Raw genomic sequence first — 72,089 nt, 5'->3', positions numbered from 1 at the left:
AACCATTTGGTTTCGGTTTTTTCAGAGTAGGCAGTGGTCCATAGGACCACTGCCTGCTCTGAAAAAATATTTTTATTGGCATTCACAAAGGCGAAGGGTTCCCTTTTGCAAATGAGTTACCATCCACTTCAAGTGGATGGTGACTGCGAGTTGGTTTGCGACCGCATTCGCGGTCCCAAAGCAACTCTGCATGGCGATGCAGTCGCAAATAGGAAGGGAACGCCCCTTCCTATTTGCGAGTCGCAGCCTCAAATTTGCGGTTGTGTATCGCGTAAGGCCTTTTGCGCCTCGCAAACTGCGTTTTTCGCAGTTTGCGAGGCGCAAAAGGCTTGCTACATCTGGCCCTAACTTATTTTCGCATCCTTTATTGGCAGAAAAGGCTACAATGTTCCATTTTCAGTGGCAGTGTCTAGTGAAGGTTAGACTTTTCACCTTTAAGTGACAAGATATTCCTAGTGCTTCACGAACATTTGCTGTTTCTAAACCCTTTTATTCCATATTTGTACTACTGATATTGATTTTGTGTTTTCTCCCTCCAAGGTACAACCTGAGCCTCTCAGGAAGTAGAACTTCACAACTGTTAGAACTAGTCACAAACATTTCATAATGTTTAGCCAGTGGCCCTGTTTTTTCAGTACTGTATTACAGTGAGTATATATGCTCTGACTGTGTAAAGATGTTACATGTCAGAATGCTTTCATTAGACAAACTTCAGTACTACAAAAGCCCATATTTCACAGGGACCCTTGAAGTATGGTATATTATGGAAAATATTTCACTGGTTCCTGTAAACTAAGGATGATATTTCACGGATTCCATTGAAACATGGGTTCATCATCATAGTGAGAGCCCAAAACCACTCTGCACATTGTTCATTGAATATTTTTAAGCAACATTCTGTTTATGAAAGGTAACCAAAATAAGTGGCCATTGTTAACAGCACCTTGCAGGCAACAATTTCAATAATCTTTTCTTTCTAAGGACAGAATTTGTTTTCTAACAAATCATAGGATTTTATTTGAAAAAACACCCTTTATGCTAACTACACCAAAATAAACATTTAATATGAAAAAATACATATCCGCAATAACTGTAGCCTGGTCCTATTTTGCGATCTCAGTGTTCTGGAAACATTTACAGGACATTGGTGGATCAGCTGTAACAGTTTACATTGTGACGCAGGGCTGTTCACTTTTCTTTTTGACAGAAATGTTCCCAACCCCATTCTACAATGCCTACTCCCAACTCAAATTATCAGCTTTTCCACCACGTAATATAAAGTATGAGGAATTGTATTTATGACAGAAATGCATGCAAACAAAACCTGAAGTTAGACTGGTAAATCGTGCCACTTTTATGTGCAATTTAACTTGCATGTGCAAATGGCGTTAAGAATCAAGGGCCACATGTACGAACTTCAGATTTTGCGACTCGCAAACTGCAAGTCATAGCGACTCTCAATTTGCAAGTCGCAAAACCTGATGTACAACAGTATCAATGACACTGTTTGCGATCGCCAATGGGTTCGCAAATGACCTACCTCATGAATATTCATGAGTTAGGTCACAATTTGCGACCCCATTGGGAATGGCCGCCCTCACAGGGATAGTGGCCTGTTGGAGACAGCAGACCACCATGTCTGTGACTGCTTTTAAATAAAGCCGTTTTTTTAAAACACAGCCCATTTTCCTTAAAGGAAAACGAGATGCATTTCAAAAACAAAAAATGAAAAGTTTTCTTTTTAATTTTTTCAGAACCGTAGGACCACTGCCTGCTCTAAAAAAATATTTTTGCTGCCATTCACGAAGGGGAAGGGGTCCCATGGGGACCTCTTCCCGTTTGCGAATGGATTAGCACCAGTTTGAAACTGGTGCTAAATGTGATTGTTTTGCGACCACATTCGTGGTCACAAAACAATCATACATGGAACTGCAACTCGCAATTAGGAAGGGAACACCCCTTCCTAATTGTGACTTGCAAACCCTTTTTGCGATTTGGTAAATAGATTACCCAATCACAAGAATGGGTCTGAACATCCCAAATTGCTTTTTCCACGTCGAATCGTTTTCAACGTGGAAAATGCTTCGTACATCTGGCCCCAAGTTCTTTGTCATTTTTCATGACAATTGCAGTAGCACCACTACCCCATCAGATCGGCTTTTTTCCCCTTCTTATCAGGGCTCCCACACCTTAAACGTATACCTACCAACCGGTTACTTGCGATACTCACATTGAAGAAAAAAATCAATATCCCGTCCTCCCCATCGTAAGCCTCGAATACAATGGTACATATTCATTCAGAACTAGGCGGCAGGATCTGCAAACGCAGAGCTGCCACCTAGTGGAAGATAGCCTAAAAAAACAAGCACGCAGGTAATGAAAGGAACTAACAAATCGGACGCAGCACACCCACCCTTTCAGGACTGAAAGTTGTGCATTCATTCTACGACCTCAATTGTCATTTAAAGCCAGGAGTCACTCATTTCACACACACTGTAAATATTGCACATTATTTGGATCAAATTGTTAGAAAGAAACCTGAAGGTGTTCATTTCTATTGGTTTACTGGTAAGGGCCCAACGAGGCTGATATGAATTGATTTCCAAAAAAGCTTATGATCTAGTTGGGTGGAGTATAAGTCAACACAGTGACGTCTCAAACTGTGCAAGTAATTATAACTAACCACATTTTGATGCAAGGAGTTTACAGGCACAGTGACGTTCATGAGGCGTTATCCTTTATTTTGCTCTTAGTTCCTAGTACATTAGTGAACCTGTTGCTGCCTCGCCTTCTCAAGTGCTTTATTTGTGTAGTAACAATACTAATAATAATATTAATAGTAATCATAGTGTAGAGGCCCAAAGTCCTTCTTAGCAGCCCGCCACCATCATTTCTGAGTAGAGCTGGGCGAGCCAACAAATTAACAGAGAGCCGAGCCAAAGCGAAGCCAAGGGTCGGGCCTGGCTCTAAGAGCCCCTGCAGAAACAGAACCCTGAAAATATTTGGCATGTAAATATCACGCAACAAACATCACATTCGAATATGGCAAGCTGCTTTAAAAAAAATTTAAAGCATATTTTTTCACCACACAAAAGTGTTTCAACTTAGTACATCAGATTGCACCTCTGCATCAAGAAGCGCTTATTAAAAATCATATTTTTCAAACAGAAACTGAGAAACTTTTCTGCCCATGCCGTGATGACAAAGCTATTAGTGATTTAAGAGGCAAGTCATTTGCCAAGAGTCCCATAGATGTGGTCTAGATTCATATTACACACAGAGCAACAATATAGTTTATTAAATTAACCAGAAGAAAGGTTCTTGTACAGCACACATCCTGAATTCATGTACTTGAAGGTGCTCTATGTGATAATGAATAAAATGTATTGGTGAATACGATCACAAAATTTGGTCAAGTGGAGAGGGACGTTCAGATTGATCCCAGATTTTCCTTAGTGGGTTTTCTCCCTCCCTTCCCTCCTTTTCGTCTTTTCTTTCCTCCGTTCCCACATACTCTCCTTGTGACCCTGGGCTCACCGCATTTATTTGAGAATACCACACCCACTTAGAGTGTCAGATCATACACCTATGTATTCGGATGAGTGTACCAAAAAGATCATTGAAGGTCCATCTTTATTTTTTGAGGCCTCAGATACCAGTTAACCCATTGCATTCAGCTTATCTGAACAATTGGAGAAGTGCAAGAAAAAGTATGTAAGATTATAGTTAATGATACGGCTGTTAACTGAATATTTAAAAGCTGACATTATTCCCGTGGGTCTCCAAGTTCGCAATGTACGGGGTTTTCACTAATGACAAAAAATATTTACAGGGATTTAGTTACGTAGCCACTACCTGTTCCAGGCACTGGATGGTGCTAGGAATTGACGCTGCAATTGAACACACAAAGAAACTAGTGATTGAAATTGTTGATTTAGAGAAACAAATCAAGGAGTCTGCTGTAATCTCTGATGCCAAGAACCTCCTCGAAAAAAATTGAAAAAACAATATCTAAGCTCAATAGAATCCAACAGGAGAAAACAACAAAGTAAGAAGGGATATTAAGGAATATAAAGTTGAGCAAATCTATCCCTATTTGATGGAAGGCTTCTATGAAAAAATAATTTACAATAATCAAAACTTTGGGCGACCTTGGGGCAGATTTAACAAACAACACATTGTCTCTTTCTCTGATACTTCTGGTGATTCCTCAGACATGTCTGACCCAGGGAAAGGGACCAGTACCTCTTCTAGCAGCACAAATAGTTTTGTTCCTTTTTTAGGCAGAGGCCAGGGATGCCTCACAAGACGTGGGAGAGGTTGATCTCAATGGTGGTGCAACATCCCAGGGGAGCGTCAAATATGCCAGAAACATTATCAGTGGTAAACATGCCAAGACTTTCTAATAACAATAGGGAAACTCCCCAGACAGTACCTATCTTCAGTCGTTCTACTCATCAACTTTCTTCAGTGGAAATTTCTGTATTGAGTAAGGGGCTGTCCTTTGCTCCAAATACTCGTCCCAATTACCATGAGCTCCGAACTGAGGTTTTACGGTTTTTCCAGAGTATTTAACTCCATGCCTTCTTTCTGGATAAACCTAGCACTACATCAACGGCCTACCCAAATCTTCGTCGTCCCTCCACCTTTTTGTCACCATCAAATGTCGTACCCCGAGATACAGACTTATGAGAAACTGGTACTCGGTAAATTGGCCAAATATGAACAAAAAACATGCTTTGTCCCATACAACCTCTGCTTCCGAGAGAAAGAAGCCCTTAACAGTCTCCGACTAAATTTCTCACTGGTCATTAAACCGGCGGATAATGGGGGTGGCATTGCAGTCCAGAATATGCATACTTATTAAGAAGAGATTACAAGACAATTGTCTAATCCAGACCACTGCTTCAAACTCAACAATGACCCCACTCATGAGTTTCAAAAAATAATTTTAGACATCACAGACGAAGGTAAAACAGCAGGTTTCCTCAGCCTTAATAAATGTAACTTTCTCAACACCAGTTCGCCAAGAACAATAGTCATATATACGCTACCCAAAACTCATAAAAATGCTGCAGCGCCCCCAGGCCGCCTTATTGTTTCAGGATGTGGGTCTATATTGGAACCCTTAGGATGCTATATAGACTTTTCTATCAAGGACTTTGTTCCCAAGACCCCATGCTATGTTAAAGACACCATGGATATGATTAATCAAATTGAACATTTGGCTTTTTCAAAGGAATTCTAGTATTCTTTGCACTTTGGATGTAGAATCCCTCTACACCAATATTCACCAAGACGAGGGCATTAGTATTATCTAAGCTACTCTTGACCAAAGGTCCGTCCCCTTCGGTTCCGACTCCGTTTATTATCCGACTCCTGGAATTATGTTTGACTCTGAACTTTTTCTATTTTGATGCATATTTCTACCAACAATTCAAGGGCACATCTGTAGGATCTGTTTTCACCCTTAATTTGACCATTTTGTTCATGGATTACTTAGAGACTCACAACTTTCTAGTACAAAATTATCCCTTTTACAACCATATAGCGGTATGGAAACAATACATAGATAGTACCTTTCATGAATTTGTATGATGGCCTAATGAGAACTGAATGGGTCTTTGGTTTACCTTAACACATAGCAGATCATGGAGAGTATATCTTGACTTAAGAAATAGGGCACTGAATGGCAAACTCCTCTCTTCTCTATATCGCAAACCGACTGAGAGAAACACCCACCTCTCTTACATTAGTAATCACCCAAGAGCCTTATGAGACCCACTGCCCTTCTCACAATTCCTTTGTATTCGAATAAATTGTTTTTTCAAAGAAATTGTTTCACAGAAGCCCTGGTGTTATCTGATAAACTACAAGCTAGGGGTTATCCACGTAAACAGATTAAACAATCCATGAAATGGGCATGGTATGGCCCAGGAAGGCACTCCTCACCCCTAAGGACAAGAAAACATAGACCAACTTGTATGTGTGACTACTTTTTTCCCGGTATCCAACCAATTGAGGACATTTAGGGCCTCATTACAACCCTGGCAGTAAATCCCGCTTTCTGCCGTGCAGAAGACTCCACAGGTTGCAGCTGTGGAATTCCGCTGCAGGCATTACGACTCACAGCTCGGAATCCGCCACAATACAGACACCCACACAAGTCCGCCACACCAAAGGTCAGTGATAAACTGCCGATATCAAAACCCACACCATCACGCCAAAAGGAATACGCCCACACTATCACGACCCATGAATCAACTTGGCAGTCTTTCAACCGCTGTAATCCATTGGCGGTACACACCGCTGCGCTCAAAATACACACACATTTACAAAACACAACCACATTGGACAATTAGAAATACACACACCTGATACACATACACACACCACACCCACACACCCAATCCAATATAAAGCACACACCCACATCACCCACAAACTGTAACAACCAAAAATTTGGAAGAAGGCCAGAGAGTTAGCTAACACAACAACAGCATCCGCAGACACACAACACCATCACTTATACAACATCCATGCACCTCAAACAACACACACCAACACATCCCCTCACACATCACAACAGACAGCACCTCACACATCACCCACACCACATCATGGCACCTCAAAGACACCCCCAGTTTTCTGAGGAGGAGCTCAGGGTCATGGTGGAGGAAATCATCCGGGTGAAGCCACAGCTATTCGGATCACAGGTGCAGCAGACATCCATTGCTAGGAAGATGGAGCTACGGCGGAGAATTGTCAACAGGGTCAACGCAGTGGGACAGCATCCAAGAACACGGGATGACATCAGAAAGAGGAGGAACGACCTATGGGGGGAGGTACGTTCCGTGGTATCCAGACACCAGATTGCTGTACAGAGGACTGGCGATGGACCCCCACCTCCTCCCCTACAACTAACAACATGGGAGGAGCAAGTCTTGGTGATCATGCATCCTGAGGGCCTCGCAGGAGTAGCAGGAGGACTGCACTCTGGTAAGTCAAATCTTAACTACCATATCCCCCTGTGACCCCACCTGCATGCCATCACATACTCCCACCCTCACCCTCACACCCATAACCCCAACCCCACAGATACCCCACTACAAACAACCCACACATCCCAAAATCAAGCCCTGCATGTAACACCAAGGCATGGACACCCATCACCAAAGCATGTCCAGTAGAGAGACTCACTCATGCCCCAAAATCACCAAACACACAAGGGCCACAGCAATAATACAAGCACAGGAGTAGAGGTTAACTCACCCATTGCACAAGATGGCACACACAGATACTAAGATTATGCATTCACACCCCAACAGGACCCATTCCCAATCTCACCGGACAGGAGGTGCCAGACATATCCAGTCCCTCCACAGAAGAGGCCCACAGTGAGGACAGCAGCTCTGCACACCTGGATCAAGATGACCAGCCCGGCCAATCAGGGATCTCGGGACAGTTGGTTCCCCTGACGCAGTCACAAACCACCACAGAGCCTCCCCCCTCAGGAAACACCAACACAGCACCCACCCAGTGGGCCCATCCCTCTGTCCCCAGGACAAGTCAATCAGCAGTGTGTCCACTACTACAGGGAACGCAGGCAAATCCACTAACACAGGACGATCAGGGACCTGGGGGCAGTGGCTGTGGGCACACGGTTCAGGGGACAGAAGCACAGGATAACAGGGAAGCTGGGAGGACTGCTGTGCGTTAGGGGGAGGACAGGCCCAGGGAACCCACTCTCCACGAGGCACTCTCCAACATCATGGGAGCATACCACCATTCCCAGGAGACCATGGGCACGGTACTGGCCAAGTTTCAGAAGACCCAGCGGCTGCAGGAGGAACACTACCTGGGGATCAGGGAGAACTTGAAGTCCATCAACACCACCCTGGTCACCATTGCAGGGGTGCTGGCAGACCTTGTCAACACCAGGAGGGACACAGTGGCACACCAACGGGCCCCTGACACTTGCCTGGACGATGAACAGCCCTCCACCTCCGCCGGCGCTAGTGGACAGGAGGCACCGCCACAGGAACAACAGGCCACCAGCACCCCACTCCCTGCAGAAGGAGAACCACCCCGCAAACGGTCCCTGAGATCCAGGAACAAGAAAGAGAACATTGCCATGAACCTCGCCAGGAAATAAGACCCCCCTGCATGTCACTCTTCTGTCCCACTTTGACATCCTGTCCACCTTAAACTGCCATTGCTCCACTTCCTATGCCACATTGGACAATGCACCTGTGAAACAAATAGTCTGGACTCTACCATGGACATTCCTCCACCATCACACCCCAGCCCATTTCACACCCCCCTCCACTTATTTGCACATAAATAAACACACTTGAATCACAAAACAATCTGGAGTCAGCCTGTACTTTCACAAATGTGTAATTGCAATATCTCTGGAATATAGCAATGTCAATGTACTTGTTCACATACCAATGTTACACAGCTGTAGGCCAGCAGTAAACAGAGCAGAGGCTACAAAGTGGGACCCAGATCTGTGAAATGGAATGGCAAAGTAACAAGTCAGGGTCCATACACTGAGTGAAAATAACAGACTTATGCTAGCTCCAACAATAGTATGAGATGTGGGAAGCAGTTACATCTTCTTACCTGTGTCTCACTGGAAGTATTGCATGATGATGTTGTTTCGGTTGTCAACATCTTCTTCTTCTGCCTCCTATTCTTCACTGTCCACAGGCTCCACAGCTGCCACAAGACTACCATCTGGCCCATCCTCCTGCAGAAAAGGCACCTGGCGTTGCAAAGCCAGGTTGTGCAACACACAGCAGGCCACGATGATCTGGCAGACCTTCTTTGGTGAGTAGTATAGGGAGCCACCTGTAAGATGGAGGCACCGGAATCTAGCCTTCAGGAGGCCGAAGATGCATTCTATAAACCTCCTAGTTCGCCCATGTGCCTCATTGTAGCGTTCCTCTGCCCTTGTGTAGGAGGATGGACTGGCTTGTAGTGAGTACCAAGGGGTACTTACACCTTGCACCAGGTCCAGGTATCCCTTATTAGTGTAGAGGGGTGTCTAGCAGCTTAGGCTGATAGAAAAGGTAGCTTAGCAGAGCAGCTTAGGCTGAACTAGGAGACGAGTGAATCTCCTACAGTACCACTAGTGTCATATGCACAATATCATAAGAAAACACAATACACAGATATACTCAAAATAAAGGTACTTTATTTTTATGACAATATGCCAAAGTATCTCAGTGAGTACCCTCAGTATGAGGATAGCAAATATACACAAGATATATGTACACAATACCAAAATATGCAGTAATAGCAATAGAAAACAGTGCAAACAATGTATAGTCACAATAGAATGCAATGGGGGCACATAGGGAGAGGGGCAACACAAACCATATACTCTAGAAGTGGAATGCGAACCACGAATGGACCCCAAACCTATGTGACCTTGTAGAGGGTCGCTGGGACTGTAAGAAAACAGTGAGGGTTAGAAAAATAGCCCACCCCAAGACCCTTAAAAGTGGGTGCCAAGTGCACCTAAGTTCCCCAAAGAGAACAGAAGTCGTGATAGGGGAATTCTGCCAGAAACAACAACACCAGCAATGCAACAATGATGGATTTCCTGACGAGAGTACCTGTGGAACAAGGGGACCAAGTCCAAGAGTCACGATCAAGTCGGGAGTGGGCAGATGCCCAGGAAATGCCAGCTGTGGGTGCAAAGAAGCTGCCACTGGATGGTAGAAGCTGTGGATTCTGAAAGAACGACAAGGGCTAGAAACTTCCCCTTTGGAGGATGGATGTCCCACGTCGTGAAGAGTCATGCAGAAGTATTTCCATGCAGAAAGACCACCAACAAGCCTTGCTAGCTGCAAAGGTTGCGGTTAGGGTTTTTGGATGCTGCTGTGGCCCAGGAGGGACCAGGATGTCGCCAATTACGTGAGGAGACAGAGGGGCGCCCAGCAAGAGAAGGAGCCCACTCAGAAGCAAGCAGCACCCGCAGAAGTGCTGGAACAGGCACTACGAAGTGGAGTGAACCGGAGCTCACCCGAAGTTGCACAAGAGGGTCCCACGAAACCGGAGGATAATTCAGGAGGTCGTGCAATGCAGGTTAGAGTGCCGGGGACCCAGGCTTGGCTGTACACAAAGGAAATCCTCGAAGAGTGCACAGGAGCCGGAGTAGCTGCAAAACACGCGGTTCCCAGCAATGCAGTCTAGCGTGGGGAGGCAAGGACTTACCTCCACCAAACTTGGACTGAAGAGTCACTGGACTGTGGGAGTCACTTGGACAGAGTTGCTGGGTTCAAGGGACCTCGCTCGTTGTGCTGAGAGGAGACCCAGAGGACCGGTGATGCAGTTCTTTGGTGCCTGCGGTTGCAGAGGGAAGATTCCGTCGACCGACGGGAGATTTCTTTGGAGCTTCTAGTGCAGAGAGGAGGCAGACTACCCCCACAGCATGCACCACCAGGAAAACAGTCGAGAGGGTGGCAGGATCAGCGTTACAAGGTCGCAGTAGTCGTCTTTGCTACTTTGTTGCAGTTTTGCAGGCTTCCAGCGCGGTCAGCAGTCGATTCCTTGGCAGAAGGTGAAGAGAGAGATGCAGAGGAACTCTGATGAGCTCTTGCATTCGTTATCTAAGGAATTCCCCAAAGCAGAGACCCTAAATAGCCAGAAAAGGAGGTTTGGCTACCTAGGAGAGAGGATAGGCTAGCAACACCTGAAGGAGCCTATCAGAAGGAGTCTCTGACGTCACCTGCTGGCCCTGGCCACTCAGAGCAGTCCTGTGTGCCAGCAGCACCTCTGTTTCCAAGATGGCAGAGGTCTGGAGCACACTGGAGGAGCTCTGGGCACCTCCCAGGGGAGGTGCAGGTCAGGGGAGTGGTCACTCCCCTTTCCTTTGTCCAGTTTCGCGCCAGAGCAGGGCTGAGGGATCCCTGAACCGGTGTAGACTGGCTTATGCAGAGATGGGCACCATCTGTGCCCATCAAAGCATTTCCAGAGGCTGGGGGAGGCTACTCCTCCCCAGCCCTGACACCTTATTCCAAAGGGAGAGGGTGTAACACCCTCTCTCTGAGGAAGTCCTTTGTTCTGCCTTCCTGGGCCAAGCCTGGCTGGACCCCAGGAGGGCAGAAACCTGTCTGAGGGGTTGGCAGCAGCTGCAGTGAAACCCCGGGAAAGGCAGTTTGGCAGTACCCGGGTCTGTGCTAGAGACCCGGGGAATCATGGGATTGTCTCCCCAATACCAGGATGGCATTGGGGGGCAATTCCATGATCTTAGAAATGTTAAATGGCAATATTCGGAGTTACCATTGTGAAGCTATACATAGGTAGTGACCTATGTATAGTGCACGTGTGTAATGGTGTCCCCGCACTCACAAAGTCCGGGGAATTGGCCCTGAACAATGTGGGGGCACCTTGGGTAGTGCCAGGGTGCCCACACACTAAGTAACTTAGCACCCAATCTTTACCAGGTAAAGGTTAGACATATAGGTGACTTATAAGTTACTTAAGTGCAGTGTAAAATGGCTGTGAAATAACGTGGACGTTATTTCACTCAGGCTGCAGTGGCAGGCCTGTGTAAGAATTGTCAGAGCTCCCTATGGGTGGCAAAATAAATGCTGCAGCCCATAGGGATCTCCTGGAACCCCAATACTCTGGGTACCTCTGTACCATATACTAGGGAATTATAAGGGTGTTCCAGTATGCCAATGTAAATTGGTAAAATTGGTCACTAGCCTGTTAGTGACAATTTGGAAAGAAATGAGAGAGCTTAACCACTGAGGTTCTGATTAGCAGAGCCTTAGTGAGACAGTTAAGCATCACACAGGGAACACATACATATAGGCCACAAACTTATGAGCACTGGGGTCCTGGCTACCAGGGTCCCAGTGACACATAACAAACATACTGAAAACATAGGGTTTTCACTATGAGCACTGGGCCCTGGCTAGCAGGATCCCAGTGAGACAGTGAAAACACCCTGACATACACTCACAAACAGGCCAAAAGTGGGGGTAACAAGGCTAGAAAGAGGCTACTTTCTCACACCTTGTCCTGGGATTCCTCACTGGGGTCGGTAGCCATGAGAGGTTGGGTTCTCCATAGTCACCTGCAAATGTCAAGGGACAACTGTTAGACAGACACTAACCCTTGGTGAAAACCCCATACCCAGACACCTATGTCAACTGTATTTGGACCTTGGGCTCACCTATTAGCCACACCCGGTGCCTCTGGAGTTGCCCCATCACATAAGGGATGCTGCTATTCCTCAAAATGTAAGCGTCATGCACAGAGCCAGGATACTTGGCATTCACATGGGAGAAGTACTGGTCTGCCAAACACACCATCTGCACATTCAGTGAATGGTAGCTTTTCCGGTTTCTGTACACCTGTTCATTCCTGTGGGGGGACAAATGCCACATGTGTACCATCAATGGCACCAATGATGTTGGGGATATGTCCCAGGGCATAAAAGTCACCTTTCACTGTGGGCAAATCCTCCACCTGAGGGAAAACGATGTAGCTGCGCATGTGTTTCAGCAGGGCAGATTACACTCTCAACAACACGTTAGAGAACATTGGCTGGGACATCCCTGATGCCATGGCCACTGTTGTTTGAAAAGACCCACTGACCAGGAAATGGAGTACAGACAGAACCTGCACTAGAGGGGGATTCCTGTGGGATGGCGGATAGCTGAAATCAGGTCTGGCTCCAACTGGGCACACAGTTCCAGGATTGTTGCACGATCAAGTCTGTAGGTGATAATGATGTGTTTCTCTTCCATTGTTGACAGGTCCACCAGGGGTCTGTACACCGGAGGATGCCGCCATCTCATCACCTGCCCCAGCAGACGTGCCCTATGGAGGAGAACAGCGAGCAGAGGATCATCCAACACTGAACTATCACAATGTGTTATTTGGTAAAATGTTGGAAATTCGCAATGCGCCTTTATCTGTCCGTATACCAGGCCTAAATAGGCGTGACACCGTTTTTTTCCATGCCATGTGGCCCCCTGAAATGGCGGCTGCCTGACCTGTAAGGTGGGACAAGGGGAAATGAGGTAACTGCGCCTGCGTTGTACACCGTCACGGTGGGCGGTCAAAGACCGCAGCGCAATTCAGCATCGGTTAACATTGGACCCTATGGGTCCCAGGAGCCAATGACGACGTACGCTGGCGGTGATGGTACGCAACGCCGCGGACGTGGCCGCCATTTTCTTACTATTCCCTCACTTGATACCTGACCTTCAACAGGAGAGGACCTACACTGCAAATGCTGCTGTGACCTGTGTCTGGAAGCGACGATGGCTACAGTGTCTGGGGAAAGGGCCCCTGCCTTCACTTCAAAGGAGTTGTAGAAACTGGTGGATTGGGTCCTCCCACAGTACACACAACTGTACGGTCCTCCAGACAAACAGGTGAGAACACTGTGAGCAAGGTGGATGGCACATGAGTGTATGGAGTGTCGTTGATGGAAGAGGGTAGGGAGGGGGACAGGCCAGAATGTCAGTATTGTGGGTGTATATATGTCTGGTCCAGGGTGGGAGGTGTTTAGCAATGCGTGAGCTGAAATGTACGTGATAGAAACATCAATTTTTACTTCACTTTTCCTCTAGGTCAGCGCCCACCAGAAGAAGGGTATTTGGCGTGCCATTGCCAAGGACTTCGGGACCCTGGGGGTCTACCATATACGGAGCACCCACTGCCGTAAAAGATGGGAGGACCTGCGCCGCTGGAGCAAGAAGCTCCGCTGGAGCATCCCAGCTGGGGATGGCCTCCCAACGTGGAAGGGGTGCCCGTCGCACCATGACCCCCCTGATGTACCGGATCCTGGCGGTGGCCTATCCAGAGTTGGATGGGCGCTTGATGGCATCACAGCAGCCACAAGGGGGTGAGTACACTCTCCTTTAGCTGACTCTGCGTGCTTTACAAGGTGTCTGGGTGGTCGAAGTGGGCTGTGTATTCCCCTAGGCCAGGGCGAACTTGGTAGGCTAGGTCCATTGTTAGGCAGGCTCTGTGGCACCCCAACCCCACTACTGGTAATAGCCGTCTACACCTAGTCAGGCTCCTGTGACTTCCCGGTGTGCAGCAATTGGGCCTAGGACTCGTCCCCCATAGCCATGTGAAATTGCTAGGAACTGTTAGTGCATGGCTTAGTGCATAGGGCTGCTCCCTGTGTGTTGTGTCCACCAACGGTAGTGGTGTTGCATGCACTGAACATGTGTTTCTTCTGTCTCCCCCCCTTTTTGTTTTGTCTCCCTGTTCTTGCATGCATTAGCATCATCTGGCAGAGGAGCATTGGTACTGGAGTAGGAGGGAGCTGCAACCCACATGGCTCTGGAGAGTGAAGCAACGGAGTCTGAAGCCACCAGTGGGATGGAGGGTGAGGGGAGCTCCACGACGGGGACAGGAGCATACACCAGAGACAGCGACTCCTCCTCTGAAGGGAGCTCCCTTGCAGTGGCAGGCACCTCTGTGCCCACCGCATCAACAGGTACAGCCGCCACCCCCCCACCAGCACCGCCCTCCCAGCAGCCCCTCAGCGTGTGTCCCGTGCCCACTCACCCAGGAGGGTGGGCATCTCCTTCGCCCCAGGCACCTCAGCCCCTGCCCCAGTCAGCCCTGCTGCCCTCAGTGAGCAGGCTATTGACCTCCTGAGATCCCTCACTGTGGGGAAATCTACCATTTTGAATGCCATCCAGGGTGTTGAGAGGCATTTGCAACAAACAAATGCATACCTGGAGGGCATTCATTCTGTGCAGGCGGCCCAACAGAGAGCATTTCAGGCTCTGGCCTCAGCTCCGATGGCAGCCATTGTCCCTGTGTCCAGCCTCCCCCTCCAACTTCATCTACCCAGACCCAATCCCCTGTACCTCAGCTTATCCCAAGCACACCATCAGACCAGCATGCACACTCATCAACACACAAAAGTGGACATGGCAAACATAAGTACCACACATCCCACAAGCACTCACACAAGCACCATCCCCATGCAGACACAGCAACATCCACTGCCTCCACTGTGTCCCCCTCCTCCACGTCCTCCTCCTCCCTCCCAGTGTCGTCTCCACTCACACCTGCATGCACTACATCCTCAGCAACTACCTCCATCACCAGCACACCCATCACCACCCACCGCTCACGTGCAATCACCACCTCCACTGCCATTCACACATCCCCAGTGTCCTCTCCCAGTGTGTCTGTGAGCCCTCCTCCCAAAGTACACAAACGCAGGCACACACCCACCCAACAGCCATCCATCTCACAACAGCGTCTGGCCCATGCAGCTTCACCCAAATTCAGCAAACGTACACCTCCTAAAACCACTACCTCTACCTCCACTCCCAAACCCCCTCCATCTTGCCGTCCCACTGTGTCTAAGAAACTCTTTGTGGCTAACATTGACCTCTTCCCTACACCTCCTTCCCCTAGGGCCAGGCTTTCCAGGTCCCAACCCAGCACCTCAGCCACCAAATCCCCAGGCACATTGGTGCCAGCAACTGCGGGGTCATCGACTTCGCCACCGATCAGGGCTGCCAGTGTGCCACGTAGTGAGGGCAAGGACATTCCGCCACCTGCCAAGGTGAAAAAGGTGCCAACATCCCAGAGGGAGAAGCCTAAAGTACCAGCCACCAAGGGTTCATCCAAAACAAAAGGGGACAGTGGCAAGATACCTGCAGCACCATCAAAGGTGGGGAAGGGTCACAAGCCGAAGAGCAGGTCAGAACAGGGCACGGTGGCTCCGACTGAGGGACTTGAGTCACCCCTTCTGTCAACCACTACACCAACCTGTACGGCGGTGAACACTGACACCTGCACCGCCACCAGCACCGCCACCAGCACAGCCACCTGCACTGCCACCTGCATGTCTGCAGCCTCATGAACAGTCCCCACCATCTTTCCCAGTTGGCAGCCGTCCAAGGCTGCAGGAGACGTCCTGCTGTGTCCCTCAACAGGTGCTGACACATACACCACCGCCAGCACCTCTGCCACAGACACCGCTGCAAGCACCGCCACCAGCCCCGCGACGTGCTCGGACAGTGGCACCACAGCTGACATGGCTACCATCCCCAGTGGGCAGCCATCCGAGGATGGAGGAGACTTCTTGGACCCTGCCCAGCTTCCATGAGGCATGACTCTCATCACTGTTTGCACCTGCAGGTGGAAGGCGAAGCCGCAGCAGGGTGGGGTATGTCTCTGCCTCCATGGCATATCATGCTACCTGTTCCTAGGCAATCTCGTGGCACACACACCCATGTGAGGTAATGTGACCAGCCACACTGCATGTGGAGCACTCTGGGCACCAAGCCCCCTCCAGAACCAGTGGAGAATTGCATCCACTACCCCAGTCCTTAGCAGGATGAAGCACTCTGGGCACCAAGACCCCTCCAGAACCAGTGGAGATTCACATCCACTACCTCAGTCCTTGGCAGGATGAAGCACTCTGGGCACCAAGCCCCCTCCAGAACCAGTGGAGAAAGACATCCACTAACTCAGTCCTTGGCAGGATGAAACACTCTGGGCACCAAGCCCTCTCCAGAACCAGTGGAGAAAGACATCCACTACCTCAGTCCTTGGCAGGATGAAGCACTCTGGGCACCAAGCCCCCTCCAGAACCAGTGGAAACTGTTATCCACTTGCGAGACTGTGGCTTTGCACTCCCCAGGATACAGCAGTGGGCAAACCACCCACTGGAAAGACTTGAGAGACTGTGACTTTTCACTTCCCAGCATAGAGCAGTGGGCAAACAACCCACTGGAAAGACTTGAGAGACTGTGGCTTTGCACTCCCCAGGATAGAGCAGTGGGCAAACCATCCACTGGAAAGACTTGAGAGAATGTGGCTTTGCACTCCCCGGGATATAGCAGTGGGCAAACCACCCACTGGAAAGACTTGAGAGACTGTGGCTTTGCACTCCCCAGGATAATGCAGTGGGCATGTAGCCCCCTCGTGCAGCAGTGGCGTTGTGCGTTCATCCGGCTGAGGTGCCCACCCTCCCCTTCCCCTGAGGTGCTTGTTTAATTTCAATCTGATGCCCCAGCAGTGTTCTCTCAGTTTCGTGTCAGGTATCTTGTGTGGGCTTTGCCCATGCATTTTGGGACCACTGGTCCACGGACAATGATTGGTACACTATCCAGACTTTGTACATATTTGTATATACTGATGATTTTAATTTTGGCCTATCTGATTTTTTGATGATTACACTGGTTACAATCATTTCATTTGGTCCTTGCTTTATTCCAGGGGGTGACGGGGTGTAAATGTAATGTTGATGCATGTATTTGTGTGTATGGTGTTGTGGGTGAGGGTGGGGCTGGGGGTATGGCGTGTTGCATGTCACTCTCTTTTCCCTGCCCCCGTCCCCTGTGTTGTAGGTGCAGTACTCACTGTGGTCATCAACGGCGTCTGTCCTGCTCCTGATAAAGCATGGGGAAGACCAGCATGGGCAGTACGTGTAACTCGGGCTTCATAGCGTCCTGGTTCCTCGTTGGGTGTTGAGAGGTGAGTGGTTTCCCTTCTGTGTACTGCTTCCGCCGTGTTTTTGATAGCGTTGGTTCTGCCCCGGAAAAGGTGGCGGATAGGCGTGTTGGAATACAGTGGGTGGTACTTTGTCCTCCGCCTGTCTGTTGGCGATTTGTTTCTACCACCGTAGCAGTCAGAGTGTTAAAGTAGCTGTCTATGTTGGCGGTTTCCGCCATGGTCGTGATTCCATTGTTTTTTCAACACCCGCCTGTTGGCGGTATTACTGCTGCTTTAACACCGACAACCAGGGTTGTAATGAGGGCCTTAGTCTAAAACATTGGGCTATATTTAATGTGGGAGTCCTTAACCTTGAACGCCCGTTACTTTCCTTCCATAGAGGCAAGAATACTAGGATCATTTAGTACGGGCCTCCTTACCCTGCAAAACCACCAATTCCTCACTCACACAACTGTGGGGATATCCCTCAGTGCTAGGACGTTCTAAATGTGGTAATTGTATAGTATGTCAGTTCACTATTAAGTCTAAGATGTTTGAACATGACAGAATTAAGGTTAAGTTAACTCAATTTTCCAACTGCAATACTGCAAATGTTATAAATGCTATATTTTGCCCTTGTGAGAAAGTCTACATTGGTCTAACTACACAAAAGATCTGTATTTGCATCTGCCAGCACAGAAGTCAAATTTAATGTGAAGTGTCCAATGCACCACTGGTGGAGCACTTTTTGGAAAAGGGACATACAGAAAATGATCTCCGGTGGCAAGTGGTAGAAGTCATCAAATCCCCAGATATAGGAGGTGACATCTCTTCCTTACTCAACTAGGAGTTTAAATGGATCTTGCATGCCAACAGTCTGCACACTGGGTTTGAATAAAATGGAAAACTGGAAAACACTTGTACAATGTTTTTATCTTTGCATGGGAGACCTTGTTAGACCCCTCACCAACACTCTCCTATGACTAATTGTTGTCCTTCCTGAATATACTTCACATAAACCCTCTATGTATAGTATATATAACATGCTTATTCAGTTTTATATGACTATCAGTGATTGTTCTTGATCCGCTCCCCACCCCCTTTTTCTACCATGTTGCTTTCAATAATCTTTTCTTTTCTTCAGCCTCTTCAGTATTACCTCCTTCTCTTCACCTTATGTGTCGTTGGTTATGGTTCTCGCCCACACCAGCAGTAACTCTCTATCCTCCTTGGCCGGTTGGGTTCATCCCCTTTGTTTCCCCCTAATTAGCTCTCATTTCCAAAGGGGTGGCCTTGCGACCCTCCCTAAGATGCCAACACATAATTCAATTATCCTCCTGGCTCCTCCTTAGACGTGTCATGCAATATGGTTGCGGCCCTGCCAGGCGGCGGTATGTATGTTTTGATTCTCCCCAGTGTGTCTTCCCTAGACAGCTCCGATAGGCCACACAACATCATTTCCCCATTTAGATTTCCCTCACCAAGATCCCCTTCAATATGGCCACCACCTTATCTTCACTGCACTCCACCATCTTGATTTTTTCTATCACTATAAATGCTCTCTCCAAGAGACTAGGGGGGTCATTGGGCCGGCCCAGCGGGAAACCCCCCTCAACAATGAAGCCGGCTCCGAATGGAGCCGGCGGAGTTGTAGGGGTGCGACGGGTGCAGTGGCACCCGTCGCGATTTTCCGTGTCTGCAAAGCAGACACTGAAAATCATTATGGGGCCCTGTTAGGGGGCCCCTGCACTGCCCATGCCAGTGGCATGGGCAGTGCAGGGGCCCCCAGGGACCCCACGACACCCGTTCCCGCCATCCTGTTACCGCCAGGAACAGGATGGCGGGAAGGGGGTCGGAATCCCCATGGCGGCGCTGCAAGCAGCGCCGCCATGGAGGATTCCCTGGGCCAGGGGTAAACCGGCGGGAAACCGGCGGGAAACCACCGGTTGCCCTTTTCTGACCGCTGCGGTCAGAATGGCCCAGGAAGCACCGCCAGCATGATGGCGGTGCTTCCGCGGTCCCCGGCCCTGGCGGTCATGGACCGCCAGGGTCGGAATGACCCCCTAAAGGTCCCTGACTCACAGTGTTAATGTGTATGAGCATGGGCAACATATGTATGTGACTTATTCTGTATTTCTGTCATGTCACTGTTGCTTCCAAATAATACTACAATGCTGCCAGAGAGAGATGGCAAACATGGGCAGAATAGGGGTTAGTTTGGTTAGAACATAAAATTAGGCTAATGGACATTTGGGGACAGCCGCAATATCACCAGCATCAAATAAGTGTTGAACAATCAACAAGAGGGGGGAATGTGGAATAGAAATGTCTACAGTAACTCCATCTTGTGATCAGACTCCTTCTTGTATAAAAAATATACAGGAGATAGAAATAGACACACCAGTAAAATATGTGCTGAAACTGGAGTTTCAGTATATGTGCTAGTCACAGGGTGGGGGCCGTGACCTTTGGTAAATAGTACACAAACAGGTCCAAGAAATAACCTAGTGACCTGTGTACTCAGCAGAGCATATATGGCCTCAAGGGAAGTTAGTGGTTAGCCCAGACATGAATAACAGACACTCTCAGTACAAACAGGATGGTATGACTTTGATGATTAGCAGATGTGCTTGTGGTTAGTTACAGAATGTGGCTGGGAGTAAACTATGCAAACCATTGTATTTCAAATGCATATAAGGTATGCACAGTCAGATATTCTTTGAGACTTACCGAATGTGTCTTTGCATGTGATACTTCAGCAGGGTCCTGGACGTAAATAAAGGTGATCCTAAGAAACCAAGACAGGAGAAACATGTGGTTTTAGATAGGCAGTGGGAAGTAAAAGTCCACATTTTGACATTGGCGAGCCTTAGCCAGCAGAATTCTTGTGATCAGCCTGCCGAACCTCGGGGGTCAAGCCCACCACCTCCCCTTTGTTGACTAAAGAGTGCTCAAACAGGTAAGCAGATACCAATTTTTGCACAAAATCTGCATTGGAGAAGGAGGAGTGGGTCCTCATAGTTCAGGAAGAGAGGTGAGCCCAAGACATTCTCTGAATACATTTATGTCTCTAAAAGTCTGTCCCTCCTGAGCTTATTCGAAGGTGCACAAGGCACAAAGTGGATATTGTTGTAGGGTAGACTACTAATTAGTCAGTCAAACAGTTAGGAGTGCACCTGCCTAACATCCCAGCAATTAATCTGCCCCATTGCATCATGGTAGATGTAGTTTCTTCAAAAAACGAACTCCATTAATTTTTAAATATTTCACCTCTAAGTAGGTACAGCCTTTACTGTGCATCTCTGGACACATGTGTTTCTGGGTTAATCCCTTCTTCAGCAGAGAACAAATTTGCGGGGTGCTGGAAATGCTGCCATTAATCACCCGGTTTCAATACCTCTTCACTGGCATGCTGGTGCCTGCTCCAGAGCTCGTCAGCCCAGTAGCTCAAGGGAGCCTTTTTAAAGTCAAACAGTTAGGAGCGCACCTGCCTAACATCCCAGCAATTAATCTGCCCCATTGCATCATGGTAGATGTAGTTTCTTCAAAAAACGAACTCCATTAATTTTTAAATATTTCACCTCTAAGTAGGTACAGCCTTTACTGTGCATCTCTGGACACATGTGTTTCTGGGTTAATCCCTTCTTCAGCAGAGAACAAATTTGCGGGGTGCTGGAAACAAATAGGTAGTGTCTGTTAAGGGCTGTCACTTTACTCACAACAGACTGTAGGCAGTTAGAACTCAACCATACAGTGAAATCAACCATACAGTGAAGGCATTACAGAAATATTAGGGTTATACAACTTTCTGAGACAGTGGATTTTTGATTACAGCTCTAAAGCTGCATCCTTGTACCAGAGGATTAAGGGCACACCTTCAAGGACCATGATACTGCACTGGACACCGCCATTGCAACAAATATTCCAAGAATTAAAGGAGTGCATAGCCACTGCCCCAGTGTTAGCAACAACGGATTATAACAAAGATGTTTTTCTGTTCTCCCATACTAATGAAGATACCATGACAGCAGTACTAATGCAAAAATATCCTATGGGCCATAAACCCATAGCCTAGTTCACTGGACAATTAGATGAGATAATGAAAATACAGTTTCCATTAGAACAAGGGCTAGCGGCTGCTGCGTTCAGAGTAGAAAAAGCATCTATGATAACAGCAGGGAGTCCCACAACACTATATGTAGAACATGCCTCCTTTGCAGTTCTGCAAAAAGTACATTAACTACGCAGATAGCATCTGGATATGCACTGATACTTTCTAATGCCACTATTAAAATTGTCTGTGTTCACACAGTGAACCCAGCTCAATTTCTAGTGGAACCATTGACATAAGTTGATCATGATTGTGCAACACATAAAGGAAGACACAGAAATATATGCTTCAGAATTACCCTTACCACACAGCAGAATGTTATATATTGATAGTTCATCCCTAATAGATCAGCAAACAGAGATAAGTCACACAGGTGCAGCAGTAGTAGAATAAATAGGAGTTCCACCAAATTTCATGTATTCAACTTTACAGTATATACCACTGCCATCCCATTTTTCAGCACTAGCTGCAGAATTGAAAGCTCTGATACAGGTCTTACAGATAGTGCATCCAAATGATTTTACTGTTTATCCCAATTCAGGATATGTCAATTCCACTATACACTCAGGTCTCAGCAAATGGGAGAGACAGAGTTTCAAGAAAAGTGACAGTATGCCAGTAGCACATGGTCTCCTCCCACAGGAACTGATTTCAGAATTAAAGAAAGGTGGGACAAAATCAATAGTAAAATGTCAAGCACATAATGGTGGGATAGATACCATTTCCCAAGGTAATGACATAGCAGACAAAGCAGCTAAAGAAGCAGGACAGATGGCTTCTAGAATATGTGCAGTGACAGAAGAGCACTTCGAAAACACTGACATACCTTATCTTACATTAGCAGCACATCATTTACAGGACATTCAAGAAACAGCTCCTACGGAAGAGAAAGAAGTTTGGGAACATAGAAGATGTACGGTTTCAAGTGATTTTCTTTATCAACATGCAGACACAGGAAAGCTAGTGATGTCACAGAGGTTGCTGCACTTAGCACTGACTCAATTACATTTGCCATCACATGTACCAAAGGGAAAAAAACTATTGGATATACTTTCAACAGACTTTCATGCCAGATCTTCCTAAGGCAAAATATATGTTTCTACATCAATATCTCATTTGCAAACAGGATGTATCACAAGACTACTGATTACGCCATCATCCTCCAATCCAAGACCCAAAGGCCCCTTTCAAGAGTTACACATAGATTATGTGGACATGATTCACAGATGCCAAAACATAAGATATTTGATTGTAGTTGCCTCTCCATTCTCTAGATCATGAATACTCAAAGTACGGCCCGTGTGCCTCATGCGGCCCCTCTGACCTTTACATGCGGCCCTTTGAGCAACAGGAGCACTGGGCAGCTGTTTGCTCGACTCTGCACTAACAATAAAAATATAAAATACACGCACAACCATTTATTTCAAGCTCAATTGTTCTTAAAGAAAGGAAGTAACTAGGGACTCCTGCACTTAACTTTAGAAACACCTTCATTTTTAAAGACATCTTGCAACACAAGTGTAAAACTAAGACAGCCTCTTCAAAATAAAAAAAAAGTGTATTTAGTTAACATGCAGAACCTTTTCACCTAAGTACAATTTATTTTATCAGTGCATTGAGTTGTAGCCATTTAAAAGTGACAGTTTTCAAACATAAATTTGAAAACATAAATTTGGAAACATTAATTATTTCCCTTACCCTGAGAACACCACCAATAGTAAATTAAAGAGACAAGTCACTTGGTATGTGCGCTTTATGGGTGGCCTGGGTTCCTATCATACATGAACAACATTACACTTTAATAAATCAAACACAGAAGCAGGTTTTGTGCAGCGCACACCATGAATCATGTATTTCGAGGTCAGCTTAAATGTGACAATGCAGAAAAAGGAGGAAAAGTGAGACTAAAAAATTGCCTAGGATCACACAATTTGGAAAAGTGGGTAAGCTGGGATTAGTTCCAGGTTTTCTGGTTTAATGGACGAGGAACTGAAGTACTGGATTCGCTTATTGGATATACAACTGTCCCAATACCACAACCTTCCTTCTTCTCAGGAGTAAGGAGAGAGGGGACTAAGAGACTGTTTAGCTGTTGGACTACATTTATTCTTTGTTGCTTATTGTTTTTTTGTGATGCTGTCTCTCACACTCGTAAAGGGTGAGATCCCTCTAGGTATTAATTTTCCGATGTTTCTGACCCCCTCCTTACGAGATAAGGGTCTGCCAGGTTGTAACAAAGAGTTGCTGATCCCCTCCTTGTGAGATAAGGGTCTGCCAGGTAGCAACAAAGAGTTGATGATCCCCTCCTTACGAGATAAGGATCTGCTAGGTAACAATGCAACTGTAACACCATAAGCACCTAGGGATATAAGACATATACCAGCCTGATCAACTAAGCAAAAATAAACCTTACCGACCACTCATTACACCCATTATGGATGAGGGACACTTGGTATAAAGGTTTACACACTACTGTTAGGGAACACTCAAGTCATATTTTGTTTGCTCATTCATATCACATGCTGATAGTACTGAAATAAAGAGTGTGAAAGAGAGAGCAGACCCCACATGTCTGTTAACATTAATGTCCTGCTCCTTTGAGATCCGAAAACAGTATTCTAAATATTATTTCAGGGCAGTAACACAGCAGTATTAGGAAGAAGAGCGGAGTTGCATTGTACAACTGGGAGTAAAATAGATGTGAATTGCACAGAGAAAGAATGTGAACAACGGCCTACACTTACCTTTAAAGGAGCAGCATACAAGATTAGGCAGTGGGTTTTTTAATTCTGGGGCTATTTGTCCCTCCAAAGTGTTAAAAGAAGTAGCTTCCAATGCTACAGAATATAAGGAAACAAAAACAGTATGTAGTCTCATATGTGACCAAGAAACAACAAGTATGACATATTTTGACCCAGTACCAGCATCAATACATATTTTCCAGCCTTGAATTATACTCTATGTTTTCAAGGCATGGGGTCGCAGCCGGTAGGCAGGAACAAAAAGTGTCAAATGACATTAGATCTTCATAGCCTACAAGAAGTAACAACAGCAATAATGGATACATCCTGGGCATGGGGTACACAGGCACATTCAGGGTGTTTGTTCCCTTGTTATGCTAATGTCCCAAATGCTAGTGGTATACCATTACATGAAAATGTCACAGTGGAAGACATTTATGCACATGCACAAGAGAGAAAGCATGCCCTAACACACAGGTGGAAGAGGAGCATCCGTCAACAATTTGCACTGGACATGGAAGGTGTGCCAGAAAAGTTTCTACTAGTCTCCTAAAGTGAGGTTTGGAGCACGAGTTTGTCCCCCAGGGACTGTTTCTAGTATTCCAAGCAGTTGTTAATGCCAGATGGCTGCAGCAAACAAGATATGAACTTATGTTATTAGTGAAGGGCACAGATGATGGTATTAATGTTACCAGAGAAGAGTCAAGGGCAATGAGAATAATGGTGATGCAGCATAGTGTTATACTGGACTTACTGATGGCCATGGAAGGAGGAGTGTGTGCCAAGATTGGCTCCTCCTTCTATATGTTTATTCCAAGAAATGATGAAGACAATGGTACTCTATCCAAAGCAATGCTAGCTTTGCACACTCTGAGAGATTACATGGCAATGGAACAAACTAAACCTACCATTTGGTTTTCAGGGTGGTTCCCATGGTTACCATCCTGGATGTCAGGGTTATTTAAAGCCCTCCTGCCCATCATAATAGTACTACTGCTATGTTGCTGTTGCTTCCAAATAATACTACAATGCTGCCAGAGAGAGATGGCAAACATGGGCAGAATAGGGGTTAGTTTGGTTAGAACATAAAATTATGCTAATGGACATTTGGTGACAGCCGCAATATCACCAGCATCAAATAAGTGTTGAACAATCAACAAGAGGGGGGAATGTGGAATAGAAATGTCTACAGTAACTCCATCTTGCGAACAGACTCCTTCTTGTATAAAAAATATACAGGAGATAGAAATAGACACACCAGTAAAATATGTGCTGAAACTGGAGTTTCAGTATATGTGCTAGTCACAGGGTGGGGGCCGTGACCTTTGGTAAATAGTACACAAACAGGTCCAAGAAATAACCTAGTGACCTGTGTACTCAGCAGAGCATATAGGGCCTCAAGGGAAGTTAGTGGTTAGCCCAGACATGAATAACAGACACTCTCAGTACAAACAGGATGGTATGACTTTGATGATTAGCAGATGTGCTTGTGGTTAGCTACAGAATGTGGCTGGGAGTAAACTATGCAAACCATTGTATTTCAAATGCATATAAGGTATGCACAGTCAGATATTCTTTGAGACTTACCGAATGTGTCTTTGCATGTGATACTTCAGCAGGGTCCTGGACGTAAATAAAGGTGATCCTAAGAAACCAAGACAGGAGAAACATGTCCCTGACTCACAGTTTTGCAACTACGTTAATGTGTACAAGCTTGGGCAACATATGTATGTGACTTATTCTGTATTTCTGTCATGTCACTGTTGCTTCCAAATAATACTACAATGCTGCCAGAGAGAGATGGCAAACATGGGCAGAATAGGGGTTAGTTTGGTTAGAACATAAAATTAGGCTAATGGACATTTGGGGACAGCCGCAATATCACCAGCATCAAATAAGTGTTGAACAATCAACAAGAGGGGGGAATATGGAATAGGAATGTCTACAGTAACTCCATCTTGCGAACAGACTCCTTCTTGTATACAAAATATACAGGAGACAGAAATAGACACACCAGTAAAAATGTGCTGAAACTGGAGTTTCAGTATATGTGCTAGTCACAGGGTGGGGGCCTTGACCTTTGGTAAATAGTACACAAACAGGTCCAAGAGATAACCTACTGACCTTTGTACTCAGCAGAGCATATATGGCCTCAAGGGAAGTTAGTGGTTAGCCCAGACATGAATAATAGACACTCTCAGTAGAAACAGGACAGTGTGACTTTGATGATCAGCAGATGTGCTTGTGGTGAGCAATGGAATGTGGCCGGAAGGAAACCATGCAAACCATTGTATTTCAAATGTATATAAGGTATCCACATTTAGATATGTTTTGCGAAATGCCGAAAGTGTCTTTGCATGAAATACTTCAGCAGGGTTCCTGGCCGGAAATAAAGGTGATCCTAAGACACTAAGACCAAAGACTGTTGTTTTTTTTGATGGCAGAAGGAAATAAAAGTCCACATTTTGATAGAAGTGCACATGAAGGTTTGGTCGATAATCTCACTGCAGCCAGCCCAACATGCTCAATTCAAACCTCTCAAAATATCTGTTTTAGACAGCTGAGTTAGAGAGCAGGCACAGGGCTCCAGTGCCTTTTGGAGCACTGAGGCAGCCTGCTCCATCTAATGTAGATGCTTCACTCATGCTGCTTAATAGCATGAGAGCAGCGCCTGAATTGTATAATTCTATAATTGAAGCTGGCTGTGTGATGTCACCTCTGTGAGGAGTCTGGAGTCAGTGACTGGAGAGCATCGAGGACGTGCTGCAGGATAATGTAAGTGAAACTTTAGTTTTCTCTTTCTTAATTGTTTATTGCAATATATGTTTTAATGTAATTTTGTAATCTATGTTTGTTTTAATGTATGTAGCACCCCACTGCTTTTTAATATCACCAACTGCCTCTTAGTCTTTGTCCTTAATCCTTGAAAGCTGTGCATGTGGGTTACAGGCGGAATCCACATTTTATTTTTAGCAGTTTAAAATAGCACAAACTTTGACCAGACACTTATCAGTGCTTCACAACAGACATGACTACTTTACATTTTTTTTAATGACACAGGGAAATTTGCCAGATTTACAGTATGCAATGGGAAGGCTGGAATTCAAACCTTGTTCCCAATGTTAAATAGTCAGCATGTGTAATCAATAAGCAATATGGCTTCCTGTGGAAGCTTGGCTCGTTGTGGTCTTGAGGATTCAAGAGCACCTTGAGCTGAACATAGCTGGGATTGCTGAGAAGACTGTCTAGTTGTGATTCAACCCCATGTCTCTTTATTCCACCATGCTACTCTGCCTGTCTCGTTATATCACCCTTGTGGGTTCTTGCCATGTCTTCCCTCTCCCTTTGACAGTGTTTTCCCAGCTTTCACTTTCTCTTCCTCATCCTTTCTCTTTTTTTCACCTCTGTCTCTCTCTTGATAGATTTCAAAGTATGAAGATGAATAATAAACCCTGCTCCCAAAATATGATTGATATTTGTCACCAACCGTAATTACAGGCACAAAAAGCACTGGTCTGATCACACTCTTAGCAAGAAAGACAGTTTAACTGCATAACTCAATTTTTCATTTTAATTCTGAAGGTTGCAGCAATTCTCATCTTCACGCCAGTTGGCTTTTTCTACAACACTAGGAAGTTAACTGAGGTACTCTTAATTTGTCACTGCTCCTGTTAGTGTGGATGGTTGGATGATGCAACCACGCATGCAGTTACCAATTTTGTTGTAAAGGCATGGTTGGTAAGGGAATATGTTTTGTAAAAATGTAATTGGTAAATATAATCCCTATATATATATATATATATATACATATATATATATATATATATATATATATCATCATGGCATCCAAAAATCTCTACCTACCCTAAACCTTAAAAAAAACCTTACAACCGATAAACCCATACCCACCCTAGATCCTAAAAACACCCTTACCACCCAAAAACCCTTAACTACCCTAAAACCTGGAAATTCCCTTATCAACCAAAAACCCATACCCACCCTAACCCCTAAAAAAACTTACAACCCAAAAACCCATGTACACACTAAAATCTAAAAATGCCCTTACCACCCAAAAAGCCCAAACCACCCTAAACGCTAAATATGCCTTTGCCACCCAAAACCCATACTCAACCTAAACCCTAAAAACCCTTTACCAGCCAAAAACCCATACCCACTCTAAAATACCCTTCCCAGTCAAAACCCCATACCTACCCTAAAACCTAAAAATGCCCTTGCCACCCAAAACCCCACACCCACCCTAAAACATAGAAATGCCATTGCCACCCAAAAACCCATACCTTCCCTAAAACCTAGAAATTCCCTTGCCACCCAAAAACCCATACCCACCCTAACCCCTAAAAAAACTTACAACCCAAAAACCCATGTACACACCAAAACCTAAAAATGCCCTTCCCACCCAAAAAGCGAAAACCACCCTAAACGCTAAATATGCCTTTGCCACCCAAAAACCCATACTCAACCTAAACCCTAAAAACCCTTTACCACCCAAAACCCCATACCCACTCTAAATACCCTTCCCAGTCAAAACCCCATATCTACCTAAAACTTAAAAATGCCCTTAACACCCAAACCCCCATACCCACCCTAAAACCTAGAAATGCCATTGACCCCCAAAAACCCATACCCACCCTAACCCCTAAGAACACTTACAACCAAAAACCCATACCCACCATAAATTCTAAAATACCCTTACCCCCCAAAAGCCCATTGCCACCCTAAAACCTAAAAATGCCATTGCCACTCAAAACTCATACCCAACCTAAACCCTAAACATGTCCTTACCACCCAAAAACCCATACCCACCCAAAAACCTAAAAATGCACTCACCACATAAAAACCACACCAACCCTAAAACCTAAAAATGCTCTTGCAACCCACAAACTCATATCCACCTTAAATCTTAAAAACCCCTTACCACCCAGACACACCCTAAATCCCAAAAAACCCTTACCACCTAAAAACCATACCCATCTAACCCCTAAAAATATCCTTACCATCCCAAATCCCATACCCACCCTAACCCCTAAAAATAACCTTGCTACCCAAAAACCCATACCCACTCTAAACCTTAAAACATCCTTATCACCCAAAAACCTATACTCAATCTAAACCCCCAAAAATGCTCTTGCCACCCAAAAACCCGTACCCTCCCTAAACCATCAAAACTCCCTTGCCACCCAAAAACCCATACCCACCCTAAATCCTAAAAATACCCTTACCACCCACAAACCCATACTCAACCTAAACCCCAAAAAAACCTGACTACCCAAAAACCCATACTGACCCTAAACCCTAAACGTTTCCTTACCACACTCACTTTAGTTGAAAGTTTTCAGTATTCGCCATTGTTGCTGCAGCCAGTGCTTTATCTCTGGACAGGTGTTTCATAATATTGTCCTTCTTCAGTGGAAATTAACACCTTACATTTGGTGGTGCTGGTAATGCAGAAACTGTGTCATTTGTTTTGTAGAAATTTTTAAATATAGTGAAGCAACCTTAATAATATTACTAAAGTGTTTTTTTTTGCCTTGGTATTGTAATCTACATCATGATATGTCAAACTCTACAGCAAGTATTTGCTGCATTTCTTATCTGTGATCACGCTCTTCCTACGTGTGCGTTGCCCTTAAAAGTGATACATATTAATTTCAAGTTATATGGCTTCACAGTGAGTTTATGGAGCTCATTTGGAGGACAACTCTTAACATTGGCAGGAACTGCTGTCACAGTGGTTCCTGTCAATGTTGTAAAACTTTGACGGATGGCTATGTCAAACATAGACATCCATCAAACATTTACCAAGTTCTTCAATTTTCATTAGCAAGCTCCCAAAGCTGGAGTTTGTTTCTGAAAAAGGACAAACTAATGACCCCTCCCCCTACCATGGGAGTTTTCTGTCATGGTTGGGGGTCAATGTTTTTTTTTCCGTCCCTCACTGCCATGTTTTACCAGGCGGTGACAGAAGCAAAAAGAAGCAACCCGAAGGCCCTCTAAATTGGGCAGTCAGTTGGATGGCTAAGCTCTGACAGCCCATACTCCAATGGGCTATTGAAGGAGTATGTCAGCGATGGAGCTGGAGTAGGCTCTGTCGTCTACATCGTTAGTTAATGTCTGCCCATTGCTAACTCAGGCAGGCAGACGTTGAGTTTGGATGAGAGGATACTCTGGAGGAAATACCCTTTCCCCCAAAATCTAAGTCAGCCCCTATGTCTCAATCCTAAGTACTTTCTCAATTGTTTGCCTTCCACATGCTTATACTACAGTGTGCCAATTGTTTAGACATACTTGTTATCAATGGGAAGAGATTTTTTCCAAATTACACTGCATCTGCATCTTCTTTTTGTTCATGATCAGTTCATGATAAAGAATGATGGAACAGTACACCCACATAATGAAATTCATTCACATTGCTAAGGCCCGACTGTAGAAGCCTAATTATTCAGCACCCATCCAGATACAAACGACCGTTAGCCAGCTCTTCTAGATAAACATATAGAATTTATTAGAGATAGAATAGAAAGACATGTACATGGAGGATGCTCTGTACTAGTTGTACACGAACAGCCCACTACAAGGAAGTAATACACAATCTTTTATAGTATTAAACCACAAACATAATTCAGCGTTTTATTGGTTCTTTGGCATTGACGTATGATTGACGTATGACTATTTCTCCATTATGTCTGAAGGTAGTTTTTCCTATCATACCATATATAGTAACAAAAATCATAGAAAAGGATTTTACACAAGGTGGCCTATGTGCCTAATATCACATGGTCCATCTTGTGACAGAACTTGAGAACATCACGTACTCAGACTGGTAATTTCCAGAAGGGAAATTGCTTCAGCTAGCATGCAATGACGATGATATTTCATGATGGCTGTTCAGAGAGCAAGCCTTGCAACATAATGCGTTCCTAGCAGTAGCGAATTACATTTGTAGGCCTCTTTATTTAATGATAGGCCTGTGCAGAGATTGTCATTGTGTATCACAGGGACCACCAGGCATAGCATACCTAAGAACTGTAAAATGTGATTCCGCATTCCGCTCTCTGATACTCAATGACAAATCTAAGGGTCATGGTGTATTGTTCTCATTTCTACCTCTTGTTCGTCCCTGTTGTCATCCTTATATCTTTTTCTTCGGTAATGTGTGTGTTTCTGGTGACAGGTTTTTTTCAAGAGTAGGCCAGGAAGGATGGACAAACTGGTATGAGCACACATATCGTTTTCAGTGCCACGATCCCTATCGCTAGTACCTCTACCAACCAGGTACCCCAACCCCTGAACCATGCTGCTATTCGATCCAGCATTCCTCCAACGTCTGTCCCATCTGCCACTTTCCCAGCTCCTTCTTCTACCTTCTTTATTTCCTCTATTTCCTTTCTTATATTCCCACTGTTATCCGGTATATACACGCAGCATTCCTGATGGATCACTGCACAGACCCCTCCCTCTTTTGCCAGGATGGGGTCTAGTGCAAGCCTATTCTGGATTACAACTGCCCTCATGTCTGTAAGTTCCTCAGTGATGTTCCCTAAGGTGGCTGCGGTGTTGCTGGCTAGCCCTTCCACTAATTCAGCCAATCTGTGAATTTCATATTGTGAGTGTGCTATCCCTAATGGCGTCACTATGATCCCCTCTATTGCTATTACCTCATCCACCCATGCTGGTGTCCTCTTACTGCGCACCCCGCCAAGTGTTCTCTTTTCCCCCTTCTGTAATTCTGTTCTATGCGCCATTTTTGGTAGCACAAATGCTAGGTAGCAGGTACCTTGCCATCCTGCTGGCAATTAAAAAAATACCGATGTCCCACATATAATAAATATTCCTTTGGGAGGTGTCAGGCCTATGGACAAGCCTGTTGTGTCATTTCGTTTGTAGTCCAGGCTCAATGTTGTATTGCAAATACTATGTCCCACATCAATTCCGTTGTTGCTAGTGTCTGCGTTACCTCTTGAGTATTTGAAACACCATGGTGCCTTTATTTCTGTATCTAGGGCCAGGCACGGTATTCGTTGTTCTGAGCCATGATCCCTTCCAGTGTAACCCTTCCCTCTTTCTGTTGTAAATGCATTCAATAAATTCCCTTCTCCTTTCTTCGGATCTAATCTCCTACACTTATTTCTTCTCCTTCTATCTTCTTCCTTCAATTTATTTGACACTCTTTCTACCAATTTTTCTTGCATATTTCCTACATAAGGTTCGTCTTCCAAACCATAGTCATCCCTTTTTCTCCTCATTTCTCCTATCTTTATATTTTCTCTTATTCTCTCCTTTTCCCTTTTCCTTGTTCTTATTTCTTTTAAATTTCCCCCTAACATATTATCTAATATGTTACATGCCACGAATTCTGTGAGGGGCATCTGAGTGTAATTTCTTTTCTCCTGGCTAGTGGTCGGTAGGTGGGTACATATATAACAATCAGACACATTTGCTAGTTCTTTGTACATTGATACCATTTGCACAAATGTATTGTCCTTATAATCTTCTCCATCTTCTTTCCATTTTGTATATTTCACCCATTTTGTTTTATCCTCCACCCTCTCATGTTGTTTTGAGATATTGTTGTTCTCACCACCGGTTGCTCTTTCACCCTGGCCACTTTTGGGGATGTAGTGTTCCTGGTCGAGCCATGGAATATGTATGTCGTCTTTATATACTATCAGGATTGTTGTTAGTACTATAGCTGCTACCGGGGTGAGTAATGCTGTGACCACCACGGGCCACTTCTTCTGCTCCTTTTTCTTATGTTGTAATCTGAAATCCATGTCGCCTTATAGGGTGTGGTTGGATATGGCTAACACTTGCAACCAGTTCTATTGGTATGTAACCTTTGGTACCTCTTTATTCCTGTAGGAGTGCCACACGAGTAGTCTATTCCTTCGGTATATTTTCAGGGCGACGTCGAATGCTATTTGACACTTTTAGTTATGCAGAGTATAAAGGGATGAATCCCAATGTCCAGTTCTAAGGGAGTTGGGTGCGATAGTCCACTGACCCGAGGGATGGCCCTTTTGTCCTATTTTTGCTGTATTCCTAATTGGAAGAGGCACCTCCCAATGGGGCTACAAGCCGCACTGATCCTAGTGACCAGCCGCTTCCGAAGGACTGGGATCTGTACCTCTTGGTGCAAATTTTTCTAGCGGGCTTTTAGTATTCTGTTCGTTTATATCCTGATGTCTTTAATACTTAAGTGGCCTTGCTTGACTCTCCGACTCCTGTGGAGAGTAGCACGAGCAGTTCTGAAAGAATATCCTGGTGTCTTGAGGACCCGCTTGCACCCTCCGACTCCTGTGGGGTTGCAGCACGAGCAGTCCAAGAACAATGTTCTGGTGTACTGGGGAACCCGCTTACACTCTCTGACTCCTGTGGGAGTGTAGCGCAAGCAGTTCCGTCAGTGTTGGCTGGTGGCGCTTGTTGAACGAAGGTTGTACCGCTGTGGTGAAGTTGGCATTACTCTTGTCTGCAACTTTGTTGGCGGCTGGTCGTCTTTTGGCCTTCTTGGTGTGTGAGGTATGGACCCAGGATGTGATGCCCTCACACTTGACTGCTGTGGCTGTTGTCAACAAGACTTGGTGTGGTCCCTTCCACTGTGGTTGAAGGCAGTGACGTCTGGTGTGGGCCTTTGTCCACACCCAGTCACCAGGATGCAGTCCGTGTTCTGGTGGTATACCTTCTTCTGGTAAGGCCTGCAACACCTGGCGGTGAAGATAACGGAGTGTCTCAGCTATTCTTTTACAGTATTGTAACAAGAGATCATCAGTTATAGCCAATGGGGCAACTGACGTGTCCTGGTATGTTCATGGGGCGACCAAAAATAATTTCATGGGGGCTCAGTTTTGTGACGCAGTCAGGTGTGCTCCTCATGGCAAGGAGTGCCAATGGGAGTGCGTCTATCCATGATAACTCTGTCACTGCGCATATCTTCCCTATCTTATTCTTCAGTACCCCGTTCCTTCTTTCCACAGCTCCCGCTGCCGGTGGGTGATATGCACAATGTAACTTTTGAGTTATTCCCAGGCCTTTGCAAAGGCCCTGAATAACCTGGGAGATGAATCCTGGTCCATTGTCTGAACTTAAAAGAGTTGGCACCCCAAAACACGGTACCAGCTCTTTTAACAAACACTTTGCAACAGTTTGTGCATCACAATTTTTTGTTGGGTATGCCTCCACCCATTTGCTGAACATGCACACTATTACCAGAACAGATCTTATTTTATTCACCGGAGGCATTTCAATGAAATCCATTTGGAGACTTTCAAAGGGTCCGTGTGGTGGTGGAAAGTGACCTGGTGCTGTTGGGGTGCCCTTTCCTGTATTATATTGTGCACACACGGTACACCTTTTACACAACTGTTCTGCACATTGTCTGAATTTTTGGTTGAACCAGCACTGTGAAAACAGTTGTATCATTCCATCCCTTCCCACATGTGAGGGGCCATGTGTAGGAGGCTGGACTGGCTTGTAGTGAGTACCAAGGGGTACTTGCACCTTGCACCAGGCCCAGTTATCCCTTATTAGTGTATAGGGTGTCTAGCAGCTTAGGCTGATAGATAATGGTAGCTTAGCAGAGCAGCTTAGGCTGAACTAGGAGACGTGTGAAGCTACTACAGTACCACTTAGTGTCATATGCACAATATCATAAGAAAACACAATACACAGTTATACTAAAAATAAAGGTACTTTATTTTTATGACAATATGCCCAAGTATCTTAGAGTGTACCCTCAGTGAGAGGATAGGAAATATACACAAGATATATATACACAATAGCAAAAATATGCAGTATAGTCTTAGAAAACAGTGCAAACAATGTATAGTTACAATAGGATGCAATGGGGAAACATAGGGATAGGGGCAACACAAACCATATACTCCAAAAGTGGAATGCGAACCACGAATGGACCCCAAACCTATGTGACCTTGTAGAGGGTCGCTGGGACTATTAGAAAATAGTGAGAGTTAGAAAAATAACCCTCCCCAAGACCCTGAAAAGTGAGTGCAAAGTGCACTAAAGTTCCCCTAAGGACAAAATAGTCGTGTTAGAGGAATAATGCAGGAAAGACACAAACCAGCAATGCAACAACTGTGGATTTCCAATCTAGGGTACCTGTGGAACAAGGAGACCAAGTCCAAAAGTCACAAGCAAGTCGGAGATGGGCAGATGCCCAGGAAATGCCAGCTGCGGGTGCAAAGAAGCTTCGACTGGACAGAAGAAGCTGAGGTTTCTGCAGGAACGAAAAGGGCTAGAGACTTCCCCTTTGGTGGACGGATCCCTCTCGCCTTGGAGAGTCGTGCAGAAGTGTTTTCCTGCCGAAAGAACGCCAACAAGCCTTGCTAGGCGCAAATTGTGCGTTTGGCGTTTTTGGACGCTGCTGGGGCCCAGGAGGGACCAGGAGGTCGCAAATTGGACCTGAAGAGAGAGGGGACGTCGTTCAAGACAAAGAGCCCTCACTGAAGCAGGTAGCACCCGGAGAAGTGCCAGAAACAGGCACTACGAGGATGCGTGAAACGGTGCTCGCCGAAGTTGCACAAAGGAGTCCCACGTCGCCGGAGACCAACTTAGAAAGTCGTGCAATGCAGGTTAGAGTGCCGTGGACACAGGCTTGGCTGTGCACCAAGGATTTCCGCCGGAAGTGCACAGGGGCCGGAGTAGCTGCAAAGTCGCGGTTCCCAGCAATGCAGCCCAGCGAGGTGAGGCAAGGACTTACCTCCACCAAACTTGGGCTGAAGAGTCACTGGACTGTGGGGGTCACTTGGACAGAGTCGCTGGATTCGAGGGACCTCGCTCGTCGTGCTGAGAGGAGACCCAAGGGACCGGTGATGCAGCTTTTTGGTGCCTGCGGTTGCAGGGGGAAGATTCCGTCGACCCACGGGAGATTTCTTCGGAGCTTCTGGTGCAGAGAGGAGGCAGGCTACCCCCACAGCATGCACAAACAGGAAAACAGTCGAGAAGGCGGCAGGATCAGCGTTACAGAGTTGCAGTAGTCGTCTTTGCTACTATGTTGCAGGTTTGCAGGCTTCCAGCGCGGTCAGCGGTCGTTTCCTTATCAGAAGGTGAAGAGAGAGATGCAGAGGAACTCGGCTGAGCTCATGCATTCGTTATCTAAAGTTTCCCCAGAGACAGAGACCCTAAATAGCCAGAAAAGAGGGTTTGGCTACCTAGGAGAGAGGATAGGCTACTAACACCTGAAGGAGCCTATCAGCAGGAGTCTCTGACGTCACCTGGTGGCACTGGCCACTCAGAGCAGTCCAGTGTGCCAGCAGCACCTCTGTTTCCAAGATGGCAGAGGTCTGGAGCACCCTGGAGGAGCTCTGGACACCTCCCAGGGGAGGTGCAGGTCAGGGGAGTGGTCACTCCCCTTTCCTTTGTCCAGTTTCACGCCAGAGCAGGGGCTAAGGGGTCCCTGAACCGGTGTAGACTGGCTTATGCAGAATTGGGCACCTCTGTGCCCAACAAAGCATTTCCAGAGGCTGGGGGAGGCTACTCCTCCCCTGCCTTCACACCATTTTCCAAAGGGAGAGGGTGTCACACCCTCTCTCAGAGGAAGTTCTTTGTTCTGCCATCCTGGGCCAGGCCTGGCTGGACCCCAGGAGGGCAGCTGCCTGTCTGAGGGGTTGGCAGCAGCAGCAGCTGCAGTGAAACCCCAGGAAGGGCAGTTTGGCAGTACTAGGGTCTGTGCTACAGACCACTGGGATCATGGGATTGTGCCAACTATGCCAGGATGGCATAGAGGGGGCAATTCCATGATCATAGACATGTTACATGGCCATATTCGGAGTTACCATGGTGAAGCTACATATAGGTAGTGACCTATATGTAGTGCACGCGTGTAATGGTGTCCCCGCACTCACAAAGTTCAGGGAATTGGCTCTGAACAATGTGGGGGCACCTTGGCTAGTGCCAGGGTGCCCTCACACTAAGTAACTTTGCACCTAACCTTTACCAGGTAAAGGTTAGACATATAGGTGACTTATAAGTTACTTAAGTGCAGTGTAAAATGGCTGTGAAATAACGTGGACGTTATTTCACTCAGGCTGCAGTGGCAGGCCTGTGTAAGAATTGTCAGAGCTCCCTATGGGTGGCAAAAGAAATGCTGCAGCCCATAGGGATCTCCTGGAACCCCAATACCCTGGGTACCTCAGTACCATATACTAGGGAATTATAAGGGTGTTCCAGTAAGCCAATGTAAATTGGTAAAAATGGTCACTAGCCTGTCAGTGACAATTTGGAAAGAAATGAGAGAGCATAACCACTGAGGTTCTGGTTAGCAGAGCCTCAGTGAGACAGTTAGTCACTACACAGGTAACACATTCAGGCACACTTATGAGCACTGGGGCCCTGGGTTACCAGGGTCCCAGTGACACATACAACTAAAACAACATATATACAGTGAAAAATGGGGGTAACATGCCAGGCAAGATGGTACTTTCCTACACAACCCCCCCCCAAACGAAGGACAATAAGACTAGCCATGACCTGATGAGTCTTCATTGTCTAAGTGGAAATATCTGGAGAGTCCATCTGCATTGGAGTGGCTACTCCCAGGTCTATGTTCCACTGTATAGTCCATTCCCTGTAGGGATATGGACCACCTCAACAATTTAGGATTTTCACCTTTCATTTGTTTTAGCCAAAGTAGAGGTTTGTGGTCTGTCTGAACAATGAAGTGAGTGCCAAACAGGTATGGCCTCAACTTCTTCAGAGCCCAGACCACAGCAAAGGCCTCCCTCTCAATGGCAGACCAACGCTTTTCTCTAGGGGTCAACCTTCTACTAATAAAAGCAACAGGTTGATCCTGGCCCTCAGAATTAAGTTGTGATAGGACTGCCCCTACTCCTAATTCAGATGCATCAGTTTGGACATAGAATTTTTTAGAGTAACAAGGGCTTTTCAGGACAGGTGCAGAGCACATGGCCTGCTTCAGCTCCTCAAAAGCTTTCTGACAGTTTGCTGTCCATAATACCTTTTTAGGCATTTTCTTGGATGTGAGGTCATTAAGAGGGGCTGCAATGGAGCCATAGTTCTTAATGAACCTCCTGTAATACCCAGTGAGGCCTAGGAAGGCTCTCACCTGAGTCTGAGTGGTAGGGGGAACCCAATCAATAATAGTTTGGATTTTCCCCTGAAGTGGTGCAATCTGTTCCCCACCAACAAGGTGTCCCAGATAAACCACCTTACCCTGCCCTATCTGGCACTTTGAAGCCTTGATAGTGAGGCCTGCCTTTTGCAGAGCCTCCAAAACTTTCCATAGGTGGACCAGGTGATCATCCCAGCTGGAGCTAAAGACAGCTATATCGTCCAAATATGCTGCACTGAAAGCTTCCAGCCCTTGCAGGACTGTGTTCACCAACCTTTGAAAAGTGGCATGTGCATTTTTCAAACCAAAAGGCATTACAGTAAACTGGTAATGTCCTCCAATGGTAGAAAATGCAGTCTTAGGTTTAGCATCTTCTGATAATTTGATCTGCCAATACCCTGCAGTCAAATCAAAAGTGCTTAGATACTTGGCAGATGCCAGTGTATCTATAAGCTCATCTGCCCTGGGTATAGGGTGAGCATCAGTTTTGGTTACCAAGTTGAGACCTCTATAGTCTACACAAAACCTCATTTCCTTTTTTCCATCTTTAGAATTGGGTTTTGGTACCAGTACCACAGGAGAAGCCCATGGACTGTCAGAGTGCTCAACCACTCCTAGTTCCAACATTTTCTGAACTTCTTGCTTTATGCAGTCCCTGACATGGTCAGGCTGCCTATAGATCTTACTTTTGACAGGTAAACTGTCTCCAGTATCTATAGTGTGCTCACACCAAGAAGTGGTGCCTGGCACAGTAGAGAAGAGTTCTGAAAATTGTCCTAGGAGATTTATGCAATTATCTTTCTGCTCAGCAGTAAGACAATCAGCCAAAACTACACCTTCTACAAGAGCATCTTGTTCTGTGGAAGAGAAGAGATCAGGTAGAGGATCACTGTCTTCTTCCTGTCCCTCATCAGTTGCCATGAGCAGGGTGAGATCAGCCCTGTCATAGTAGGGTTTCAGGCGGTTGACATGGAGCACCCTAAGGGGACTCCTGGCAGTGCCTAAGTCAACTAAATAGGTGACTTCACCCTTCTTTTCAACAATTGTGTGGGGACCACTCCATTTATCTTGGAGTGCTCTTGGGCCCACAGGCTCCAAGACCCACACTTTCTGCCCTGGTTGGTACTGAACCAAAACAGCCTTCTGATCATGCCATTGCTTCTGGAGCTCTTGGCTGGCCTGAAGGTTTTTACTGGCCTTTTTCATGTACTCAGCCATCCTTGATCTGAGGCCAAGTACATAATCCACAATATCCTGCTTAGGAGCTTTTAAAGGTTGTTCCCAACCCTCCTTTACAAGTGTGAGTGGACCCCTAACAGGGTGTCCAAAAAGAAGTTCAACTGGGCTGAAGCCCACTCCTTTCTGGGGTACCTCCCTGTAGGCAAAAAGGAGGCATGGTAGAAGGATATCCCACCACCTGCGGAGTTTTTCAGGGAGACCCATAATCATGCCTTTGAGAGTTTTATTAAATCTCTCCACCAGTCCATTTGTTTGTGGATGATAGGGTGTTGTGAACTTGTACGTTACACCACACTCCTTCCACATGGCCTTTAAGTATGCAGACATGAAATTGCTTCCCCTGTCTGATACTACTTCCTTTGGGAAGCCCACCCTGGAAAATATTCCCAGGAGGGCCTTTGCCACTGCAGGTGCTGTAGTGGTCCTGAAAGGAATAGCTTCAGGATATCTTGTGGCATGGTCCACTACCACTAAGATAAACCTATTGCCTGAAGCAGTAGGAGGGTCAAGGGGGCCAACTATGTCAACCCCTACCCTTTCAAAGGGAACCCCAACCACAGGCAGTGGGATAAGGGGTGCCTTTGGGGTGCCACCTGTCTTGCCACTGGCTTGACAGGTTTCACAGGACTTACAAAATTCCTTTGTGTCCTCAGACATCCTAGGCCAATGAAACAATGGAACCAATCTGTCCCAAGTTTTCATTTGACCCAGGTGCCCAGCTAGGGGAATGTCATGTGCCAGTGTTAGGAGGAACTTTCTGTACTCCTGAGGAATCACTAATCTCCTGGCAGCTCCAGGTTTAGGATCCCTATGCTCAGTGTACAAGAGGTTGTCCTCCCAGTAAACTCTGTGAGAGTCACTGACATCCCCATTAGCCTGTTTGACAGCTTGCTGTCTGAGACCCTCTAATGTGGGACAGGTTTGCTGTGCCACACTCAGCTCCTCTCTGGCAGGCCCCCCTTCACCCAAAAGCTCAGCAGTGTCTGCTTCCAGCTCCTCTGGTGTAGGTTCTGCACAGGGAGGGAATTCTTCTTCCTCAGAAGTAGAATCCACTGTAGAGGGAGGGATAGTAGGAAGTGGTTTGCTTCTACTAGCCCTAGCTTTAGGGAGCACTTGGTCCATTGTTCCAGGATCCAAGCTTCCCTGTCCTTTTTGCTTTTTGGCCTGAGCCCTTGTCAAAGCAAAAATATGCCCTGGGATGCCCAGCATTGCTGCATGGACCTCCAACTCCACATCTGACCAAGCTGATGTCTCCAAATCATTCCCTAATAGACAGTCTACAGGTAAATCTGAAGCTACCACAACTTTCTTTGGACCAGTTACCCCCCCCCAGTTGAGATTTACAACAGCCATGGGGTGGCTTTGTGTTATGTTGTGAGCATCGGTTACTTGGTACTGGTGTCCAAGTATGTGTTTTTCAGGGTGCACCAGTTTCTCAATCACCATTGTGACACTGGCACCTGTGTCCCTGTAGGCCTGGACCTCAACACCATTTATTAGGGTTAGTTGCTTGTACTTCTCCAAGTTATGGGGGCAAGCAACCAAAGTGGCTAAGTCAATAGCCCCTTCAGAGACTAAAGTAGCCTCTGTGGTCTCCCTAATCAGACCAACCCCAACTAAGTTACCAAAAGTGAGCCCAGCTACTCCCTTGGATTGGCTATTAGTAGGTTTGCTCCCACCACCACTGCTATTAGTAGGGACACTAGGTGTAGCAGTAGGGGTTGTAGTGGTAGGAGCTGTGGTGCCTTTCTTTGGACAACTGGGATCTGTTGTCCAATGGCCTTTTATTTTACATAAATAGCACCATGGTTTCTTTTCCTTGTTCTGATTAAAGGAGGATTTGGACCCACCACCCCCACCAGAGTGTTTTTGTGGGCCTGATGAAGACTCATTTTTAGATTTGTCCCCACCCTTGTCAGAAGACTTACCATCCTTCTTTTTGTTGCCATCTTTGTCACCCCCTGTATGAACTTTTCTGTTCACTCTTGTTCTGACCCATTTGTCTGCCTTCTTTCCCAATTCTTGAGGAGAGGTCAGATCAGAGTCCACCAAGTACTGGTGCAACAAATCAGACACACAATTATTAAGAATATGCTCTCTCAGGATTAAGTTATACAGGCTGTCATAATCAGTAACTTTACTGCCATGTAACCACCCCTCCAAGGCCTTCACTGAATGGTCAATGAAATCAACCCAGTCTTGTGAAGACTCCTTTTTGGTCTCTCTGAACTTTATCCTGTACTGTTCAGTGGTTAAGCCATAACCATCCAGGAGTGCATTCTTAAGAACTTGGAAATTGTTAGCATCATTTTATTTCACAGTAAGGAGCCTATCCCTACCTTTTCCACTAAATGATAGCCATAGGATAGCAGCCCACTGCCTTTGAGGGACATCCTGTACAACACAGGCCCTCTCAAGTGCAGCAAACCACTTGTTAATGTCATCCCCCTCCTTATAAGGGGGAACTATCTTGTGCAGATTCCTGGAATCATGCTCTTTTGCAGGATGACTATGGGGAATACTGCTGCTGCCACCATGGGTTTCTAAACCCAACTTCTGTCTTTCCTTCTCTAATTCAAAAGACTGTCTATCCAAATCCAGCTGTTGCTTTTTAAGCTTCAGTCTGGTTTGTTCCACCCTCAACTTATTGAGTTCCCTCTCTAACATTCTGTCATCAGGGTTGGTGGGAGGGCCATTTCTAGAAACAGAGCTATGATGGGAATGAACAGAAGGAGACCTGTCCCTTACAGGAGCCACCCTAACAGCTTGGTTTACAGAAACATTACTACCAGTATGGTGAGAATATATGCTTTTGCTATGATGTGAGACAACACTATTTCTATGGTGTGGCTCATCATCATTACCATCTATGCTAGACTGTCTAGTAATGGGCAGGCTAGGAAGTTTCTTTCCTGAATCTTTTCCTGGGGGAGTCCCTGAATCAGATTGGGAACTATTAGGTACTTTTTCAACAGATGGGGCACCTATGGCCTTATCCTGTTCTCTAAGCATGTTAAGTAACAGTTCCAAGGAAGGATTCTTCCCTACACTCAAACCTCTCTCTATACAGAGACTCCTTGCTCTTTTCCAGCTAAGGTTGTCATATGCAAGTTTGGACAGATCAACACTTTGGCCTGTGCCAGACATTTTTTAGAGAGAGTTAAAGTGATAGAAAAAGAGAAAAAAGTTTTCAGAACTTTTTGGAAAGACAGAAAAAACTTTTAAAACTTTTAAGAACTTTTTGAAAGTTTAGAAGTACTTTTCAGCACTTAGAAAAGAGTGAAAAGAGGAAATGCAAAACTTTTTGGCTATGTGTATATACACTGACCTTGTTTTGTATATTTTTCTCTTATGAAAAGTACAATGACAAGAGTGGTAAGTAGTCTCAAGCACTTATCCCACCACTGCACAACCAATGTAGGAGGCTGGACTGGCTTGTAGTGAGTACCAAGGGGTACTTGCACCTTGCACCAGGCCCAGTTATCCCTTATTAGTGTATAGGGTGTCTAGCAGCTTAGGCTGATAGATAATGGTAGCTTAGCAGAGCAGCTTAGGCTGAACTAGGAGACGTGTGAAGCTACTACAGTACCACTTAGTGTCATATGCACAATATCATAAGAAAACACAATACACAGTTATACTAAAAATAAAGGTACTTTATTTTTATGACAATATGCCCAAGTATCTTAGAGTGTACCCTCAGTGAGAGGATAGGAAATATACACAAGATATATATACACAATAGCAAAAATATGCAGTATAGTCTTAGAAAACAGTGCAAACAATGTATAGTTACAATAGGATGCAATGGGGAAACATAGGGATAGGGGCAACACAAACCATATACTCCAAAAGTGGAATGCGAACCACGAATGGACCCCAAACCTATGTGACCTTGTAGAGGGTCGCTGGGACTATTAGAAAATAGTGAGAGTTAGAAAAATAACCCTCCCCAAGACCCTGAAAAGTGAGTGCAAAGTGCACTAAAGTTCCCCTAAGGACAAAATAGTCGTGTTAGAGGAATAATGCAGGAAAGACACAAACCAGCAATGCAACAACTGTGGATTTCCAATCTAGGGTACCTGTGGAACAAGGGGACCAAGTCCAAAAGTCACAAGCAAGTCGGAGATGGGCAGATGCCCAGGAAATGCCAGCTGCGGGTGCAAAGAAGCTTCGACTGGACAGAAGAAGCTGAGGTTTCTGCAGGAACGAAAAGGGCTAGAGACTTCCCCTTTGGTGGACGGATCCCTCTCGCTTTGGAGAGTCGTGCAGAAGTGTTTTCCCGCCGAAAGGACGCCAACAAACCTTGCTAGGCACAAATCGTGCGTTTGGCGTTTTTGGACGCTGCTGGGGCCCAGGAGGGACCAGGAGGTCGCAAATTGGACCTGAAGAGAGAGGGGACGTCGTGCAAGACAAAGAGCCCTCACTGAAGCAGGTAGCACCCGGAAAAGTGCCAGAAACAGGCACTACGAGGATGCGTGAAACGGTGCTCGCCGAAGTTGCACAAAGGAGTCCCACGTCGCCGGAGACCAACTTAGAAAGTCGTGCAATGCAGGTTAGAGTGCCGTGGACCCAGGCTTGGCTGTGCACCAAGGATTTCTGCCGGAAGTGCACAGGGGCCGGAGTAGCTGCAAAGTCGCGGTTCCCAGCAATGCAGCCCAGCGAGGTGAGGCAAGGACTTACCTCCACCAAACTTGGGCTGAAGAGTCACTGGACTGTGGGGGTCACTTGGACAGAGTCGCTGGATTCTAGGGACCTCGCTCGTCGTGCTGAGAGGAGACCCAAGGGACCGGTGATGCAGCTTTTTGGTGCCTGCGGTTGCAGGGGGAAGATTCCGTCGACCCACGGGAGATTTCTTCGGAGCTTCTGGTGCAGAGAGGAGGCAGGCTACCCCCACAGCATGCACAAGCAGGAAAACAGTCGAGAAGGCGGCAGGATCAGCGTTACAGAGTTGCAGTAGTCGTCTTTGCTACTATGTTGCAGGTTTGCAGGCTTCCAGCGCGGTCAGCGGTCGTTTCCTTATCAGAAGGTGAAGAGACAGATGCAGAGGAACTCGGCTGAGCTCATGCATTCGTTATCTAAAGTTTCCCCAGAGACAGAGACCCTAAATAGCCAGAAAAGAGGGTTTGGCTACCTAGGAGAGAGGATAGGCTACTAACACCTGAAGGAGCCTATCAGCAGGAGTCTCTGACGTCACCGGATGGCACTGGCCACTCAGAGCAGTCCAGTGTGCCAGCAGCACCTCTGTTTCCAAGATGGCAGAGGTCTGGAGCACCCTGGAGGAGCTCTGGACACCTCCCAGGGGAGGTGCAGGTCAGGGGAGTGGTCACTCCCCTTTCCTTTGTCCAGTTTCGCGCCAGAGCAGGGGCTAAGGGGTCCCTGAACCGGTGTAGACTGGATTATGCAGAATTGGGCACCTCTGTGCCCAACAAAGCATTTCCAGAGGCTGGGGGAGGCTACTCCTCCCCTGCCTTCACACCATTTTCCAAAGGGAGAGGGTGTCACACCCTCTCTCAGAGGAAGTTCTTTGTTCTGCCATCCTGGGCCAGGCCTGGCTGGACCCCAGCAGGGCAGCTGCCTGTCTGAGGGGTTGGCAGCAGCAGCAGCTGCAGTGAAACCCCAGGAAGGGCAGTTTGGCAGTACTAGGGTCTGTGCTACAGACCACTGGGATCATGGGATTGTGCCAACTATGCCAGGATGGCATAGAGGGGGCAATTCCATGATCATAGACATGTTACATGGCCATATTCGGAGTTACCATGGTGAAGCTACATATAGGTAGTGACCTATATGTAGTGCACGCGTGTAATGGTGTCCCCGCACTCACAAAGTTCAGGGAATTGGCTCTGAACAATGTGGGGGCACCTTGGCTAGTGCCAGGGTGCCCTCACACTAAGTAACTTTGCACCTAACCTTTACCAGGTAAAGGTTAGACATATAGGTGACTTATAGTTACTTAAGTGCAGTGTAAAATGGCTGTGAAATAACGTGGACGTTATTTCACTCAGGCTGCAGTGGCAGGCCTGTGTAAGAATTGTCAGAGCTCCCTATGGGTGGCAAAAGAAATGCTGCAGCCCATAGGGATCTCCTGGAACCCCAATACCCTGGGTACCTCAGTACCATATACTAGGGAATTATAAGGGTGTTCCAGTAAGCCAATGTAAATTGGTAAAAATGGTCACTAGCCTGTCAGTGACAATTTGGAAAGAAATGAGAGAGCATAACCACTGAGGTTCTGGTTAGCAGAGCCTCAGTGAGACAGTTAGTCACTACACAGGTAACACATTCAGACACACTTATGAGCACTGGGGCCCTGGGTTACCAGGGTCCCAGTGACACATACAACTAAAACAACATATATACAGTGAAAAATGGGGGTAACATGCCAGGCAAGATGGTACTTTCCTACACCATGGAAGAGCCGTGCCATGGAGGTCAGGAACAGGGAGGGCAAGCATATCTTCCCATTTGGTCCCACCCAAATGCCTTCTTCATTTTTCTTACAACCTGCCCCCTCCCATTCTTCACATTTCTTTCCTTGTGCCTGTAGCTGCACGCTTTTTGGGTCAAAGTGTGTGTTTTCCTCTTTACTTCTTATGTCAGGCGTTACCTGAGCCATTTCGTATTCACACCCACTAAGTGCAATTTTTTGTACTTCCTTGTCAATAAATTCTTTTCCCATTGAAACGTAATCCTTTGCTGAGGTGTGTGCTGCGCATTTTACAATCGCCACTTTCTTGGGCATCAGTAAGGCTTGTAGCAAGTCAACTATCAGTGATGCATGTTGCATCCGTTGGCCTGCTGAGGTGAGGAATCCCCTCATTGCCCACAGCTGACCAAAGTCATGTGTGACACAAAACACATATTGACTGTCTGTGTAGAAGTTTGCTGTCCGTCCCGCTGCCAATCTGCATGCTCTAGTCAGTGCTATCAGTTCTGCCGCTTGAGCACTTGTTACTGATGGTAACCTCCCTCCTTTTAGTAACCTCCTAGCCGTTCCTACAGCATAGGCAGCCTGTACTGTTCCAGTGTGGTCTCTGATGCATGAACCATTGACAAATAGATCGCCTTCTGCCTCGGGGAATGGGGTGTCTCTCAAATCTGGCCTAACTTTGGTTGTCTCTCTGTTGCTGCAACACAATCATGGAAGGAATTGTCCTATTGTTGGGTCATCGTGATCTCTTTCAGTTGGTAGCAGGCAGGAGGGGTTCAGAGCAGTGCACCTCTTTATTTTAATATGTGGCGCAAGCAGTGTTAGCTCATAGCGTGAGAGGCCGGCGTTTGTCAGGTGCTGCATCTTGGTGGTGGTAAGTAACGTGCCCACTGCGTGGGGAACGTGTAATATTAATGTGTGTGCTAAGACAATGTTCTCTGATTGTTCTACTGCGAGGGCCGCTGCTGCTACCGCTCTTAAACATGGGGGAAGGCCTGCTGCCACTGGATCAAGGGTGGCTGAATAATAAGCCACCGGACGGTAGTAGGTACCGTGTTTCTGTGCTAGGATCCCTAGTGAGCAGCCCCCCTTTTCATGACAGAACAAGTGAAAGTCCTTGGTGTAGTCAGGGAGACCTAGTGCTGGTGCGGCACACAATTCTTTCTTCAACTCTTGGAAGGCCTCCTCACATTGTTCCGGCCAGGGTACCTTGTCTGGCACATCTTTGTGAGTTAAGTTTAACAATGGTCTTGCAATCAGGGAGAAGTTTGGTATCCAGTGTCTACAGTAGCCTGCCACCCCCAGGAATGCACAAACCTCTGTTTGTGTCTTTGGTCTTGGATGTTGTGTTATGGTGGCTATCCTGTCAGGCAGCAATTTCCTAACTCCCTGGGATAGCTCGTGTCCCAGGTACTTCACTTTTGTTTGACAGAACTGCAACTTCTTTTGGGAGACCTTATGTCCTTTCCTTGCTAGGTGGCACAGTAGAGCCACCGTGTCTTGGACGCGAGCCGTCTGTGATGGTGAGGCCATTAACAATTCATCAATGTACTGTATCAGCTTAGATCCTCCCGGTAGATGTAGTGATGCAAGGTCTGACCTCAGAGCGTCCGAGAAGACTGAAGGGGAATCACAGAAGCCTTGAGGCAACCGTGTCCACTTGAGTCTTCTCGATCTGAATGAGAACGCAAAAAGATCTTGGGAATCCTCGTGTAGAGGCACTGAGAAGAACGCATTGCTGAGATCCAGGACGGTGAAGTGGGTGGCTGTACTTGGAATATTTGACAATATGGTTGCTGGGTTTGGAACTACTGGGAATGATGGTACTACTGCCTTTTTAAGTTCTCTAAGGTCCTGAGTAAACCTGTATATCGGGGCTCCATTGGGCCCTGTTGCTGCCTTTTTCACAGGGAGTATCGGAGTGTTGCATGGGCTACTTCTAGTTTCCCGCAATATTCCTTGTCTCAAGAGATCTTCTATTACTGGAGCTATACCCTCCTCTCCTTCCTTTGCCAATTTGTGTTGTGGTACCTGTGGTAACTTTGCACCAGGGCGCAGCAACACTTTCACTGGTGGGTAGACCAGAATTCTTCCTACATCATTTGGCCCCTTCGCCCATACCTCATTGCGGACCACTTCTTGTAGTTCAGGGGGAAGAGTGTGTGACTGCTCCTGCTTGACTGTGGTGCAATGGGTGAATGCCTGTAATGTTATCCCATTCTCCTTACTTTCCACGAAGATGCCTTCCGGTGAGCATCTAATGGTACACTGTAGCTTGTATAGGAGGTCCCTACCTAGCAAATTTACAGGGCAGTATCTAGTGAAGATGAATTGGTGGTTAACGGTGATAGGACCTACCGTGAGTGTTAATGGCTGTGTAAAGAATTCGTCCATGGGTTGCCCTGTCATCCCCACTGCTGTAATTTGTACTTTTGAAAGTGGTACATTTGGTATATCGGAGGCTCTCAGCATTGATCTAGTGGCCCCAGTATCTACTAGGAATGGCACTGTTTTGCTCATCACCGTCCCCTCCACGTAGGGGCCGGCTTGATCTACTGATAATACCGGTCCCATGAAGTTTGCCTCTGGGGGAGGAGGAGGAAACCCGTGTCCTCTTTGTGGTGCTTGTGGTGTGTCTTGATGCGTGCCCCACCCAGTGTATGCCTGTTCATAGGGGTAGGCATCGTATGCATTGTTGGTGTAGGGTGGGGGTGGTAGTGCTATTTCCTGCTGCTGCCTCTTTTGCCCTCAGCCCCCTAGTCCTCCAGCTAGCCGTGGACAATCTGCTTTCCAGTGTCCTTGTTGATTGCAGCGGAAACAGGTAGTGCCTGGCGGGGGCATGAAAGGTACCCTTTCCCCTCGTCCCCTGCCCCTTCCTCTTCCTCTACCCCTTCCCTGGCTGTTGTTGTAAAACCTCTCCTGTGCCACCATAAGTTTCACCTTATCCTTTTTTACCTTTTCTTCCTCTGTTTTTTGCATGTTTTCCTGGTAATCAGCGCAGTACCTAGCTGCTGCTAACACTTTGTCAATTGGTTCTTGTTGCCAGCACATAAGTGAAGTTTGTAAGTGACTCTGTATGGGTTGCTGTAATCCATACACAAAGTTAGTTACAAATGCTGGCATCGCCTCTCCTAGTGGGTTCTTCATCCCACTGCTTTGTTGGTACACCTGGAGTAACCAGTCATAGTAACTTGTTACACTTTCATTCTTTTCTTGTTTTGTGTGTATTATTTTTGACCAGTCTGTCTTTTCTTCTGGTACCTTTTCTTTGATGTATTTAATTACCCTCTCTCTTGCTTTCTCCACTGCTTTTCCTGGTGCCCCTCCTTTACCCCTTTCTGGTTCCTCTGTTGGCCATTGTACCACTTTCTTACAATCCTCCCAGAGATCCTGTGGTATTATTATGCTGAACAACATGTTTAAATCCTTCCACAGAAATTCCCCCATTGCCACTATCCTGTTCAACTCTGTGTACCATTTCTGTGGCTCTTCACGTAGTTTTGGGTAGTCCTTGGTGAAGGCATACAGGTCACTGCGAAGCCATGGTACGTAGACGTATGTTGTTACGTGGCCTTCCTCCCCTATTGTAGCTGTGGGCTCCTCTCTCAAAGGCATCTGATGCACTATCTTTTTCTGTTCCTCTAATTCTTGTAGTATCTGCGCTGTATTTAGCCCTTGAAGCAGTGTGTCCCAATTTTGTAACTTTAGTATAGCATTTTGTAATATTCCATACAATTTTTCATCCTCCCACCCTTGAAGTTCCTCATTAGTAAAGCTCATTCACGAGGTGTCCCAATGGTGTTCTGCGGGCAGGTCTTTTGCCATTTGTTGTGTATATTTCTGGTGTACTTGTGGGCCCCTGGTCATTAATTCTGTGCGTGCTAAGGTCACCAGTTCTTCCCTGTATGCCCTAGTCAGTTCGTCCTTTAAGTCCACCAATTTTTGCCTCCCATCTACCAGGTCTTTCATTAAAGACTTACACACTTTCCCATCTGATTTAAAAAAAATGCCTTTTCTTTGCATACCAGGGGAACTACTGGGTGTTTTTCTTGACATGCTGGGGGAGCTACTAGGCGTCCTTCCTTGTGACATGTTTCCTGATAAGCTATTTCTTTTCCTTCCTCCATTTGTATCCTCATTTTGCACTGCTTCTAACATTTTGGAGTTGTGTTTGGTTTTGTGAGTGAAAACACATATATCCCATATTATTTCCTGCAAGTCTGTTACGCTTCTAACCTCATCTAGCGTTGTATCCTGAAACTGCTGTTTCCATTGTGTCTTCAGTAAATTAATCTTTTTATTTCTCTTTTCTACTTTTTCCTTTAGTTTTTCATTTTCTTTATCCAATTTTAATGCCATATGTACCACTTCATTTTTCACTTCCTCCAATATTTCATGCTCATTTAGCCCATCTAATTCTACTTTTGTTATTTCCTCTCTTATCAACCTCAGTGCCACTTGGCATGCTTCATTTGTCTGTGCCTTTTTCTGTGCCAGTGATAGCTCCTGGGGTTGTGTTACTGTTATTTTTGTTGCTGCCTGCGCTGGCTCCTCCGCCCGTGCTTCTTTTCTACTTATTCTCCCTGTTAGGAGGTCTTCAATGAGTGGGTCTTCAACCTCCTCCTCTGTCATTCCCTTTTCCCTTTCTTCCTGTGGTTGTGCACTTACCACAGGAACACACGGGAATGTACCCAACACCTCCATTCTTTTCTCTCTCCACTCTTCCCTTTTTTCACTCCTCTTACTCTTCTCACATCCCTCATTCTTCCATTCCAACCCTAGCCTTTTGTTTCATAACACGAAGACAATTACAATTGCTCCAGAAAACAGTAAGACGTCGGTGTGTTCTTTACACCGCTCATACCCCGTGACACAGAAGGGATAACAATGGGTGCATTCACGCACGGAGCCTCTCTCTGCCAACCACAATCAGTTATTAGTAAAAGCAGGAAGCCGGTCTGCATTCATGCCACAATTTCAGCCAGCCATGTCCACCTTAGCTCACACAAAGATTGAAAACAGACAGTACCCAAGGTGCTAGTGACTGCGTCCACACTGGCGTCCTTTGGGGCGAATCAAGAGATGACAGAATAGTCAGGAGGGAAAAATAAGAATATCACACCCTTGCTTTCCTGCCCTGGGGCAGGGTGCGTCTGTATGATATTGGAAACTGGACCAGATCCGTGGCCAGTGACACACAGAAAATGCAATAGCGGTGAACAAGTCAGGCAACCACATGTGACGGCAGAGCCATAGACAAGGGTCACGGTACAACTTGCCCTGTGGGGTGATCCTACTCCCACCCCTTGTATCAATATGTAGTGAGTGCAGGGGGGTGTTTGTACTGTGTGATGTATGCAGATGAAATCAGTCAATTGTAATAAAAATCGGTATTACGTCGCCCAGGAGTCCACCCACCTAGTCTTAAATTTTTTTTTTTGTTTTTATTATTATTATTTTTTTTTTAATTCTTATCCTAAAGTGCAAATGCTCGTAGTCAAAATAAATCACAGTACACCACCTTGTGGTGAACCCTTCCTTCATGAATCAAAAACCACTTTCGCACACACATGTATTTATAGCTCAAAAACCACTTTCACACACACACATATATTTATAGCTCAAAAACCACTTTCACACACACACGTAATCAAACCAGCATCTATAGTTTACACCATTTCGCATGAGTAGCCGATAGTTCAATATGCCATAAGCATTGTTCAAAGAGCTGCAATATCACAGGAAACAGATAACATAACAATTGTTTAACACGACAAACAGAGCCTGGCACCGCCTGCCTGCTCCACTGGAATGAACCACTATCATTCCGATATACACGGATGGACGCTGACACCACCTGCCAGTCCCTCTTAAATGGACCACTACCACGGTACACCTTTTACACAACTGTTCTGCACATTGTCTGAATTTTTGGTTGAACCAGCACTGTGAAAATAGTTGTATCATTCCAAACCTGTCACCAGAAACACACACATTACCGAAGAAAAATATATAAGGATGACAACAGGGACGAACAAGAGGTAGAAATGAGAACAATACACCATGACCCTTAGATTTGTCATTGAGTATCAGAGGGCGGAATGTGGAATCACATTTTACAGTTCTTAGGTATGCTATGCCTGGTGGCCCCTGTGATACACAATGACAATCTCTGCACAGGCCTATCATTAAATAAAGAGGCCTACAAATGTAATTCGCTACTGCTAGGAACACATTATGTTGCAAGGCTTGCTCTCTGAACAGCCATCATGAAATATCATCGTCATTGCATGCTAGCTGAAGCAATCTCCCTTCTGGAAATTACCAGTCTGAGTACATGATGTTCTCAAGTTCTGTCACAAGATGGACCATGTGATATTAGGCACGTAGGGCACCTTGTGTAAAATCCTTTTCTATGCTTTTTGTTACTATATATGGTATGATAGGAAAAACTACTTCAGCCATAATGGAGAAATAGTCATACGTCAATCATACGTCAATGCCAAAAAAACAATAATTGTAAATATAGTGAAGCAACCTTAATAATATTACTAAAGTGTTTTTTTTTTTGCCTTGGTATTGTAATCTACATCATGATATGTCAAACTCTACAGCAAGTATTTGCTGCATTTCTTATCTGTGATCACGCTCTTCCTACGTGTACGTTGCCCTTAAAAGTGCTACATATTAATTTCAAATTATATGGCTTCACAGTGAGTTTATGGAGCTCATTTGGAGGACAACTCTTAACATTGGCAGGAACTGCTGTCACAGTGGTTCCTGTCAATGTTGTAAAAGTTTGACAGACGGCTATGTCAAACATAGACATCCATCAAACATTTACCAAGTTCTTCAATTTTCATTAGCAAGCTCCCAAAACTGGAGTTTGTTTCTGAAAAAGGACAAACTAATGACCCCTCCCCCTACCATGGGAGTTTTCTGTCATGGTTGGGGGTCAATGTTTTTTTTTCCATCCCTCACTGCCATGTTTTACCAGGCGGTGACAGAAAGCAAAAAGAAGCAATCCGAAGGCCACTCTAAATTGGGCAGTCAGTTGGATGGCTAAGCTCTGACAGCCCATACTCCAATGGGCTATTGAAGGAGTATGTCAGCGATGGAGCTGGAGTAGGCTCTGTCGTCTACATTGTTAATGTCTGCCCATTGCTAACTCAGGCAGGCAGACCTTGAGTTTGGATGAGAGGATACTCTGGAGGAAATACCCTTTCCCCCAAAATCTAAGTCAGCCCCTATGTCTCAATCCTAAGTACTTTCTCAATTGTTTGCGTTCCACATGCTTATACCGCAGTGTGCCAATTGTTTAGACATACTTGTTATCAATGGGAAGAGATTTTTTCCAAATTACACTGCATCTGCATCTTCTTTTTGTTCATGATCAGTTCATGATAAAGAATGATGGAACAGTACACCCACATAATGAAATTCATTCACATTGCTAAGGCCCGACTTTTCTGAAACATTTTGAAGAGAAAGTCATTGGGCCTGATTCACAAACATAAAATTACACTGTTACATAAGTTTACAGTTCACAAAGGTATTTTACTACCAGTATCTTTACAATTGCGTAGTCTTGGCACATAGGAAGATAGGACAGCTTTTCACAGTTGCGGCTTGCATGATGCAGTAGGGGTGGGGCGGCGTGCGGGGGGAGGGAGGAGGTGTTAACAGGTGGAGAAGAGGGATTAAATTAAAAATAATTAAACAAAATACTTACCTGTACTGCACCTTCCGCCTTCACGATTGCGCTGCTTCTCTCCTCTTCCCTGCCGACAGCCTGCAGGCACAGGTTCCCCTCCTGCCCTGCGCCAATCCTGACGCAGAATCGGCTGGGTGCACCCAGTGAGGTTGCTCCCCGGCAGACTGGGAGCCTGTGCAGGCTCTCTCCAGCCCTGCAACTGTGCTTCTGGGCTGGAGAGATCCTTTTGCGCATGTATGTTTGGCCGGCCCAAGATGGCCGGCCAAACATACATGCGCTCTGAGGGGGAGTGCTGAGCCCTCCCCCTCATTGCTCATCACCCCTTTGGCCCCACTCCTTTTCCCCAAAAACAATCATAAACCAGGTTTATGATTGTTTTTGGGGAAAAGGTTTGCAGCTGCCACTGCTGGTGGGGGGGGGGCAACGCTCCTTCTCCCTTATGGAAAAGCCGCCCCTGGACCTTCATTCACCTGGATGAAAAATGATGCGTGGGTACGTATAGGGTAAATGGATGGATGGGTGTAAGGATGATTGTGAATTTGTGTGAAAGACTGGATGAGAGAAAGTAGAGCTTAAATCATGGTGGTTATGGGTGTCTATAGGGGAAGAATGAAAGGATGATTTAATAATTTCTTGGATGAATAAAGAAGGTAGCTTTTCTTTTTTAGAGAGATCAGTGACACTCCTCTTTTCTCTAGAAAAAGCTCTACTTACTTGCCAAATCCACCTGCCTTACTTTGCAGTAGAGTAGGTCAAGTTTCTTTACTTTCCTTACTACCTAGAGAATTTGTTGGAAAACATTTCTGATGGTGGGCGAGACCAGTGAGTAAAGTGGGACTCGTAAGAGCCTGATTTGATTTAAAATTTGACATAGGAGCTACTCTGTGACAAACATGTCAAATACAATCTGTATAGCCCATTCCTTTCCCTGTAGTGCAGTGCATTGTCCCCCCACCGCCTACTTCTAGCAGAGAGGATACACACGTGTGGCGTATCTTATTTATTCATCTGCTTCTTTGGAGTCAGGTGGAAACTAAGTGAAAGGCATATGGGGGAAAAGCAGGGCCATTGGAATTAAAGATAGATAATTGTCAGCTACAGCTGCCCGAGCTGCAGACAGTAGCAAAGTACTTGAAGTGCTGGCTAGCATGCCTCCAATTATTTGGCACAACAGCTTGTACTCCGTAGTGCATAATGCCTGACTCATCATAAATGAGAGGTAATTCATTTTTATATTTCAACTAAATGTGTCCGTTTAGTTAGTAGAAAAGCCTTTAAAAAAAAAATAATTAATTATTGTTTTGTTAATCTGGTCTTATTCTGCCTTAATTCTTTTCTACCAGACAGCCAGTGCTTTTATGTGAGGCATGTTTAGGTAAACAAATAAAATTAGCCCTCTGACTCTCCTAATCATAATCACATCAAATTCCAATGTCTCTAGGGGACCAGAAATGTAGTGCTACTGTGCAACCCACTATCTATCATCTGAAGAAGTGTTTGTTAAGAACAGTGTTTCCAATTTGTCTTTTTTCATTCTTCTTTATCTCGATATAGATACTCCTGCTCGACGACCACCAATCAGGCAGGAGATCGCAACATGTCTGCAGCAGCATAGGCTGGGGAACATCCAGGCCGAATATTAGTGGCTGGTGATCCTGGAGGAGGAAGATGCTGAAACAGCTGCCTTGGACCCAGGACCCAGCAGAGGAGCACTACAGCCCAAGCCTCCTGGCCAGTACATTGCCACTGCCAGCAGTCAGGGTCCTGCCTGCACCTGCTGCTGCACCCTCCCGCTCTAACAGGGCATTGCTCAGACGTATCCTGTAGTGGATAAACCGGATGGAGAGCGCCGGCTCACCAACATTGAGCAGAGCCTGGAGCAGATACGGACCCATATTGACAGTGCCCTTTAAAAAAAAAAATGTTTTGGTGTGTTGTGGGTGGAGAGGGTGGGGAGAGATGAGAGAGATGGACTATGGGCTTTTTGTTGGACTTTTTGGAGACTGGGTTATTTGTTCGGGAAGAGAGGTGGGACTATCGTGGGTGGAGAGGGAGGGTTTCCTATTTGTAAAATTAAAGGGGATTTTTTTTTGCTTTATTTGCACCTCAAAGCTCTATTTTTTTAGTGTTTTAGACTTTTAGTTTGCATTGCTGTCTTTTAGTCTAGCCTGTTGTTTTTAATCTGCTATAAAAAGTGTATGTCATTTATTTGTACCCTTACTTTATTGGCCTCTGCAACTATATATTGACCACTAGGGGATGATTGGCATTGTCTATTTTGCCTACAGAACCCCAGTACACACAGACAACATCTTCTTCAGTAGGAGTTAATTACTAACTAAACAAGTTCACTTCAATCCATAGTTCATCCCTTACCTGAATAGATGAAGCGAAGGAGTCTTCTTAATGCAGTGTTTTTCCAAAGGTGGTATCTTAAGAGTGTGGTAGGGTTAATAGTAGCAGGCTAGCACACTAACAGGGAAGACAGAAGGTGTCTCTTCCACCTATGCAAACTCCAACTGCAGAATTAATTAAAGGGTTATCCATCATTGTCAACTAGATTGAAAGAAAATAGCCAGTTTGTATGTCATATGCCATAACTTTAGGAAGACTGAGACCAGAATACCAAAAGGACCGTGCTTGACAAACAACAAAGAAGACCATATGGTAATACAATCTAGCAATATCAATGTTTTCTGAGCAATGGTGAGGAGCTATAAAACTAAGCTTAGGAAATGAAATCATGGAGTCAGGAGAAATGGGCTCAGACTCAAGAGTGGTTGGACCAGGTTAAGCATTTACAGAACACACACACAAGGCACAAATGATGATGTTGATGGGACCAGTGTGGAATATTGTTCAGGTAATAGAAGGTAGAAGGTCATGCAGTGAGGTGGTGTTGCTTTCACCACATCCACCCCAGTAAGTGTGTGATTCATTTATGGTGTAAAATGAGGTCACACCTCAATAAAATCACACAGCCCGGGGGAAGAGGGTTAGGGGCTCAATGAATAGATGGGAAAGGGGATTTTGGGAAAAGTGTGACAAAGACAAACATTACACAAAAGAAACCACAACAATATTTGTTTGGACGCTGAGCAGCACACCATCATCAATCTGTTGTGGAAGGAAACAAAGGGATAAGTAAGCATGACACAGTTCAGTAAATGCACTGCAAACAGTCCTTCTGCCCCAGAGAACCACAGATAGTATATCCTAAGTTTTATATATTCTAGTTTTGAAATATGGAAGATTAAATTTAACCCACCCAGTTCTAAAAATGATCACTGTTATAAGGAAAATGATACTGTATTGCCAAATTGGATGATGTATCTCCATTTTTCTTAGAATGTCTGTCACTCTGGTGCCTGTCTGAATCTGTCCGGCAGGTAAGCTGGAGTCTTGGGCTTTCTCCAAGTATTGTTCATGCAGGAGAGGACTAGGAGAAAGCCTGAGTATTGAAAAAACAATAGCTGGTTTGTAGGGTAAAGGAGAAGGACAAAGGAAAGCAATGTAAGCTTTATGAGAAGTCAGGAGTGTACAAAGAAGACTCAGTGGCAGAGCAAGGACATGAGAGGAGCTTCACATTTGAGCTAGCAATGCAGCAAATACATACTCTGCAGCATTTCCAAATCAACACAACCCTCTTCAGTCACAGAGCTGAGTGAGTACTAGGGCTCAGAGTCTTTGCGATCACCATGGGTTCTCTTTGAAATCGATACCTTTCTAGCTGTTGAGGTAGTCCCACCCTGAATCCTTCCATCTTCCCCCTCCAGATTCTGAGTAACTCCATCCCAGTCCTAAACTGAGCAAGGTAGACATGTCAAGTGCACTGCTGTTGAAGTACAAATAGCGAAACAGAACTGGAGTTTTTGTGTGCAGATTTGTGTTTGGTAACTAAAGTGGCTGGCCTGTTCTGGGGAACCAAAAAAAAGGAGTGGATCCTGCAGGTAAATTTCACAAATTTTGAAAGGCTAATCGCGTTCAAGAAAGAATGATCACCCATCAGGCCCCAAACATTGCAAATCATTGGAAACAAGTTTACAAATTTGTTGAACTCCCTTCCTCACTGTCAGCCACCACATACATCAGTCATCACGCACAAATTCACAATCAATCAATATATCACCACTCATTGGTGCAGTAGTTACTTACACCAGCGCGGGAAGGCGGAGCGGGGAGCGACCTGTCTGCAGTAGCAGGGTCAAAGGTTGCTCCCTGTCACCGCGCCGCGGCTGGCATAAGAGGAGGGGAGGGTGGGAGTGGCAGCTGGGAGGCGGGAGGGCCTGTCCAATAGGAGGGCTGGGGGGAGGGGACGCAGCGGCGGGAAACTGGCTAAAGGAGCGGTGAGAAGGAGGGGGCGCAGGGGACGCAGCGGTGGGAAAGAATGCAAAGCAAGCGGTGAGGAGGGGGAGGCGGGAGGGGCCACAGGGGACGCAGCGGCGGGAAAAAAGGCAAAGCAAGCAGTGAGAAGGAGGCGGGAGGGGCCGCAGGGGATGCAGCGGTGGGAAAAAAAGGCAAAGCAAGCGGTGAGAAGGAGGGGGGAGGTGGGAGGGGACACAGCGGCAGGGAAAAAAGGCAAAGCAAGCGGTGAGAAGGAGGGGGGAGGTGGGAGGGGCCGCAGGGGACGCAGCAGCGGGAAAAAAGCAAAAATGGGAGAAACGGGATGGAGCGCGGGAAGGCGGAGCGGGGAGCGACCTGCCTGCAGTAGCAGGGTCAGAAAAAGGAATGAAAGTAAAAACAATTTTTTGTAGCAGGGATCAAGTAGGGTGGCACACATGAAATCTTTGGATAGGATGATGTCATTTTGCAGCCTTGCATTACAAGCGAAGCAATAGCTTAGGCTCTCAACCACGGCATGCGCTTCTGGGTTTTCATTCTCATCCCTTCTTTAGCTTCTCCTGTAGCAGGTGCAATAACTGGATAACTTGGCCCTTTGAACTGTCTTTCTTGCTAACTTCCTGCGTGAAAACCTCAAAAGGGAGCAACATCTGTGTGAGGCATTTGACTAGGCCCCATTTGTACGCACGTATGGTCATAGCTTTACCCATTGCATCTGCTCCTCTTTGAATGGCATAGGTCCTCATTATGAATTTGGTGGTAATCACCGCCGAGCGCCGTGCTGGCGGTGAACAAAAGACCGCCAGTGGTGGTGGACTGCACACTGCTGAATAATGATGTCAAAAACACAGTCCGTCCAAAAATTGACAACCTCCACTCACTGCCAGGGCCAACTATGGCGGAAAGGCAGGACACAGCATCCCGCCACCACCATTCCTACAAACACCCCGCCCACCAAATAATGATGCACAAATCAGTGCGGCGGACAGTGGATGTCGAACGGCCATTGGGGGTAATGACCACCGTGCTCAGTCATGGGAACCGCCAACAACAGAAGCACACATTGAAATATTTGAAAACCACACAGCTGACACACATCCACTCCACTATAAAACACACTCGCACACAGCCCACAATCCAATGCCAACAGCAGCACAGAAAACCATACGACAACACACATACAAATACCACACAAGTCACACACACAACACACCACCCACAACACACACCATGGCACCCCCTAAGCACCCCTGCTTGACTGAGAGGTAGCTGAAGACCATGGTGGACAAAATACTCAGGGTCAAGCCTCAGCTATTTGGGGCACAGGTGCAGCGGACGCCCATGGTCAAGAAAATTGAGCTATGGCAGAGGATAGTCAACAAGGTAAATGCAGTAGCAATCCATCCACGCACAAGGGATGACATCAGGGAGAGATGGAACGACCTGCGGGGGAAGGTGCATTCCAAGGCATCACGACACAACATCGCCGTACAGAAGACTGGCTGTTGTCCCCCACCTCCTCCCCCCGAATACACTGACTGGGAGGAGAGGATCCTGGCTATCCTGCACCCGAACGGGCTCAAGGGACTCCCTGGAGGATTGGACTCGGGTAAGTCAACTACACCTGCAATGCATCTATCACCCCATCCCTCTCACTACCACCATGCCCCCATCTCCTACCCAGCCCACAACACCCACACACACCTACCCATGTCCCCTGCATGCACACAACCCCCATTCAAATCACTATCCAGCCCCCTATGCACAGTCACCAACCCATGCATGAAATGGCAGGAGCAACACAACACCCAGAATGCACCACTCCTCCTCACCAAATGCATCCAAAAGAACACCAAGGGACCCTGCATGCCACCACGTGGGAATGGAACCACCAATAACTTCTAAGCAGTGCTGCAAGGGACATGAAAGTGCAGGACACCCACATCTCTGTTCTCTCACCCACAGGCATTATTACGCAAGCCACCCTGATGGAGATGTCAAGATATGCCAGTACTCCATCTGAAGACAAAGGTCATACTCAAGAGAGTGCAGAGGGATGTCTGGACACAGGGGAGAACCGTGGTCCATCCCACAGCCCTGAGCAATGGAACAGCTCAGTGCTACCATGGCCACCATTGCAGAGCCAGTACAACATCCAGGCTGAGTCCTCCACCGACTAGTGGGCCCCTTACACTAGCCAGGACAATGCCCTGCTATCCACATCTGCATCTGCTAGTGGATTAGTGGCACTGCCAGAGGATTCACAGGACACCAGCACCCCTTCCACTGCAGCCCAGCTTCCCCCTCATAAATGTGCGCTCAGACCCTGACATCCCTGTGAAACACCAGCCAAGACCAAGACCACTGCCAGAGAGTGACTCTGCCCTGAACTGTCTCCCTTGTCTGCCACTGAGCTACCTTGTTGACATGCCACTGCCATTTCACCATCTTCCAATGGCCCCATGGACTATGCCCCTGTGCAACCAACAGCTGTGGAAATGTACCTGAGTATATTGTACACCATGTGCCCACTCGCTTACACTGTCCCATTAGTCATGCATGTGTTTTGTTTCAACAAAAACACCTGTGCACCCAAAATATCTGTCCTTCATTTATATGTGCAAACAAATGCAAAATGAGAATATAGTAGCCAGTTTTCATCATAATGCTGTTTTATTGCATGAGGGGGTCTAACAGACTGCAGTGTTCCAAGTATGTCAAACTGTACATTCCATTGCTGTAACACACATCTCCTTTTTCACACATGAAGTCTACACATCACTGGTAAGGGACATGTTCGAAATGGGGTCTTTGGTTGGCAGTCAGGTTACTCACTGTCCAAGCAAGGACCCTCACTCTAATCAGGCTTAGTCACACACAATCCAAATTATCCTGTGCCCACCCTCTGTAAGCTTGCCACTGAGCAGTCAAGCTGAACTTAGAAAGCAATGTGTAAAGTATTTGTGCAATAAATCATGCAATAACACAGTATAGCACCACAAAAATACACCACACAGTGTTTAGAAAAATATATTATATTTATCTGAATAAATGCAGGTCAAAACGATCAAGAATCAATAAGTATGATTATGAACATGGCGGTCTAGACCGCCATGCCGGCGGTGGTGGAAATTATCACCACCGGCATGGCGGTCTGAACCGCCATATTACGAACACTTGGGGACTGCCACAGGTGGCTGTCCACCACTGCCAGGCCACCACCGCCAGGCAGCCTGACGATGGCGGAGTACTCTATCCGACAGGGCAGCGCTGCAAAGAACCCGTGTTCCTCCAGCCTTTCCCTGGCAGTTTCCCCCGCCAGGTAAAGGCTGGCAGAAGGGGTTCCCCCCTGGGAGCCCCTGCACTGCCCATGCACATAGGCATGGCATGGGCAGTGCAGGGGCCCCCATGCACAGCCCCGTCGCGCAGGTCACTGCCTGATTTATGGGCAGGGATATGCGCAACGGGTGCTGCTGCACCCGCCACACTGCGGCATTGACGATGGCTCCATGTGGAGCCGTCGGCAAGGTCGAGGCCCAGCATTCCGCTGGGCCGGCTGGCGGAAACACTGTTTCTGCCCACCGGCCCCGCGGAATGTTGTTTATATGGCCGGGGGGACTCCAACGGGCTGGCGGTCTGTGTTTAGACCGCCAGCATGAACACAGCGGGGATTCCCGCCGTGTTCAGAATGACCCCCAAAGTGTCCTTAGTCTTTAAAAATCAACAAGTGTCTCTTGCAAGCACAAAGTACCTGGTTTGCGTTCAAATTCTCCACAAGGGACAGCAGAGGAGGAGATGCGTGGAAAATGGAGGGGTTTCTCCTGGCGCACACAGATGATGCATCAATAATTTTCCACACAGAGAAGGCTTTGCATTGATTTCCTGCACGTTGACTTGCATCCTCTTCGGGTTGCGGGGTTTTCTGACTCCCCGGGGACGATGTGTTGAAATCCTGGGCGCGCAGGACAAAGTCACAGGAGCTGCGTCGAGCAGGTGGGCGATGCGTGGAATTTTCTGCCGCACGGCAGGCGCTGCGTCGATCCAGTAGACTGTGTTCCGGTTGCAACGCTGGCGCTACGTCTATCTTTTCTTGCGAAGTCAAGCTGCGTAAACCCGGTTCAACGTGCGGTGATTTTCTCACTGCGATACAGGCTGTGCGTCATTTCTTGCATGCTGTGCATTGAATTTTTGCCGCACAAGGAGTTCTTTTGCAGGATGAAGTCTTTTTGGTCCTGAGATTTCAAGGAACAGGAGGCAAGCTCTATCGAAGCCCTTGGAGAACAGTTCTTAGCAGAGCCAGAGGGCAGCAAGGCAGCAGGGCAACAGCAGGGCAGCAGTCCTTTGCAGAAAATCAATCCGGTGAGTTCTTTGGGCAATCAGGCAGTTCCTCTTGGCAGATTGCAGACTCTGGTTCAGGGATTCTTCTCCAGTGATATCTTGTCCAGACGTGTCTGAGTTGGTAGGGTCAGAGACCCTGCTGAAATACCCAAATGTGCCTTTGAAGTGGGGGAGACCTCAAAGAGTGGCTTAGAAGTACACAAGGTCCCCTTTCAGTTCCATCCTGTCTGCCAGGGTCCCAGTAAGGGGTGTGGCAGTCCTTTTTGTGAGGGCAGGCTACTGTCCTTTGACATGTGTCAGGCCCTCCACCCTCCCAGCCCAGGAAGACCCATTCAATATGCAGACGTGTGCAAGAGTGACTGAGCATCCTGTGTTTGGGGTTTGTCTGAGTGGAATGCACAAGGGAGCAGTCAACTAACCCAGCAAAGCGTGGATTGAAAGGCACAAAAGGATTTAACTGCAGAGAAATTCTCACTTTCTATAAGTGGCATTTCTAAAATAGTAATATTAAATCTAACTTCACCAGTCAGCAGGATTTTGTATTACCATTCTGGCCATGCTAAATATGACCTTGTTACTCCTTTCGAATCAGAATCTACCACTAAAGCAGTTTATGAGGGTAGCCCTAATGTTAGCCCATGAAAGGAGCAGGCCTCACAGCAGTGTAAAAACGAATTTAGGAGTTTTACACTACCAGGACATATAAACTGTCCTGTCTTTTATCTACATAGAACCCTGCTGTATGTGTTATCTAGGTCCTACCTTAGGGGTGAATTATAGGTAGAAAAGGGGGAGTTTTAAGGCTTGGCAATTACTTTTAAATGCCAAGTCGAAGTGGCAGTGAAGCTACGCACACAGGCCTTGCAATGGCAGCCCTGAGGCATGGTTAAGAGGCTACTTATGTGGGTGGCACAATCAGTGCAACAGGCCCACTAGTAGCATTTAATCTACAGGCCATGGGCACATTTAGTGCACTTTACTGTGATCTTACAGGTAGATTAAATAAACCAATTTCAACATGTTTTAAGGGAGAGAGCATATGCACTTTAGCACTGGTTAGCAGTGGTAAAGTGCTCAGAGTCCTAAAACCAGCAAAACCAGTGTCAAAAAAGTGGAGGGAAGCATGGAAAAAGTTAGGGGTGACCACCCTAAGGCTGTCAGGTCTAACAGGGCACCACAGCACTTTGCACATAAGTCACCCTAAAACAATGTAGTAAAGCCATTGGTAACATGGAACATTACCCGAGAGTCACTGGAAGTATAGCCGGATTATCGGGGTCCTGGAGTTTATGTCTTCCGCATCACTCTCATCCATCCTCTGAGGTGGCAGGGGTGGCTGGACAGCATCCACCTCATCCAGTAGTGGAATAGATTTCCTCAGAGCCAAGTTGTGCAGCATGCAGCAGGCCACCACTACCTGACACACTTTGTCAGGGACATAGCGCAGGGACCCTCCAGAGAGATGAAGGCAGCGACATCTTGCCTCCAGGAGTCCTATGGTTCTCTCAATACCACTCCTAGAGTGACAATGTGCCTCATTATAATGGATGTCTGCATCTGTCCTGGGATTTCTCACAGGTGTCAGGAGCCATTGCATGTTTGGGTAGCCAGAATCCCCTGCAAAATTGGGTGAAAGAGGGTTGAAACACACAAAATCTACTTGCATACAGCCTGCCTGTCAGCTATGTAACTGCTCCAGTGTCATACACACTCACCTATGAGCCAAGCTCTGTCCCCCTGTAGCTGTCCCATCATGTGTGGGACACTGCTGTTTCTCAGGACAAAGGAGTCATGGACTGGTCCTAGGAAACTTGCATTGACATGGGTAACAGACTGATCAGCGGTACACACAAATTGGACATTAATGGAGTGAAAGTTTTTACGATTGCTGAACACCTGTTCATTTACTTTTAGGGGTATGAGGGCTATGTGGCCCTCATCAATGGCCCCTATCACATGGAGAATATTTGCTAAAGCATAAAATCCAGCTTTGATGGCGGTGAGATGAGCTGTTTTGGGAAACTGGACATAACTCTGCAGGTGCTGCATGAAGGAATCCATACATTTGGACAGGACATGGCTAAATACTGGCTGAGGTACACCAGCTGCCATGCCCACTGTCACTTGGAATGAGCCCAAGGCCAGAAAATGTAGCACATATAGGGGGTGATTCCAACTCTGGCGGGCGGCTACTGCCGCCCGCCAGGCGGAAACCGCCATTTGACCCCCATTCCAACATTCCCGCTGGGCCGGTGGGCGCTAACCAAGTTAGCGCCCGCCGGCCCAGCAGGAATGAGGCCGCAACACAGGAGTCGGCTCCGAATGGAGCCGGCGGTGTTGCGGCAGTGCGACGGGTGCAGTTGCACCCGTCGCGCTTTTCACTGTCTGTTAGGCAAACAGTGAAAAGCTGGCCAGGGCCCTGTTAGGGGGCCCCTGCACTGCCCATGCCACTGGCATGGGCAGTGCAGGGGCCCCCAGGGGCCCCAGGACACCCCTTACTGCCAGCCTCTTCCTGGCGGTGAAAACCGCCAGAAACAGGCTGGCGGTACGGGGGTCAGAATCCCCAGGGGAGCGCTGCTTGCAGCGCTGCCCTGGCGGATTCTCCCAGCCGGGGCAAAAACGGCGGAATACCGCCGGCCCCGGCAGGGCGACCGCGGCTTTACCGCCACGGTCAGAATGCCATTTGAAGCACCGCCAGCCTGTTGGCAGTGCTTCCGTCATTCGTGACCCTGGCGGTCCAAGACCGCCAGGGTCAGAATGACCCCCATATTACCTGCACAGTAGTAGGGATGGGGATCCTATTAGCAGGCATCAGAACAGGCTCCATTTGTGCACAGAGTACCAGGATAGTGGCTCAATTCAGGCAGTAAGTGATGATGTGACGTTCCTCCATGGTGGCCAGATCAACCAGTGGTCTGTAAACAGATGGTGACCTCCCTCGCCACATGGGTCTGTATCTATGGGAGGGAATAGAGACACATTGATTTGCCACATACACTTCAGTCACAATATTCCACAATTCAACTTGTACATGCAACACTGTTGCCCCTCACACAGACGCAGAGAACATGGTAATCCTGTCTGGGTATTGCCTTGTGTGGTGTGTATTCTGCTTTGCATCATAGTGTAGGCACTCTACCCCACTATGATTCCATGAGAATGATTACTTATCATACCATTACTCGACGAAGGGGAGAGGGAATGGAGCCATGGATTAGGACCCCGGACAGACTATGAAGGCGTGGTGTATGCAAAATGGCAGCCCCCTGCTCTAGAGGTATTGTAGTGTGGGAAGTGACTACATCCCGCTGGCGTTAGTCGTCATGATTGTAGGCAGTGTTCACCGCTGTGCACCTCTCCATTGGATAGCATTGGCATCTATGGGGGAAGCAGGGCCAATCATAATCACCACCGGCAGCGACGGTGCACACCGCTGGGGTAAATACCGCCATTTTGCTAAGCCCTTGCTTCTTGACTCCTACACTTTGAGAGGAACGGAACTCCACTGCGTGAGCTGCTGTGTTCTGACTCTGGGCCTTATAATAGCACATGCCACAGGGGAACGGGTCCCGGCTTTCACCGTGGAGGAGCTTGAGAAGCTGGTGGATGGGGTCTTACCCCTATATGCAAAGCTATATGGGCGACCAGAGGCTCAGGTAAGTTGCTATTAGTCCTCCTTGAATGTGTGTGAATGTGGCGGATGTCTGTAGGCATTTTTGGTGGCTCTGTGGATGCTTACCCGTTATGTGTCTGGCAGTTGTCATCTTGGCTGTTGTCAATATGTGTGTCTCCATGGCCTATGTGAGGTAGAACTGGGATGGCATTTGTGTATGAGGCACCCACACTGACTTCTGTTTCTGTACTCTGTGTGTCCCTTGCAGGTCGACTCCCATCAGAAGAAAGGAATGTGGCAAGCCATTGCCAAGGAAGTGAGGCCCCTGGGGGTCTGCAACCGGCAGAGCACCCACTACAGGAAGCGGTGGGAGAACCTGTGGCGCTGGGCCAGGAAGACCGTAGAAGCCCAGCTGGGGACGGCCTCCCAACGAGGGAGAGGTGCCTGTGGGACCCTGACCCCCCTAATGTCCTGCATACTGGCAGTGGCCTATCCCGATTAGGATGGGCGCCAGAAGGCAGCACAGCAGCCACAAGGGGGTGAGTACCTACACTAATGTGATACTATTATGCGTAGTGTAGTTAGGTGCCATGGGGTGCATGCAGTGTAGTGGCAGGCCCAGGTATGTCCCTGCAGTCCTGTCCGCCTCTACGTCCATGAGAAAGTGTCCTGAGGTAGATATGGCTGGGAATGTAGAACTATGAGGGGTCCCCTGTTTGGGCTATTGGTTCAGATGTAGCCTCATGGATTAGCAGATTTGTTGTCTTGCCAACCTCTCTCATTGTGTCTCATTGCAAAGTTTTTCTGAGTAGAGGGCCAGGGTGATCATGTAGTGTACTGTGGGATGTTGCCTAGCAGTCAGGGGCACATTCAGGTTAATAATTCTGTCTGCTGAGGGTTAGTGCATTAGATGGGTGGGGGTGTATGTGTGCCAACAGGTCTTTTTGATCTAGATTTGACCTACTCCTTTCTTGTTTTGTTCCCCCCTGTGCTCTTGTGTCCTTGTGTGCTTTAGCATCATGTGGCAAAGGATCTAAGGCACCGGCGAGTGGGGATGCTGTAGCCCACGATTCCCAGGAGGGAGAGTCCACCGGCGCCAAGGGGAACAGTGTGTTGGAGGGCCAGGGGAGTGCCACAGGGAGGCAACTATCGCTGGAGGTAATGACTCAGACACCTCCGATGGCAGCTCCCTGGTGGTGGCGGAACCTATTGGGCCCAGCCATTTCTTGACACCCCCATACCTCACCACCCTCTCAGTAGCTCCCCAGTGTGTGGCCCGTGCCCACTCACCCAGGAGGGTGGATGTCTCCTTTGCCCGAGGCACCTCATCTCCTGCCTCTGTTAGCCCTGCTGCCCTCACTGAGGAGGCTATTGACCTCCTGAGAAGCCTCTCTGTTGGTCAGACAACCATTGTGAATGCCATCCAGGGACTGGCATCCCAGATGCAGCAATGCAATGCGTTCCTGGAAGGCATTCACAGTGCCATGTCTGTCCTCCAGAGATCTTTTCAGGCTCTGGCCTCCTCTTTGATGGCAGCCAGTGTCACTGGTCTTTCCATCCTCCTCCCACAACCTCTACCACTTCCAGTACCCCACTCCCTTCTCCCATCCCAAGCACACATCCAGATAGCCATGCACCCAAATCAACACCCAAGAAACATGCAGACAAACACAAGCACCACACATTCCACCACATGCAGGCACACACCCAACATTCAAATGCAGACACAGCAACATCCAGCTCCCCCACTGCCCCCCCCCCAGGACACAAAAACACCCCCAGACATTCACTCCTCACACATCCAACATGGGCATACTGTACAGGCACCTGCATCCAAGCACAGCAGGCCTACACCTCATAAATCCACTCACTCATTCTCCAGTCCAAAACCTGTCTCCAAAACCCCTCCAGCTGCACCTCATAAGCTTTCCCTCTCCTACATTGACCTGTTCGTACCCACCGGCCCACCCATCTTGTCCCTAAACGTTCCCTTGGCCTCCTGAAACCCACTCCTTTCTCATCCAAGTCCTCCGCAGTCCCCCTACCCATTCCTGTGCCCTTTCCCCAGAGAAGAAGGCCCTTGTTGCCCCTGGTCTATCTGCCACGCCCCAATCCAGGCCCACTCCTCCTCCTCTTAAGGGCAAGCCCAAACCCTCTCAGCCTCCAGAACCTATGCCCAAGATCCCTCTTCCAAACCTGAGTCCCCACCCCTGCCAACCCCTGCCCGTGAACCCTGAGGTGCCTGGCTGCTCCATTGATGCCTCTTCTCAGTGGAGTGTTCCTTTACATCATAGGAGTCAAGTGTGGGCTATCTTTGCCCTACTGGGACTTTGTACTAGCCACTGGCCTTTTGTAAAAAAAAAATTAGTTACATTTTGCTGCCCAGCAGACCTGTTGGTGCTAAATTGAGCCATAGTGCAGCGTTTCACTGTGTGGGGGGGTGGTGTTCACAGGTGTGTGCATTGGTGCAGGTATTTGTTGGCTTGTGTCTGGTAAGTACATTTTGTTAGTGTGTGTATGGCTTGGGGTGGTGGGAGTGGTTGGGTGTGCTTTGTGGTGTGGGTGGGGTTGGTGGTTGTGTAGTTGTGCCCTTTCCTCCCTTGTGTGCTATGCTGGGGGACTTACCTCTGCCGTCTTCGTCAGCGGTCACAGTCCTAGAGAAATATGGCAAGGAGAAGCACTGGCATTATTTCCAACTCTCGCGCTGTGTCGGTGTCAGCATGGTCTGTGGGTCTCTGGTGAGTGTTTCTCTTTATATGGGTCGTTTCGGTCAGGCTTTGAGTGGCGGTGGTTACCGCGTTGGAACTGATGGTGGTGTGGTGTTCATAATATGCTGGTCGGGTTGGGCCCTTCCACTGGCCTGGAGGTGGCCTCTGCCGTCGTCGTTGGTGCTTCCAAGATGGCGGTGGTTATGCTTCATATGGTCTTCACCGCCGGCCTGTTGGCGGTAGTTACCGCCACCGCCGGTGGTGCGGTCATTACCGCCAGATTAAAATGACCATCATAGACATTGATCTGTTTTACTTCTGAAACAGACTTTGGCACCGCCTGTATCAGGGCTTTAACTCTTACTTTGTTACCACGCTGAATAATTCACAACTGTTTCTGGGCTTTAAAAGAGTGGCTGAAATGAGTCAGTATGTTGCTGACTGTGTCTTCTTTTTTAAGAAAGTCTTGCACAACCAGGTTGATGCAGTGCGCCAAACACAAGGCCCTGAAATAGCCACCATCTGCCATGGCCTTGCCTATGTTACTGCCATTGTCTGTGGCAACAAATCCAATTTGAAGACCTCTGGGTTGTAGCCATTCAGACACATTGCTATTAAACTCCTCAAAGATGTTTGCAACTGTGTGTGATTTCTCCATGGTGAACATGGCTACTGTTGCATGCCACTGAACACCCTTAAAAAGATTTTGCTTTACCCCTACAAAAGAGATCCAGTGTCCAAAGATGCACATGAAATGTGTTACCTGACAACTGGTCTACATGTCTGTCGTCAGGTGGATAGTGTGGACAGCACTTTGCTGCAAAACTTGTCCAACCAATTGCAGGACATTGTGATGCAGCACTGGAACAGCAACTCTGGCAAAATAGGCCTGACTTGGAACCTTCCATTTCAGGCAGAGGGCTGCCACAAACTCTAAGAATCCCATTTCTTCCACAAAAGAAAAATGGAAGAGGTTCAGCACTAACATTTTTGCCAGCTTCCCATTGTACAAACATGACATGGAGTGGTTGCGGTCAAAGGGCCCCTACTGCCTAAATGTGCTCGGAATTGTAGCCTGGATTTTCTTCTTTTTTGATGCCACTGACACAGGCTACTTTTGAGATACAGGTGGAGGAGACTCAGTGCATGTCGTGGGGCAGTCACCGCAGGCTGTGGTGTCTCCACGTGACTCTGAATTTTTCTGTGCCAGTGTGAGGTCGCTGAGGCTGGTGATTCTGACACACTGATGAGTACAGGCCTGCTTTGTGTGAGGATGTCCCCCTCTTCTTCCTCACCTTCCACCGTGAATTGATCAGTTTTAGCTGATATCTCCTGGCTCCCATCACCTCACCACCGCTTTTTTTAAAGGTGCTCCTCTCACCGGATTGCATGATGTTTTTTCATATGAGTTGTCTGGCCTCCAGTACCATAATGTGAATCTGGCTTACCTCGACGAACAGTTGCATGGCAAATGGAGCATATGGCATTGTTCTCCTCCTGTTTGGTAATCGTAAAAAAGTCCCAAACTGGGGAGGAGTACTCTCTATTTGGGTCACTGCCAGTGCCTGAAAAAGAACTGGATGCAGGTGGGTGTGTCTAGTGCCTCTCTGCAGTGCATACGTCTACTGAGGTACAGGTTGATGCAGGCCTCTGCTGGGGCCTTACAAACATGGCAGCTGGCGATGCTGCCTGTGCCCCATGTATTGGAGCAGGTTAGATAGTAATGTCAGACTCCTGTGTGCCAGCTTCCTTAATGACTGTCTTGTCATTATCATCTTCCTCATCATCCCCTTCCATGATTCTAAGGCTTTTTGGAACTTTTCTCTTCCCTTGCCTTTCCTGGCATCTCCCGGACTCTGCCAGGGTCCACTCCATGTCCCTATCATTGTCATTCGAAGTGGTGCTTGGAGAAGACGTTAGAGTGGTACCCTTCCTTTTTCTTGCTGGAGATTTGGGAGCCACTGATTTGAAAAGAAGAGGTTCTTGCTCAGCAGGAAGCTCAACCTCCTGTTCTGCTCCAACTTCGGGAAGATCTGGTTGCGCCTTCTGTCCACTTTGCTCTGTTCCTGAAATGATTGGCTACCACTTTGTGAAAGAGACAAATCCAATTCAACATCACTGCTCATCGGCGTCGCCATGATTGCAGTGGCTGCCTCACTGACAGACATGGTCTTGGGCTTGAGTTGGGGTGGTGCTGTTGATGTGGGAGTGCTGCTCCCAGGTTCTCCCCCAGAGGCCGGTGTTGCAGGCACACTTCTCCCAAAAAAGGCTGTGGTTGGCACATCACAGGTGGAAAGCTATGTCTTCTCACTGGCCACTTTCTTGGGAGCAACTTTCTTTGGGGCCATCTTAAGCTCTAGGTTGGCAGTGGCACTAAGATACACAAGTGAAAGAGTTTGGTGTCTGTGGACCGATGTAACTGTAAGGCCTTCTCTTTGACAGTACTGCTGGTGATGTGGGGTCTCTTTGCTTGAGCATCTAAAAAACAACCAAGCAGGAAAAACATGTAGTTAGTGAAACCTGGCATTGTTGCAGGTTGAAATAGTACCTATTTAATCAAACATTGTAAAAGCAAACCACACCACCACACCATAAAAAGATTACACTTCAAATCAGTCAGCACAACAGCTCTTTGCTTTATCTCCATCCATTTTAAAGGAGACACCTGGGATAGCCAGAGAGAGGTGAATGGGTAAATGGAATAATCCTTTATTTGCCTATGGCGGCAAGGTGGTCCAGGGGAAATGGAATAATCATTAAAAAAACGAATTATGCTTTTGGTTTGTCTGCCGTGCTCTGAAGCCAGGGTGCCCTGGAGGAAATGGAATTACACCTAAAGAATCTGAATGCTGTAGTGAAGCTGTACTTCTTTGGTGGATGGGTGGATGGATGGATGGAGGAATGGATTGGTTGGATGTGGATGGATAGATCAAGGAAAAATGCAGAATTAAATCAAAATGAAAATAAAAAATTATACTAAAAAATGTAAAAATAAAATATAAAAATTAAAATAAAAAATACATTAAAAAAACAAATTTAAAAAAAGCAAAAAATATAAAAAGAAAACAAAAATTGACAAATTAAAATAAAATAAATAAAAAATAAAAAGTGAAATTAAAAAAGACATAAAAAATGTAAATTAAAAATAAAACATTTAAAATTAAAAGAGAAAAAAATAAAAAATAAAAATGGAAACTTAAAAATACATGAACATTAATTAACGATGTTTATAAGTAGTCCTATGTCAAAGACACACTGGCTGCACACACAAAATGTCCGTCAGCCAGCCACATGGTTAA

The sequence above is a fragment of the Pleurodeles waltl genome, chromosome 8 (genome assembly GCF_031143425.1).
Source record: "Pleurodeles waltl isolate 20211129_DDA chromosome 8, aPleWal1.hap1.20221129, whole genome shotgun sequence".
In the NCBI taxonomy this organism is placed as follows: domain Eukaryota; kingdom Metazoa; phylum Chordata; class Amphibia; order Caudata; family Salamandridae; genus Pleurodeles; species Pleurodeles waltl.
The sequence above is the reverse complement of the archived record's forward strand: the minus strand, read 5'-3'. Positions refer to the sequence as shown.